The sequence below is a fragment of the Sciurus vulgaris genome, assembly GCF_902686455.1.
Source record: "Sciurus vulgaris genome assembly, chromosome: 1".
NCBI classification, from domain to species: domain Eukaryota; kingdom Metazoa; phylum Chordata; class Mammalia; order Rodentia; family Sciuridae; genus Sciurus; species Sciurus vulgaris.
In genome coordinates this window covers 137,665,700-137,737,788 of record NC_136461.1, presented here as the reverse complement: position 1 = coordinate 137,737,788, position 72,089 = coordinate 137,665,700, and positions in this window count along the sequence as shown.

Below are 72,089 nucleotides of genomic sequence, written 5' to 3'. Positions count from 1 at the left end.
GTAGAGTAGCTAGCTCAAGGAGTATGAGTATTTTAAAAACTTTGATAGAAAAATTCATACTATTAATGATTCTAGTAGTTTACACACAACCCTTCAGTTCTCACCAACTCTCATTATAATTTCTGCTTTTATTTTGTAATGCTTTCATCTTCATTTGATTTGGGTCAAATTTATATCCACATTATGTCACTGAAACTGTTTGATATATCACCAAAGACATGTTTTTCAAATCCAGTGACTTCTCTTTACTTTCCATCTTCTTGATTTCTCTGTCATTTAATATTGTGGACTTGTCTATTATTTTTTTGGAGGAGTTCTTCCATGACCCCATCTACAACTCTCCTGGGGCTGCTATCATCTCCCTTCTTGCCCTCCTGCCCTGATCACCTCTTGTTTTGCTCAGCCCTTCAGTGCTGTTGCCCCTTAAAGTTCTTTCCTGAACATCATATTTTCTTTTTCTTCTCCTCTCACCTGTGCTGGCTAATTTTATGTGCTGACTGGGCCACATCACATACTGCTCTACTTTCATTTAATGCTTCTTCCCTACATGTAGACTTTGGCCAAACCAAGCTGTTTGTGGTTACTTAGATACAGTAGGCTGTTGTCAGTGTATTCATGATGTAACAGAGTCCCTGTAAAATTAAAGTCCCCAATCTTCCAAATTTCCTAAATTGGTTTTCTGCAACTGAACTTCCTCATGCTAAGAATGGAAACAAAGAAACTGAAAGGGTAGAAAAATTTGGATTGTAACATACTCTCTGGCTAGCACTGCTTAGCAAAATCTACATGTGCATATTTCCTACCTTTTGTCCCACCGTACCCCCTTTCTTCTTCTAAAAACTGTTTGTGTCCCTGAACCTCCCCAAAGATAGAAATTTGACAGAAAAGATATCCAATTCGTTTTCCTCAGGGTTGGCCTTCAATAAAACCTGTTTTCTTCCACCACCTCTGTCTCCTGAATTTCATGACTGAGCAGCCAACATCAGAACCTGCAATTCTGATAACAATGATTCTGTCACATTGAATGTATTTTCTGCCACCCTCACACCAAATGACCACCCAGTGATCATTTATTCATCTTTCAAGGCTCAAAATTCAACTCTGGTAACAAGTATTTTATGATGTACCCAGGTAAAATCAATTTTTTCCCTACTTACTTTGATCATAGCATCTGCAACACTTTATGTACATCTCTGGCATGTAAATAATAGCAAATAATTCCTTACTAGATTAGAAATTAATTTTTCTTGAGTACCCAGCACAGAGTCATACAAACACAAACAAATTTTTTTTTTTTTTTTTTTTGTCACTGTGCTCAAAATGCCTGACAAGAACAACTTAAAGAAGGAAAAGTTTATTTGGGGGCTCATGGCATCAGAGGTTTCAGTTCATGGTCAGCCTATTCCATTGCTCTGGGCCAGAGATAATGCAGAGCATCATGGAAGAGGGCATGGCAGAGGAAAATCATTCTGTAAATGGTCTTTAGGAAGCATACAGAGCAAGGGAGGAACCGGGGAAAAAACACAATCCCCAAGGACATACCCCCAGTGACCCACCTCCTTTATCCATGCTCTACCTGCCCACAGTTACCACCTAGTACAGTAATCCTTTCAAATTATTGATTCATCAAATGGACTAAGCCACTGACTGAGTTATGGCATTCATAATCTAATCATGAGTTTTGGGAGGATACCTCATATTCAAATCATAACAATTTGTTATCAATATTTCATCTTACAACAATCTGGATTGTACTGCTGTCAAAAAGCTTGGAATACTAAGAGAGCTAAATCTGAGAGTAATCCACACTGCAAAATTAATACAAATCTCTGTTCCACTAATCTGGAACATAAAGAAGGAGAAAACTTGTATTAACAGAAATCAGGGAGTGATGTCTAGCCAAGATTAAGAAGGGAATCTTTGTCTCTCACACAACTGCCTCCACACACATGTACATGCTAATAAGGCTGTCTTGGCATTGATGGTGGTTCTTGGGTTTTCTGAATCCATTCTTGACTTTAAAGGAGAAAGTTGTTTGAGAAGAAACTCTTTCACTCAACCACTGGGAAAAGCATGTGAAATGAAAGAATGGGATTCTCAGTTAATCTTTAACTCCTGTTTCTTAGATGGCACAATTTCTCGAAAGGTTAGAGAATTGTTACTTCTGGAAGCGTAGGTCAGAATGTACCTCTTTTCCTTGAACGGGTCTTACTCTTTAGGCTTTGATATTCCATAATAGTGACAATAATGATGGCAATGACAATAACACCATAGTAGCAAACATGGCAGCAGCCACTGTTATAGTAGATAAGAGTGCTTTCTGGATGCTCTGCTAACCATTTTGCAGACATTACCTCACTGAATACTCACGGTAGCCCTATTTGGTAGATGTTTTTATTATCTTCATTTTACAGGTAAGTAAACAGTCTCAGAGAGATTTAGAAACTTGCCTAAAGCCGTGCAGCCAGCAAATAACAGAGCTGAGGAATGAACCTAGATTCCTCTTATCTAAGAGACTCCAAACTCCTTTAGTCTAATTTTCTCTGTGTCTCTGGAACTATCCTGATTATACAGCACGTATAGTAAGATGGACGCTGATAAATTTACATTCCTTGAATTCAAATTTTGAGTCCATACAGTGAATTTATATGCAAAATCATGTACAATGATTAAAAAATAAAAAAAACCTGAAAATACACGTCCTGGATTTTTCTGATTTAAAGAAAGAAAAAAAATATTAGGGGCTGTGTGTGTAGTTCAGTGGTAGAGCATAGTGTGCTCACGGGTCTGGGTTCACTCAGAAACCCAAACCCAAAACCAACCAATCAACAAACAATACCCCCTTAGGTTGGAAACCTTTGTCCTAAGCAAGAACACATTCTAAGTAATGATGAAGCCTTGAGTTCACAGGTCTGTGAGTCATCTGGTGAGTCAATTTTCACTTCTAATGTACAATCCATTCCCAAACACTTTATTAGTTGGAGATTAATGCATAAATTCTTAAGTCTTTCAGATTGCTCACTATATGTCTTACTGGCTCATCAGATGAGTATTTATCTCTAGTTCTGATAACAACTGCTTCATATATATTAAATTTCTGGTGATGTTCATTATCCCACTCCTACAAGTTGATGTCGTCTAAGCCTTATCTCTTACTTCTTGTCTTTTTCTTGTGCTTCAGTGATCTTTCTTTGCCACTCTGCATGAATCATGAGCCAGGACTAACCTGGAAGACATTTTTTTTTTTTTGGGGGGGTGGTGCTGGGAATTGAACCCAGGGCCTTGTGCTTGTGAGGCGAGTACTCTACCAACTGAGCTATCTCTCCAGCCCCGAAGACATTCTTAACTTTTACCTTGTGTGACTGTTCCAACACTGACTTAAGGGATCAACTCTTCCACCTGTACCTCCATGCTGTGAGGGATTCCTGATTGATCTGTTGAAATTGGAAGGTCTGGGAAATACAGGCATTAGATGGGTAGTGGAAAAAAATTAAGTTAATTCTCTGCCTAAACGTCACATTAATCAAGAGAGAGAATTCAGTCAGACAACGTGGGTGAACCTGTAAGCCCTTTGGGCTGGCTATTACTTCCAACCTTGAGAGTCATAAACACTTGCAGGTTGCAGACGCTCTCTGCTCATCTTTATCTCCTTGAAATTGGTATTCTGGTCCCAGATAGCTGCCACCCATGGCTGACTCAGAATTCCCACAGAATATAACCACAACATTTGCCCTCAAGCAGAGCCCTACCAAAACTTTGGCACTTGTGGCAAAAAGCACAACACTTTCCTCAAGTCAGCTTTGTAATTTTAACTAAAACCCTTTACTGACTAGATGAGTCAGTAATTTATTATTTTAAATAATGAGATCATTACTTAAAGTGGTATACACTTTGTATTTTGGGAACCTGAGGTTAAGCTTTGCCACTCTATTACTTGTGTGTTCCCATGGTGATCTCTGATGTATGTGGCCTTGGTTCCCCATAAGGAATAAGGGGGTTTTGTGACTCACCCAGCTGGGACTCCTGAGTTTAGCCAACCCTTTGTTGTAGGCCTCTTCAGAATGACTTCAGTTGAAAGCTGCCTTTCCTGAGGTCTTCCGCCCAGTTCAAGGTAGTGTACATCTGCTAATGATACCAGGTTGTAAGGGCCAATTTTCTTGCCCAACTTGGGACATTGTAGCTCAAGAAGTATAACACAGCTTCTCAAATTTGTGTAACAAGATAGAGGAAAACGTATGTGGCATTAAGGGTGAGGTTGTGACTTTTATTTTTAAATCCTCAGATTTCTGAATGTTAGAACAAGCTACGCAAGAAAAAGTTTCTTACAGATTTTAACTGTTTAGAAGCACCTTTTGTTTTACTGGGTAACAATGGCTCGTGTATTTATTAGGAATCTTGGATGCAAGTAATCTTGGAGTCACAGAAATGGGACTCCAGTTAAATTTAGGAAAAGGAGCACATAACTGGTAAAAAGGGGGACTCAGATGATGACATTTATACATAATCTCTCTCCAGCCTTTCCCTCTGCTTTTCCCAGCATTGGCTCCATCTCAGGCAGCCTCTCCCTTGTAGGAGGGTGGTGGATGACTGCTAATTACTTCAAGCTTATGTTATATTTTTTTCCAACAATGTCAGGAGGGAGTTTGGGGGAATAAAGAGTATTCCCTTCCCATTATTTCAATAGAAAGTTGTAGAATTGAACCTTGGCTTTAATTGCACTCTCTACATCTGTGTCCCCAAACCTATTTAGTTTCCAGAGAACTATCATGCTCTGATTTGATGTTGAGTAGGCCAGGCTCCCTCCTGAACTAACATAGTGGAGTCAAGTGCATGTGAACCATTTGAATTGAATCCAGAATATTGTAATTTCTGAAAAATAATTGGGAGTGTTGTCACTGGAAGAAGGTTGACAACTGGGTAGGTCTCGGACAACAATACCTAATACAAACTGCAGAACAAGAGTTAGGAAACCAATCACCATTTATTTTAAAGTTTATTTATATTTCATCTAGTTCAAGGCATACATTGATTGATTTTGGCAAAGAAGATAAAAAACGTAAAACAGTTAAAAAAAGAAAAAAAATAAAAATTGCCACTCAAAAACAACAGAACTATGTTGCAAATTGGGTTCTGAGGTTCAAGGCAGCTAAAGTAAAGATGATAGTATAGTTAAGTAATTCAAGGGGCTAATAATATAAAAATGAAGAATTTACTTAGTGGAGAACAACGTTTTCTGGCTCTGAAGTCTGGGGGAGAAAAACCCTCCCTCCTCCACAGTGTATGATATTACAGCAAAATGTATGTCTTGGATTGAGTGGTGGAGTCAAAGAAGATATTTCTTGCACCAATGATTTAGTGAGGAGGAAATTCTCAGGAGAAGCTAGAAAGAAGCACAATGGAGCAGAAAAAGAATCCTCCCAAAGATGGTTTTAGCAGTGAAGGCAACTTGTTCCCTCAATGGGCTCTAGAGTCTGAAAAGCATTCTGAGGTTGTCCTGTCTTGAGGCAGGGAAGCTGGGATTTTGTACCTTTATTCACTAGAGTGAGACAAGGTATATCATCTCCTACTCACTTCCAGATGAGGAGGTTCTGGTCAAGAAAGCCATTTTCTGGAGAAGGGTATAGCTCTGAGCTTTTATCTGCTGACATGCACAGCAGCTGTGGGTGGGCAGAAAGGTCTGTGCCCTCGCCTGGTTAAGAGTTGTAGGTTTTTTAGAACGAACAGCATCCCACTGATATTCCTAATGAACACAGGAGAATAACTGAAGGGTCTCTAGATGAGGCAGGGAGCATAGACATCACAGTTCAACAAAAGTGACTCTATTGAGTAAGTACCAAGATGGTGTATAAAACTCAGTGGAGACCTAATTTAACATAAATTAGAATATCTAAGAAATGGATGAACTGATTACCATTTAGAGGAGTTTCCTCCTACACTAAATCTTTTCTCAGCTTTTAGTAAGGAAGTCAGTTATTGGTCAAAAACTTCAGTTGCATATGTTCAACAACACAGACAAGTATAAATATATGGGCTTTGCAATAAAGCCATAAGAATTTATTTATAAGTTGTTTCTATGTCATTTACTTTGTGCCAGGCACTGGTCTAGGTGCTTTATGAATAAACTCATCTAATCATCCAAATAATTTTGTGGGAAATTTGGTTATATACTCATTTCATAAATGAGGAAATTGAGGCACAGAGTTTAAGTAAATAGCTCAAGGCGCGTAATAATAAATGGCTCAGGCTATTTACTAAACAAGGTGAAATCTAATTACACTCTTAATGCTTAATTGGGAGTAGAGTCAATTAAATTTTGTTTTCAGTTCTATTTCAAACCCATCAGAATCAAGTGGAATACTCAGAGACTTCAGAGAATACTGAAGCCACAGTCTACAACAAATAGAGCTAAATTTGTTGATTAGTACGGTTTTGTTCATCTTTGTGATTTTGTATTGTGCTGGCAATCAAGTAATGAGAGGTCACAGATAAACTCAAAGTACAATTAGAACAATTTAGAAGAAATTTTTTTGAATTATAGAGCCATAGGAGAGTTTCATGAAAGTTATGGATTTTCTTCCCAGAAAAAATGATATAAAAATGATATAAAAAAGATATAAAAGTGACTTTTCCCATATAGTTTCAAGGGGTTTCATGATCACCTTGAAGCCTCTGGGATTTTTGGAAGAGATTGTAAAATTAAATTATTAGCTGTTAGTGAGCTTGAGGACTTCTCAAACAATATAAGATGTAGGTGACAATCAGAAGACTCATGAAACTTGCATGTTTTTTCAGTGAATGCATAATGCTTTGAACTAGTGGGACTTTCTGAGATCACATGTGATATTGGTCCTTTGCTCATTCTCAGAGGAATAGATAATGATACACCAATCTATCTTTCTTTACTATATTTTAAGCCTCCTGGTGTGAGGGACAAATGTTGCTCATCTTTGTAGCCTCTATAAGTGTTTTATCAGTATACCTCCCAGAATAGATGATTGAGAAGGGAGCAGATGTAGACCTTTTGAAATGGGGGAATATTTGAATGCACCAAAGCATAAAAATGTTCCTTTACCAAGTAATACATGAAGCAAATATTGCTGACTTTCACTCCCTTATCCCATTTTCAATCCTTGCTCTGTTCCATTGTTGAAAGTGGTATCTGTTATGCCTGATTCTTGGTAAGTAAAAATATTCTAAGAATTAAATGTTTGATTTCCATGAAAACAACTGCATCAAGATCAACAGAAGAGCATATACTCTTTTTTACACAGGAGTTGGCGATATCAGTTCTGTAGATGTTCCAGTTTTTTGAGTTGTTCTCCAAAGTTCAGACTAACTTAGTACCTCAGATTTCCCACTCTGAAGGTATAAGTCATGGTGGTCAGGAAATGGTTAAACAGAGCTGAGTGTGGTGGCACAGGATTGTAATCCCAGCTACTCAGGAGGCTGAAGCCGCAGGATCTCAAGTTCAAGGCCAGCCTGGACAATTTAGCTAGACCAAGACCATGTCTCAAAAGAGCTGGGGATGGAGTTCAGTAGGAACTGAATTCACATGCAGAAGGCCCTGGATTTAATCACCAGCACTACAAAAGCAAAACAAAACAAAACAAAACTGTAAAACAAAACAAAACAAAACAAAATGAATGGTTAAACAGCAACACTCCAGGCATTTGGTTAAGTTTCAGTTGTAATTGGAGGAGATAATTACAATGTAAAGTACTATTACTAATACTACAATTGTGTACTGAAAATTTATTGTGAACCAAGAGATTTTATCACTATCTCATTTAGTTTTCTCAGTAAGAGAAACAGCACAGGGGATATTTAACTTTATTAGAAACTTTCAATTTTTCAGTGATTGTATTATTTAACATTTCCATCAATAATGAGTAAGAATTCTAGTCCTTGCATAACTTAGTCAACCCTGGACATTATCAATATTTTTAATTTTAGTATTTCTGGTATGTTGTGGTGATTTTAATTTGCTCTTCCCTATTCACTAATGTTGACCACTTTTTCCTATGCTTATTGACCATTCAGATATCTTCTCTTGGCAGTATGTGTTCTAGATCTTTGCACTTTATTTTATTGGTTGGGTATTTTATTTTCCTTGACTTGTAGGAGTTCTTTACATATTCTGCATATGAGTCTGTCTGTCTGTCTGTCTGTCTATCTGTCTATACATACGTTATGATTTGGATATGAGGTGTCCCCCAAAAGTTCACATGTGAGATAATGCAAGAAGGTTCAGAGGAGAAATGATTGGGTTGTGAGAGTCAGCCCAATCAGTGAATTAATCTCCTAATAGGGATAAACTGAGTGGTAACTGAAGTGGTAGGGTGTGGCTGGAGATGGGAACTGGGGGCGTGGCTTTGGTGTATATATCTGGAGAGTGGAGTCTCTCTCTCTGCTTTCTGATTGTGATGTGAGCTGCTTCCCTTTGCTATGCTCTTCCTTCATGATGCCTTACGTCAAGGCCCAAGGAATGGATGCAACCTTCTATAGACTAAGACCTCTGAAACCACAAGCCCTCAAATAAACTTTTCCTCCTTTAAAATTGTTCTGGTGAGATAATTTAGTCATAACCATGAAAAAAACTGACTAAAATAATATATCTTTATCTCTGTATACATATGAAATAATTTTGCCCTATCAGTCTTATCTTGGGGGTGCTACAGCAAAATAACATAGACTGGGCTGGAAGATGGGAAGTTCAAGTTCATGATGTCAGCAGATTTAATTCCTAGGGAGGGTCTTCATCCTGGCTTGTAAACAGCTGCCTTCTCCATTGTGTACTCATATGAACTTTCCTATATATCTGCAATGAAAGAGAGAGAGAGAGAGATAACACCCATCTCTCTTCTGCTTCTTTTGAGGCTACTGACCTAACAATGAAGGCACCACTCTCATGAATTCGTTGAAATCTACTTCCCAAAGGACCCACTTCCAAATATCACATTGGAGTTTGGGTTTTCAGTGTGCAAATTTTGAAGGAACATAAACATTTAGTCCATAACATATGAAGCTTGCCATTTCATTTTCTTACTGGTATTTTGATAAGAAATACCTGTTACCTCCACCATATTGGGAATTGAAACAAGGGCCTCACACATGGCAACACATGCTAGGCAAGTACTCTATCACTGAGCTATATCACCATTTTTCTTTTATTTTGAGGCAGGGTCTCACTAAGTTGCCCAGGCTGTGCTAGAACTTGTGAGCCTCCCACTTTAGTCTCCTGAGTAGCTGGGATTATGATGAGAAGTTTTAGAATTTGATGAAATCCCATGTGTGATTTTTTTCTTATATGGCAAGTATCTTTGCATCTTTCTCTCTCCATACCACCAGTCCCTGCCAGCCATTAATTTACTTTTTCTCCCTATGGGTTCACCTTTTTCAGATATTTTGTATAATTAGAACTTTGTAATCTGTGGCATTTAGTGTCTAGTTTTTTTCACTTAGTATAAAACCCTCATGGTTAGTCCATGTGGTAGTGTACATTAGCACTTACTCCCTTTTTATGGTTACATGATTGTTCATTATTTGGGTATGCCACATTTTGTTTATCTATTCATCAATTGGTAGATTGAGTTGTTTCTACTTTTAGACGATTATGAATAATACTATAATGAAAAATTATGTGTAAGTTTTTGTGTGGATATGGATTTTCAACTTCCTTGGGTATGTATCTATGGGTGGACTTGTTATTTCAAGTGGTAGCTTATGTTTAACTTTGTGAGGAATTGCCAAGCTGTTTTCCAAAGTAAATGCATCCATTTTAAATTCCCACAAGCAATTTGTCCAGATTCTCTCCAATACTAATTGTTTGTCATTTTGATTATAGCCATTCTAGTGGGAGTATCATATTTATTTTTAAATTTATATTCCTCTAATAACTAATGATGTTGAATAACTATTAATGTGTTCGTTGGCCTTTGTATATCTCCTTTGGAAAAATCTTTATTCAAATAATCTGCCCATACTTTATATTGGGTTATTTTGTCTTTTTTATTGTTGGGTTGTAAAGAGTCCTTTTTATATTCTTGATACTATTCCCTTAAAAGATATATAACTTGCAAACACTTTTTTTTCATTCCTGTGGGTTATCTTTACACTTTCTTTTGGGTTATCTTTACACTTTCTTTTCTTTTTTGCAGTACTGGGGATTGAACTTAGGGCCTGTACATGCTAGGCAGGTCCTCTACCATTGAGCTACATCCCCACCCTTTTTAAATTTTTATTTTGAGACAGGGTCTTGCTAAGTTGCCAGGCTAGCCTCAAACTTACAATCCTCCTGCCTCAACCTCTGGAGTAGCTGAGATTATAGGCATGGGCTACTTCCTCAACAATGTTCTCTGAAGCACAAAATAGTTCAACAATGTTCAATTGTCTTTTTTTGTTGTTGTTGTTAGTTTTTCTTTGTGTGTTTTGAAGTTATCTGTGATTAGGTACACACTTGTTGAAATTGTTATGTACTTTTATTATTATTTGACTTTCTTTGTTCCTAAACACTCTCCTTTGACCTTAATTCTACCTTAATATTAAAATATCCACTCTTTCTTTCAACTAATGTTAATGTGGCTGATTATTCCTGTTTTGGTTTCTTGAAAATAATGTACCTTCTTTTTGCTATATGGTTTTAAGATTTGTTCTTTATCTTCAATTCTCATTGATTTAACTGTGATCTGTATAGATGTAGTTTGCTTTTTGGTTTGTTAATTTATCCTACTTTGGTTTAATGAGTTTATTGGACTTTAGGGAGATGTTGAATTAATATTGGAAACATTTCAACTACTATCTGCTCAGATACTTTTTTCTTTTTCATTGCTTCTATACTGTCATTCTGCCTCTGCAATTACATATGTGTTAGACTCTTTGATACTGTCTCATAAACCTTTAAGACTGCTCTTTTAAATTTAATTTATTTTGCTCATTTGTTCAGTTTGGTAATTTCTAATGATATATTGTTTCCATTGATACTTCTGCTGTCAAACCTGTATAATGAAGTTTTCAATTCAGATATTTTATTTTTCAGTGCTGGATATATATTTAGTTGTTTTTCAAAGTTTTCACCCATCACTTGAAATTCTGTTATTTTGTCCACTATAATAGTTATTTTAAAGTTTTTGTTTGCTAATTCCCATACCTGGCTAAACTGTGGGTCTGCTTCTACTTAGGTTTTTTCTCTCTTGATGATGGTTTATGTTTTCCTGCATGTCTCATAATATTTTATTATGTGCCACATAATATGCATAAAAAATAGGTGCTAATGTAGTTCATATTATAAAATATGGAGGGTAGCCTCTTTCTTCTTTTCGATTTAGGGTACAAGGCTATTCTCTATAGCTTAAGCAGGAATTTAGCTAGGTTGGGGAGATATAGCCATTTTGGTTAGTTTTTGTTTATCTCTAGTTTCTGTTAACTTGAGGATAACATGCTGACTCTGTAACCTTTGGAATAAAATATGGCAAGGCTACGAGATTTCTCTCTGTTTTCCAGCTTAGTCCTTGGCCTCCAATACCACAATTTACTCAAAGTCTAGTGTAAGAGACTTGGGTAGTTAAGAAGATAAATATGAATCTTGTGATTCTAATCCATCATAGTATTACACATGACCATGCAGATTTAACTTTGTTCTCCTTATCTCAGCAGTCCTCCCCCTACCACCACACTGGCTGGCTCCGATATTCTTCCATCCCTAGACTAGAAAATTGTATCTGAGGATAAAAGCATCTGCTCTTTGCTCATCTAGGAGTGGTCATCCTCCTCTTGAATTTTGCTATTTTATACTTGGTTGCATTCAGTTTTTCAATAGTGTGAAGAAAATATGTGGACTATTATTTGTTATTTTCTTATAGTTTTAGTGGGAATTGTATCCTTTCCCTGACTTTCTTCTGATTTAACTGGAAGCAGAAAGCAAGATGAGGAGATGAGCACTGTATTATTATTTCATATTTTTAAAAAAAATTATAATGGTTAATTAGATTTGTCAACTTGATTGGTTTAAGAGATACTGATAATTAAGAAGCTTCTGGGTATGTCAATGAGGGTGTGTCTAGGAATGATTGGAATGTGGGATAGGAACTGAAGTGGAGCCCCTCCCTAAGCATGGGCAGCACCACCCAATAGGATGGAGTAAAAGCTGGAAGAACAAGGAAGCAGATGTAGGTGCATGCTCACCTCTTCTTGAACAGGTTCTTGATCACTGCTTCAATCATCTGAGGATACTGACCCTCGTTTCTTCACTCTTCCAAAGAGGACTCTGCCAGTGATTCTCCAGGGAGTTTCCAGAAGCCTTGGTCTTGGACTAGGGTAGCACTGTTGATCCCTCTTGTTCTGGGGCTTCCACTTCTTGGACTGCATGGCTACTGGTTCTCCCAGCTCTCTAATTGCAGTCTACCATTTTGGACTATCCAGCTTCTGGTCGTTTAAGCCAATCTAATAAATTCCCTTCTTATAATCATACTTCCTGTTAATTCTGTTCCTCTACAGAACCCTGACTAATACACTTAGTAATATCTCTGAAGTTATTATTCTTTTCATGGCAAACTAAAGTTTTGGGCCAAATCTATGTGATCCTAAATTGCTGGCACTTCAACAGTAGAGTATAGAACACATCCATAGATTAAAGCATTTTTGCATATTTGGAATGGTCTTTTAGACTATGAGGAATCTGCAAAATAATTTCCAGGTCTTAAAAACCAGAGTATCGAGGCTCTTTCCACAGGGTGATCCAAGATGGCAGACTAGAAGGTGACTGCATCCCCTGTCGTTCCAGAACCCAGAATTCAAGAAGGGGAGGCACTGAGAGACTCGGACTAAAATAGAGCCATGGGGTGAGTCTCCCCCACTGGGTGGAGCTCGGCCTGGGTGGCAGGCCCGGATAGGGGCAGCTTATCAGAGCAGGGCAGGGCAGCTAGAGTCTTCCCCCTCCAGCCTGCAGGCAGCTTCAGGGACCAGGACAGGGCAGCCAGGGACTTCCCCAAGCAGCCCTGCTCCCTCTGGCGGCAGGCTCCTTTCACGGCCAGCTTCTTGGAGCAGACTGCCCAGTGAGAGCCTTTCCGCACAGAGCCAGCTCCAAGCCCTGGAACCAGTAGCAGGCTAGGGGCAGCTTTCTACGGAAGCACTGCATTATCAAGTTCCTCCAAGACTTCAGGCTACTGAAGGCTGGGAAGTGATATACTGGAAATCTACAGGGACACTATAAGCCAATAGAGGAAATCTGCAATATCTCAGAGTCCCACTGACATCTGACCAATATGAAAAAACAAGGGAAGAAAATGTCCCAAACAAACCTAGATACTATATCAATAAAACCCAATGACAGCACAGGAGAAGAAATGTCAGAAAGGGAGTTCAGAATGTACATAATTAAAACAATCAGGGAAGCAAATGAGGAGATGAAAGAGCAAATGCAGGCATTGAAGGAGGAGATGAAAGAGCAAATGCAGGCATTAAATGATCACACCAATCAACAGTTAAAAGAGCAAATATGGGAAGCAAGAGATCATTTCAATAAAGAGTTAGAGATACTGAAAAAAACAAACAAACAGAAATCCTTGAAATGAAGGAAACAATAAACCAAGTTAAAAACTCCATAGAAAGCATAAACAATAGGATAGAACACCTGGAAGACAGAACCGTAGACATTGAAGACAAAAAATTTAATCTTGAAAACAAAGTTGACCAAACAGAGAAGATGGTAAGAAATCATGAACAGAATCTACAAGAATTATGGGATATCATGAAAAGGCCAAATTTAAGAATTATTGGGATTGAGGAAGGCTTAGAGAAACAAACCAAAGGAATGAACAATCTATTCAATGAAATAATATCAGAAAATTTCTCAAATCTGAAGAATGAAATGAAAAACCAAGTACAAGAGGCTTATAGGACTCCAAATACACAAAATTACAACAGACCCACACCAAGGCACATTATTATGAAAATACCTAACATACAAAATAAAGACAGAATTTTAAAGGCCACGAGAGAAAAGAATCAAATTACATTCAGGGGGAAACCAATAAGAATACCAGCAGATTTTTCAATCCAGACCCTAAAAGCTAGAAGGGCCTGGAACAACATTTACCAAGCCCTGAAAGAAAACGGATGCCAACCAAGAATCTTATACACAGCAAAACTTACTTTCAGTTTTGATGATGAAATAAAATCCTTCCATGATAAACAAAAGCTAAAGGAATTTACAAAAAGAAAGCCGGCATTACAGAACATTCTCAGCAAAATATTCCATGAGGAAGAGATGAAAAACAACGATACAAATCAGCAACGGGAGGAACTAGCCTAAAGGAATAGGCAAACAAAGGAGAAACCAAATCATGTCAAAAAACAAAAATGAGTCAAATGACTGGGAATACAAATCATGTCACAATAATAACCCTGAATGTTAATGCCCTGAACTCATCAATCAAAAGACATAGACTGGCAGATTGGATTAAAAAGAAAAATCCAACAATATGCTGCCTGCAAGAGACTCATCTCATAGAAAAAGATACCCACAGACTAAAGGTGAAAGAATGAGAAAAAAACATACCATGCACATGGACAGAGCAAAAAAGCTGAAGTATCCATCCTCATTTAAGATAATGTGGACTTCAAGCCAAAACTAGTCATAAGGGATAAAGAAGGGCATTACATACGCTTAAGGGAAGCATAAATCAGCAAGACATAACAATCATAAATATCTATGCCCCAAACATTGGCTCATCCATGTACATCAAACAAATCCTTCTCAATTCCAGAAATCAAATAGACCATAACACAATAATACTAGGCGATTTTAACACACCTCTCTCACCACTGGATAGATCTTCCAATCAAAAATTGAATAAAGAAACCATAGATCTCAGTAACACAATCAACAATTTAGACTTAACCAACTTATATAGAATATATCATCCAACAAAGAACGAATACACTTTCTTCTCAGCAGCACATGGATCCTTCTCTAAAATAGACCATGTCTTATGCCACAAAGCTACTGTTAGCAAATACAAGAAGATAGAGATACTACCTTGTACTCTATCAGATCATAATGGATTGAAATTAGAAATAAATGACAGAATAAAAATCAGAAACTTCTCTAATACTTGAAGATTAAATAATACACTATTATACGATGAATGGATAACAGAAGACACCAGGAGGGAAATAAAAAAATTCTTAAAGGTAAGCGAGAACAAAGACACATCATATCAAAATCTCTGGGACACTATGAAAGCAGTACTTAGAGGAAAATTTATTTCATGGGGCCCATTCAACAAAAGAAGTAGAAATCCACAAATAAACGACTTAACACTATAGCTCAAAGCCCTAGAAAAAGAAGAGCAGACCAACACCAAAAGTAGTAGAAGACAGGAAATAGTTAAACTCAGAGCCGAAATCAAGGAAATTGAAACAAAAGAAACAATCGGAAAAATTAACAAAATAAATAGTTGGTTCTTTGAAAAAATAAACAAAATTGATAAACCCTTAGCCACACTAACAAAGAGAAAGAGGGAGAAAACTCAAATTACTAAAATTCGGAATGAACAAGGAAATATCACAACAGACACGAGTGAAATACAAAACATAATTAGAAGCTATTTTGAAAATCTATACTCCAACAAACAGAAAACCTCGAAGACATCAACAAGTTTCTAGAGACATATGAATTACCTAAACTGAACGAGGAGGACATACACAACTTAAATAAATCAATTTCAAGCAATGAAATAGAAGAGGTCATCAAAAGCCTACCAACAAAGAAAAGTCCAGGACCAGACAGGTTCTCAGCCGAGTTCTACAAAACCTTTAAAGAAGAGCTCATTCCAATACTCCTCAAAGTATTCCATGAAATAGAAGAGGAGGGAACCCTTCCAAACTCGTTCTTTGAAGCCAATATCACACTGATACCTAAACCAGACAGAGACACATCGAGGAAAGAAAATTTCAGACCAATATCTTTAATGAACATCGATGCAAAAATTCTCTACAAAATTTTAGCAAATCACATACAAAAACATATTAAGAAGACAGTGCACTATGATCAAGTGGGTTTCATCCCAGGGATGCAAGGTTGGTTCAACATCAGGAAATCAATAAATGTCATTCACCATATCAACAGACTTAAGGTTAAGAATCACATGATTATTTCAATAGATGCAGAAAAAACATTTGACAAAATATAGCATCCCTTCATGCTCAAAACACTAGAAAAAATTGGGGTAGTGGGAACATTCCTTAACATTGTAAAGGCCATCTACGCTAAGCCCATGGCCAAAATCATTCTAAATGGTGAAAAACTGAAAGCATTCCCCCTAAAAACTGGAACAAGGCAGGGATGCCCTCTTTCACCACTTCTATTCAACATTGTCCTTGAAACTCTAGCCAGAGCAATTAGACAGACCAAAGAAATTAAAGGGATACGAATTGGAAAAAAAGAACTCAAACCATCCCTGTTTGCTGATGATATGATTATATATTTAGAGGAACCTGGAAATTCCACCAGAAAACTTTTAAAACTCGTAAGTGAATTCAGTAAAGTAGCAGGTTACAAGATCAATGCTCATAAATCCAATGCACTTTTATACGTAAGTGATGAATCTTCAGAAAGAGAAATTAGGAAAACTACCCCATTCACAATAGCATCGAAAAAAATAAAATACTTGGGAATCAATCTCACAAAAGAGGTGAAAGACCTCTACAATGAGAACTACAGAACCCTAAAGAAAGAAATTAAAGAAAACCTTAGAAGATGGAAAGATCTCCCATGTTCTTGGATAGGCAGAATTAATATTGTCAAAATAGCCATACTACCTAAAGTGCTATACAGATTCAATGCAATTCCAATTAAAATCCCAATGATGTACCTTACAGAAATAGAGCAAGCAATTGTGAAATTCATCTGGAGGAATAAGAAACCCAGAATAGCTAAAGCAATCCTCAATAGAATGAGCGAAGCAGGGGGTATCGCAATACCAGATGTTCAACTCTATTACAAAGCAATAGTAACAAAAACGGCATGGTATTGGTACCAAAATAGACAAGTAGATCAATGGTACAGAATAGAGGACATGGACACAAACCCAAATAAATACAATTTTCTCATACTAAACAAAGGGGCCAAAAATATGCAATGGAGAAAAGATAGCCTCTTCAACAAATGATGCTGGGAAAACTGGAAAACCATATGCAACAGAATGAAATTAAACCCCTATCTCTCACCCTGCACAAAACTCAACTCAAAATGGATCAAGGACCTTGGAATCAGACCAGAGACCCTGCATCTTATAGAAGAAAAAGTAGGTCCAAATCTTCAACTTGTTGGCTTAGGATCAGACTTCCTTAACAGGACTCCCATAGCACAACAAATAAAAGCAAGAATCAATAACTGGGATAGATTCAAACTAAAAAGCTTTCTCTCAGCAAAGGAAACTATCAGTAATGTGAAGAGAGAGCCTACAGAGTGCGAGAATATCTTTGTCACTCATACTTCAGATAGAGCGCTAATTTCCAGAATCTATAAAGAACTCAAAAAACTCTACATGAAGAATACAAATAATCCAATCAACAAATGGGCTAAGGAAATGAACAGACACTTCTCAGAAGAAGATGTACAAGCAATCAACAGATATATGAAAAAATGTTCAACATCTCTAGTATAAGAGAAATGCAAATCAAATTTACCCTAAAATTTCATCTCACCCCAATTAGAATGGCAATTATCAAGTACACAAGCAACAATAGGTGTTGGCGAGGATGTGGGGAGAAAGGTACACTCATACATTGCTGGCGGGGTTGCAAATTAGTGCAGCCACTCTGGAAAGCAGTATGGAGATTTCTCAGAAAGCTTGGAATGAAACCACCATTTGACCCAGCTATCCCACTCCTTGGCCTATACCCAAAGGACTTAAAGTCAGCATACTGCAGAGATACAGCCACATCAATGTTCATAGCTGCTCAATTCACCATAGCCAGATTGTGGAACCAACCTAGATGCCCTTCAGTTGATGAATGGATAAAGAAACTGTGGCATATATATACAATGGAATATTATTCAGCCATGAAGAATGATAAAATTATGGCATTTGCAGGCAAATGGATGAAATTGGAGAATATCATGCTAAGTGAGATAAGCCAATCTCAAAAAACTAAAGGACGAATGATCTCGCTGATAAGTGGATGAGGACATATAATGGGGGGTGGGAGGGGTTAGCGTTAGGGTTAGGGTTAGGTTTAGGGTTAGGGATAAGGAGGGTGGTAAGAATGGAGGAAGGAAGGACTGTATAGAGGGAAAAGAGTGGTGGGAGGGGTAGGGGGGAAGGGAAAAAATAACAGAATGAATCAAACAACATTACCCTATGTAAATTTATTACACAAATGGTATGCCTTGACTCCATGTACAAATAGAGAAACAACATGTATCCCATTTGTTTACAATAATAAAAAAAAATAAATAAAATATAGAACAAACAAAAAAAAAACCCAGAGTATCTTATATAATCCCTCATCTCAATTACAAAAAAAAAAAGGGTTAAAGACATTAATAGGCAGAGAGTCTTTTTTCACACCCCTCTTGTTTGAGAAAAGTTTTGTGTTCAGTGTTTATCACGTGGTACAAACTTGTGCAATGACAATAATAGTGCAGAAATGATAAAATATGCAACTGTTATGGTTTGGATTTTAAATGTCCTTTAAAACTCATGTACTGAAGGCTTGGTCCCCAGCTGATGATGCTATTAGGAGGTGGTAGAAACTTTAGGAAGTGGAGCTTTAGTTGGAGGATGTTAGGTCATTGGGAGTGTGTCCTTAAAGTAGATATTGAAACCCACATACCTTCTTCTCTCTTTTTGCATACTGATTGCCTTCCTATGGTGATCTGCCTTGTCATGTTCCCAAGTGACCATGGACTGAAACCTGAAACTATGAGCCAAAATAAATCTTTTCTCTAAGTTGATTTTCTCAGTTATTTTGTCACAGTGATAGAAAACCAACTGATGTAGTAATTCGGTTGTAAATTGGTGGGTGAAAAACCAGAATATGAAGGAGGAAGATCTGGCTGCATATCAGAACAGACTCTTATATAACTACTTCTGGCTGAGATCTTTAACACTCGAGTGAGAAAGGATGAACAGTAAATACTAAATTCAACCATGTTAACACATTTTAATTATATCTCTCTGTTACTTGTATTTTAGATATATGTATATATTTGAATTTTTAAAAATCATTTCATTCACTCATTAGAGCATGCAATGAGGGCATATTTCATGGCTGTTAAGTGCCAGTTATTTCTGGGAGCTGGGTGAATAAAATAGTCTTGGAAGTCTTTTTCTCGAATCTTGTCATATATGCCTTATTCCACAGTGATTTTTTGTGTGTGTGTGTGTGTGTGTGTGTAAGTTAAATCTTGTGCTTTCATTAGAAAATCTCAAGTGGTTTATGTCCTGTCTTTCTATATAGATTGTGAACTATATGAGTGTAATGTTATATAAAAATTACAGAAGGCCTTTACTTTGGATGAAACTCCTGCCCGGGCCCCCAACAAATCATATTAAAAGCCAAAATAGAGCTGCCTGTGCTAAAGTTCACAATACCAAAACTAAGTTATCATCTGATTTTCCAAGAAATAAGAAGAGACAGATAATCGCCAAATTTCCCAAACCCTCTGCTTTAATCTTACACCTGAAAAGGAACCTTAAAATCTTGAGATTAGCCAATCAGTTATTTTTCTATTGTCTGTCTTCCCATCTTAGGAGGAAAGTAACTTTCAAATGACCAATTCTCTTTTTGTTCTCTGTCTGCATTTTTCAGTTCATTTTATTGATTGGAACACTTATGCTATTTTATATAATAAAGTGTTGCTTAATTCTAAGTCACAAATTAAGCCAATTAAGATCTTTAAACAAAATTGTTTTAATTTTGTCTTTTGTCAATAGGTATTGTACGATTTTCATCCTTGAAATTGGAGCCTTTTAGAATAACACATTCCTTTGTAGGTTCTCAAGAAATGTATGTTGATCTTACACAATTCCTGTTGGTATGAATAAGGAGAGTTACCTTTTCATTATCATGCAGTTCTCTTTGTCATTGACTCTTTGTTTCTTATACTAACTATCCAAAGTTTTACCCTTTCCAAGTTTTCTATCCTTTTTCTTATTCCATATTTTATCAACAATATCTTGGGAAAGTGAAGATTTAGCTTTACCCAAGAGAAGTCTGTCTTCTGTCTGCGACTTAGATAAAATCCCTAGGCCTTCAGAATATTCTGCATGATAGGTATGCCTTTATTTGCCTGAGGACTTTGGTAACTTGATAGCTTAACCATGATTAATGATGGAGTCTCTGGTCCATGGTGCATCAATTTTGTCTTTGGCAGGGCTGGAGACAACAGGAAATAGTCGACCTCTAGGAATGACTGGACTAAAGGTCAACCTCATGAGCCCCAGTAAAATTCTGATACCACACTTGGGTGGGCTTCCCTGATTGGCAATATTCTGCGAGTACTGATTGTCACAAAGTGCTGCCAGGAGAAGGAGGTGCCATCTATGTATGAGAGAACAACTGAAGCTTAGCCTTTAAACTCTCCTGAATTCTGCCCCATGCATCTCTTCCCTTGGAGAGCCTCAATCTATATCCTTTCACTGCAATAAACTGTAGTCATGGATATAACAGCTTTCAGTGGGTTCTGAGTTTCAGTGAAAAATCAAAACTGAGAGTGTTTGGGGAACTTCCCTTACTGGGAACTGATGTCAGAAGTGAGGGTGGTCTCTTGTGGGGACTGGTCCCTCTAGACTGTAGAGTTAGTCTCAAACCCTGCCGTTCCTTTCTTAGCATAGACAAAATCTCACAGAAATTTTTTTCCCTCAAGACTTAGAATTTCTTTTTCTCCAGTTTATGGTTTTTCCTTCTGTCTGATCCCATACTGTCTCACCTTCCAGTGACTTTGTGTTGTGATTTCTTTTTTCTTTCCCTCTCCTTTGTGTGTGTGTGTGTGTGTACTGGAGATTGAACCCAGGGTCTCACACATGCTAGGCATGTGTTCTCATACCTCAACCCTTTTTATTTTTTATTTCAAGGTAGAATCTCCTAGGTTTCCCAGGTAACTCTGGAACTTGGGATTCTCCTGCTTCCACCTCCTGAGTCACTGGGATTAACAGGCATGCTCTTCTTCTTCTCCAGTCTTTACCCACGAAAAGAATATACTCAGGTTCACCTCTCTTTAAGAGACCTAAACACTAGAGGACCTTGAATCACCTGTCCTCTGATGCAAGTTACAAGGCTGATTTCTTTATTTCTTCCTTTCACATTCACATTTTAGCTAATTCAGGTTAGATTTACTCTCATTGTTTCACTATAAACGTTCTATCTGATAAAGATTATGAACTGCCTACTTGCAGCTCAGTAATCCATTTGGTAATTGACCAATATATTTATTTGTCGGGTATACTATTGGACCCTGGGGGTTCATTGATAGTCAAAATAGAAACAGTGCTTGACACTTACAGTCCAGCAGGAGGTTTAGTTAAACTCTTAGAATATAGCATGTGAAAAATTACATCATGGGAGATATGGGGAGCCATGGCAGACTTCCTTGGGACTCCCAGTCTTCTTTCTATAGTATCCCCTGTTTCTTTTTTCCTCCTGCATCTTCTCCTATTTTTCTATTTCTTCTCATTTCCTTTGCTTACAACTTTTCCTCTGCCTACTCCTAAAACTTTGGCATTTTCTCGCATCTTAGTTCAGAATTCTCTCTTCCAGCTCTGTGCTTTCCCTAATGAGTCTCTGTCTCTCTCGCAGCTGCTATTCCCACCCACGTCCCAATGTATCCATATCTGTGTCTCTCACTTAGGTCACACCCTTGAGCTCTAGACATATGTCATCCACTCCCTTCTGGGGATATTTAACATGACTCAAAGGGAACTTCATACCTCTCCCTTCAAAGTAGCTCTGCCTTCTAGCTCTCATGCCTCGATAAATAAATAATAGTACCACCATATACTTAGGCACAGATGCTGGAAACCTGCTTTCACTCTACACTTGTCCCTCTCTTTATTGCCTTGTCCAGTCACCAAAGCCTTTCGAGTATACAGTGTTGTGAACATTTGCTGTTTTCTTGATGTTTCGGGATCTGGTTCCCCTTCTCGGGAGGATTCTTCTACTATGTGCTAATTGTCAGAACTATGCCCTTCACCTTAGAAGCCAGGTGCCATTTTCTCTATCCCTGAAAGCTGTGGTGCAGGTACATGGCATGCATTTAGTCAATCAGATCCTTCATTTGGGATTGTAAATTTGATTTCCCTTCTTTTACCCTTGCCTCTTCCATTTCTTTTCCACAAATGATCTTTAAAAAATGTTGATGAGATCACATCACTCCCTGCTCAAAATCTTCCACCTTACTTTCTATCAAATTCAGAGTCTATTGGGGCTTATCACAGCCTACATGATCTGCTGCTCACTGACTCTCTCTCCATGTGCATTTCCCATCACTCCTCCCCTTGCTCATCTTCCTCTAGTCCCCTTGTTACTACAATCTGTCCTGCACAATCTGGACTCAGATTCTTTGCATTTGCTGTTCCTTTTGCCTCAAGTGTTCTTCTCACTGATTTTTGCATGGTCTCTCTATTACTTTATGCAGGTAAAAGTTTGCACTACAGAGGCTTTCAAAGACCATCCTGCACATAAAATTGCCACCCCCTACCAAACCATCCTCTGACCCCTCACCTGCTTTCATGATTGTTCAAACATTTGCCACCATCTGATGTTGTATTATTTACTGTTTATTTGCTTAATGGTCCATTCTCTACCTCTCCCACATAATGTAAATTCCACAGTGACCAAGGGACGTGCCAATAGTGCCACCCTGTTATCTAACAAAAAACAAAATACATAACACCTTTCTTCTCCCCACTGGGAGGGAAGGTGCCATGTGGCCCATGACTATGAATCAGAGCTAGAGAGAGCAAACTGGAAATATAGGAAGTTGTGGTCAGAGCCAGACACTTCCATCTTTTTATTGTCTGTGATTCTACCAAAGTGTGCACAGTGTTTTAGTTATCTGTTCCTTTCTATAACTACTTTTACTAATCTGTGACCTCAATGAAAGAAGGGATTATGACTTCTCTGAGTGTATGATTCCATTTAATAATATATACATTTTTTGTGTGTGTATGTACATTTTTTCCCCCACTCTTGGACTGCCCATCCTTGATAGCCTTGACCTTTTGCCACCCTCTGAACACTAGGTGTGCTCACCAGGTGTAAAAAATAAAGCAGAAACTTTGACTTTATACATGCTGATGCTTATATACCTGCTTGGCCCAACCTTGAGCCAGAATCATTCCTGTTCTTATGGGTATGGTTCTCTCCATTTTACAGAAGAGGAAACTGAGGCTCATATACATGTGCAACTTACTGATGGATAGTCAATTGGCCCTTGTCACCTAATCTTTGCTGTTGCCTTTGTTACAAAATACTCTGTTTTCCACCCTTATTCATGATTTTAAGGAGCAAATTCCACAGGGACTGGGAGAAAGCACTGACTGGCAGTGTCATTATTCCAGGCTGGAGTGACAAATAGACCTTTGGTCCTTCCCATGCTCTGTGTGGAGGGAGAAGGGTTGGCTGCACCTGCTATCATTTGCAGCTGATTTTGTTGCTCTGTCTCCTGAGACATTAAGTGACCTGCTCAGATCTACTGTACTAATTAGTTATGTAGCTGGGATTAGAACTCTGTCTAGGCTTCTTAATGCTTGGTGTCTTCCTGACTTCACTATGTCTTATTTGTTAGGACCCTGAATTCCCATAAATTTGTCAGTCAGTTCTCTCACTTCTAGCATCCTGATGGATTCCTGGTGCTCAGAAAGCAATCCCAGCAATAATATGCTTTATTACTAATAGGGGCTTTTGTTTCCAGTGATTCTGCCTTGGTGACTTGGGCTGTGGCACATATAAACTTGTAGGATTCTTTTCACCCTTTTAGTGTATAATCAACAGAGGTGGAGAGATCCTTGCCCCATATTTTTCGTGTGTCAACCTATACCCTACTTATTGCCCCATGATTGAGAGATGAGAATACAAGTTCTTATTTTTTGGTCCTAGAGCAGAACTGCCATCTTCTCTGTAGTAGTATTTTTAGAGATCTGAGTCAATATCAATAACAGGTTGTAAAATCAATTGATTGGGAGTTGCCCAGCTTTAAAAAGTATAAAATATGGGCTGAGGGTGTGGCTCAGTGATAGAGGGCTTGTCTAGTAAGGCAAGGCCCTGAGTTTAATCTGCAGAACCACAAAAATAAATGAATGAATTAAAAAATAGAACTGGATATAAAATCAGTAGTGGGGTGGTTTTTTGTGAGATCTTTTTCCAGTCATGTATGTAGAAATATATATGTGGGTATGTGTATATGTGTGCACATAAGTGTATAGTGGATAGTGACTTGAAGCGTATTTCTTATACTTTGGAGTTTAAAAAAATGGGCATTCTCAACTTGCATGTGATGATTATGACTTGGAAGAATGTATCAGAATGATATAACACTAAAGGTATATAAAAATTTCTTGGAGGGGCTGAGTGCGTGATCTTTAAGTTCTTCAACCTATCTAATATAGCTTCCTTGCTATATCCAAAATATATGCACTCCATTCTTGTTGAGAACAGTCATAGTTTATCCATCTGGCTATCCTTATGCCTGAAACAGTTCTGTCACTCAGAGGACACTTAATAAATTGTACAATTTCCAATGACAAAAGTTTAAAGGTAAAAAGTGGGGTCCATGAAGTTTTCTTTCATCATGCCCAGCATACACTTGGCATTTGATAAATATCACTTCGTGCGATTGCAATGATTCATGGAAAACAAAAATACAATCAGAAGAAGCCGAATGACTAAAATGCACAGGTGTAGTGAACAGCCGCAGAACTGGGCTGGCCTTCTCCAAAACAGAATAAAGCTCTTTCCCCCTCAATGCACTTGAACAAACCAATCCAAGCCAGGAAACTTCAGAGAAGGAGTGGCTGTCACCTCCCTAAGTAATGGAGCCTATCTCCTCTTAACCTTTGTGACCCTCAAAAACCAGTAAATTCCTTCTTTTATCTATCCTAAATCCTTTCTATTACCCTCTAAGCCAATTTTCTGTTGTACTGTATTCAATGGGAATTGAAAACAGCTGGTCACCATCTGCAGTAGATTAATTCTTCTTGTACTTGAAGCCTGTAATTAGGTCATTCCTCAGCCTTCTCTTCTCTAGGCTAAATATCTTATTTCCTTTAGTCCTTCCCCAAAGGTTTTATTTTCCAGTTATTTAATTGTCTTTATAGTGTTATGCTCAGTGCCACGCTCTCTGTTCTCCACACACCTTAAGTTGAGGAGGTGGGTCAGCATGAGGGGTTGGGTGTTTACAGTCACCACTGCCACTATCAGGGAGTCCTTTCTTATGAGCTGTTTATTTTCAGAGGGCCATTTACAAAGGAACAGCAGCCTTCATTCAACTCAACAGGATCCCACTACCCTAGTATTAGAAACAGAAGAATCAGAATATTATGCTTTGCTTCTCTCCTAACTCCATATAAGCCGGAGTTGCCTTTGTGACCCCATATTTGCAAATTGTCCAGAGCTAATCTATGGGGAGTAAATCTCATTCTTGGTTTGGATGCGGCATTACAATAGCATTTGGAAAGTAGCAAGATTCTTAAGTTGACAGCAGGAAACAAGAGTCTGGTTGATAGAATTGTTCTTTCTTTTAAGTCCTAGAAATGTCCTATTCTTGGAATGTACCCAAAGAGGAGGAAGTCAGCCTGAATGCCATTCTCCAAGGTAGCAGTTCATCTCCTTCCTGGGACTATGTATGTGCAACTCTTTTTTAACATCTAGATTTGAATGAAATATAGAAATATTTTTGTGGACTGAAAAATTTTAATTATGTCCTCATTTCTTTGCCTCTTTGATCTGTCTCTTGAAACTACGCTGGAGTTCTATAGCATGAATTTATGGTTAGAAAGCAGTACTTCCTTTTAGTTGCCCTTAAAAAGACTCCATCATCACTCAGAAATGATGGCTAGACTGGTACACATATATACACACACAAACACACACACACACACATCTGTTTTGTTGTGCCATTGATTTTGGTGTTCAGTATTCGATATAGGGCCTTACACGTGCTGAGCACATACCGCACCACTGAATGTTACCTGCTTCTTGGGTATACGGTGTGTCTTGCTTTACTCCATTAAATATTCCCTCTAGCTGCATTATATCTAATTTAGAAACAGTGCAAAATGCATGGCTTCTGATTAATGTGTACCATCCCTTCATGAGGTAGATAATTCACTTGATTTTTATAGATGAAACAGATACAGAGATGTTTAAAACAATGTGCTTATGGCTACTGAGGTGACAGAGCTAGGTTCTGGATCCAGGTCTGATGGATCTCTCTAATTTCATCAGAATCACCATGGCATGTTTGTTAAAATACCACACCCTGGACCCCACATGCAGATTCTGCTTCAGGAGGTAGGGCCCAGAAATTTGCACTTGCAATCAAATAGCCCAGCAATGCTGATGCAGGAAACCCAAGTCCTAGGCATTGAAAAACTCTATTTAATGCCAGGGGACCTGAATTGAGAAATCTAGACCATTGTTTCTTAAATTGTTTTAGACTACCTAGGAACTTGTTGGCAAGAATCCTGGATCTCATTCCACAGCTACTGAATCAGAATTGAGAGAGGCAGACTCAGATGTATTATTGATAGGTAGCTCTGGGGGATTCTGAAGCACACCGAAGTTTGTAAACCCCTGTCATGAGTTTTCCTACTGGTAATTTTGTATTCCCAGAATTTCTCGATGCTTTTGTGAGAGATTTTGTCTACTAGGGTAAAAGATGGATGGTGGTGGCTTAGAGCTAAGGACTAAGGACAGAGTGTGAATGTGACCTTTGAGAATGCATGCTGCGTCACCAGACAAATAATTCCTAAACAAAACGCCCTAATCCTAAGGATAAAGAGCCATGATTCTGAAAGTCAAGTATAGTACAGCATTTGCTATCAGAAGTATAGTTAAGGGGCAACCACTCATTATGGTGTCATAGCAGGTAGTGTTACCTTGGCAACATGGCAGGGGACTTACAGAGGAGATAGACAGGACAACAGATGGGCAGGGTGTCCTTTCACTGAGAACTTAGGGGACATCAAAAGGTTTCCTGAAATGTGCGACTTAAAAAAAATACACCCCATAAAACTTGGCATACTGAGAAGCCCAGTCCTAGAAAACGAAAACTCAGAAGAATCAGTTCCATGAATATATTTTAAATCTACAAAATATATTTTAACAGCAGGACTAGCAGAATTCTTATAGATGTCTGAGAAATCTTCATTCAACAGACCTTATGTGCAAGCAGTTCTCTAGCAAATCACATACTGTACCATATGTTCACAGCATACCATGTGTGGGAAAGTGAGCATGGTGTTTGTCCTTAAAAGCCAACACCCCACAAAAATGATTAAACTGTCACTAGATGACCTGAAGATAACTGATTGGATTCAGCATAGCATTTTTTTTTTCTTTCATTTTTTGGTATCAGGGATTGAATCTAGGGGCACTTACCACTTAGCCACATCCCCAACCTCCCCATGCATACCCTACCATTTTGTTTTTTTTGGAGACAGGATCTTGCTGAGTTGCTTAGGGTCTTGCTAAGTTGCTGAGGCTGGCTTTGAATTTGCTATCCTCCTGACTCAACCTCCTGAGTCACTGGGATTACAGGCATGTACCACTGCATCTGCCAGCATAGGAATTTTTTTCAGTTGATGTTTGTCAGCTAAATACATGAAAATAACTTTGAAGTTTCATGCATATTTGTATTTTGGTATTATAGTATTTGCAGGCAATGTTTAAAAACAGATTTGATTTTAATTCTATAGATTAGTTTTTGACTCACATTTATTTAATTTTTACTTTGTGCCAAGGAAAAGTTATTAATACTTCAACATCTATACTTCATCAGTTCTTCAACTTCACGATAATCTCATCAAAACAATTGGGGAAAAAAACACTCTCTACTTCAACAACTAAGTCTCACTAACTCCTTAAACATATAATAGCAAGATTAAAATGATTTAAGAATGAACTATGGATGTGGATGTGCATGTGGATTATATACAAAAATTCTGGGCAAAGTCTCAGTAAGTTGATCAGGCTGGACTCAAACAATTCTTCTGCCTCAGCCTCCCAAGTAGCTAGGACTATAGGTGCCATGCTTGGCATATACAAAATGATTATCCCCTTACTTGATAAAGATCAAACAGGTTTTCTGAACAGTAATCAGATGCTGACCTCATTTGGAGAGGGAGAGAGAATTCCTCACATTTTTCTTATTTCAATTGGTGTCTGAGCGGTAAAGGAAATGGGAGGGACAGAAGGAAATAAGGAAGAACCCTACACATGTGAATGAATCTCCCTCATGATACTCTGTGGGTTAGACTCCTGAGAGACTGACTTCTAGGAACACTTGTTCTTCCCATTCACCTTGTACTGTTTCACAGTGGATCAGGCAATTGTACTCTTCCTCACCCACCGTTCCTGTGGTTTCTGTGTTCAAGCATCTCCTTTTTTTCCCCAGCCTTGTACCATGGGGCACCTTCCAAGAAAGGAAATCAGGGCATCTTTCTGCCCTATGTGTGTTTCTGGAGGCCTCCGATGTTTCCTTCTCCCATGTAGCCTTGTAATGGCTCTGAGTTTCGCTGTTCAATACTACTTCACAGGTCACATCTTTAGTGTCCCCAGGATGAACTTTCTGGACTTTTTCTCTGGTGTCTGTGCTTCCTGAGAAGTAGTAGTTACCAAAATCCAATTTGGAAGCTGGAGGACTTGCTAGAGACAATGAACTAAATGTAGGGCTTTGTGGAACCAGAGCTTGTCACCAAAATTCCATCTTTTTTTTTTTTTTTTTTTTTTTAATTCTTCTGGTTCTGGGGATGGAATTCAAGGCCTCAGGCATACTAGGCAAACACTATCACTGAGTTACACTCCCAGCCTCCTTCACCAGCACTAAGGAAACCGGTTTTGGGGGAAAACTTGGAGACCCACTTTTATAGTGGCTGACCACATGAGGAAACTGTGGAAATAAATTGGTGTAAAGATGATGCAACACCCCTAAATCCTTTATGAGATGATGGTCTAGTTCATGACCTAGTGCTCTTTCAGTCTCTTTAGTTAGTCTGGTTTACAATGAACTAGATCACACCTGTAGACATGAACATTGCAAAATAGAGGTTGTCTATAAGAAAAATAAAGGAATATATCAAAATCCTGGGATGAATTTATATTTCCTAATATGATGTAATACTATGTAAATAGTTGTAGTGTATACAACCTGTGATGGACATTCATTTCCTGAGTCCAGCTCTAGCCATAGGTTGTATCCTGCTCTTGTTTGTGAGACACGCCCTCCCCCCTAAAACGAAAGTCCCACTTTTTGCTTAAGCTAACTCAAAGCAGTTCCTATTATTTGAAATTAATGGAGTGATTAATAAATAATCTGGAGATGATTTAAAGTGTATGGGAGAGCATACATATGCTATATGCAAATATGATTTTACATAAGGAACTGGAGAATTTTGGTATCTGCACAAGTCCTGGAACAAATTGCCTGCAGTTACTGAGGAAGGATTGTTTGAGTTCAAACTGGGATATGTGGACAGTCTTGGTCCAATCAGATACAGCTTAAGGGAGAAATCACATCGTACCAAAATGACTGTTAGTCATGCTGCCTCTCTGCTACATGGATGCCAATGGGATTAGTGGAATAGTTAGGGCATTCCCAGAGCTGGGGAAATGGGTTTGAGCTGGGCAAACTATAAGACCCCATTCCCTATCACAAACAAATAGATACTTTCTTTTCTTCTGATGAATTTAAAGATCCCCCATGTAAGATGATCTGTTTCATATAAATATTAATTTTATACAAAATATGCACCTCCTTGTGCAGGATATCTCAAATTTCATGATCTGCCACTGAATCCAAGAGTTTTTAATTGAGATTTACAGTAAGGACTAAGGCTCAAGATTTCTTGGAAGGTCCACCATATCGGCCATTCAGCTCTAGGCTTCACTTTCCTGCTTAGGATCCCCAGGTTGCTCTGCTGTGCAGGGGCTGAAGTTCCCTAGGGAGAAAAACTGGCTCCTGAACACCCAGAAATGGAGGGTTCAGATTACTTCTGGCTGGTGTCATTCCTTGTTATAAATTGAACCAGGATTTCCCCAGGTCTGAGAAAGGAAGCCCCATAAACAATCAGGTTCAAAAATCTGGAGAGACACTGCCCTGAATGAAAGCAGGGAGCTTTTAAGCAGAAAGCTACCAGAGTTTCCAGCAGGCATCTTAGGATGGGATTTGCCCCACCTAAAGATGGAAGCTTCCACTTCTGAGATAATCCAAGATGGCCACACTGGTTTACAAGAACTGTTGCCATTCAGGGATGTGGCCATTGATTTCACTGAAGAGGAGTGGAAATGCCTTCAGCCAGCTCAACAAAAATTATATAGTGATGTGATGTTAGAGAATTATAGAAACTTGGTCTTCCTGGGTATGCATAACTTCCCTTCACAATTTTTAATTAATTATGATTATTTAATTGTCTTCCCTTGATGAATATCTTCTGGGAACTTCTCTATAAGAATGTGTTTCAGGGGCTGGAGTTGTGGCTCAGTGGTAGAGCACTTGCTTCACACATGTGAAGCACTGGGTTCGATTCTCAGCACCACATATAAATAAATGAATAAAGGTCTATCAACATCTAAAAAAATATTTTTAAAAAAAGAATGTGTTTCAGATTTGTACTTCCGAGAAAAACAGGGCAATTTTGGTATAAATAAAATGTTAATGACATTCCTTTTAGCCTTTAATCTCTCCTTTTCTTTGTATGTTATTTATCCTTCACTTTAGAAAACTGATACTGAGAGTAATTCAGTGATATAAAATATTGTGGCCTACACTGATAAGAAAACACAGTTGAGAGGCCCAAAGTTTAAGGAAGAAGCCAAACTTTAAAATAGCAATGGAGAATTTATCTAGCAGAAAAAATTTTCAGAAGCTTAGATTTATTTCTCCCATTATCATTGGATATGTACTGCCCTATGTTTATCATGTTTTGAAATTCTTTAAAATCTTCTTTGTCTACAGTGATGTTACAGTTCATTTATATTAACCACCCAACTCCCCTTTGCTAGTGAGTGACAGCATGATCTAAAATATTTTCTGTTATTTGTGGGTCTCCAGGTGATAATGTGCACATTTTTGGAGTATTCTAGGTCAAGACATTTTAATAAATTAATATCCTAAAGCAGTTTAATATTATTCATATATTTATTCATTAAAATTCACTTACATGTGCTCTTTATAAATAAATATTTGTTATGGATTTTCTGTGAAATGAAAGTCTAGTTTCACAATAAATACTGTTTTGTGGTATGTAGTAAGAGTTACAGATTGTAGCTATATGAAAGCATTTGTAAATAATATATTTATGATTGGTTAAATTTTTCTTTTCTTTATTCTTTCATTTTGTAGACTACATTTTATTTTTTAGAAGAGCTTTCCTCACTTCACATAACAGTTTTATTTTTGTCCATATTTTATGAATATATGAAAATTTCCATTACTTCACAAACTAGGATATTGTTGGAATTAAGATATGTATGATTCTTTTTCTACTGTCAATAAAATTTTATATGCTTTACTTGTCTGTATAAATAGTATACCTTTTTAAATGAATTTTATATTTTATCCAGATTGATTTTTTTATCCTGTATATGTACAAAGTAATGTAAATTTTTTTATATATGAGCTTAATAGGGATAGAATCCAGGGGTACTCTAATAATGGGCTACATCCCCAGCCCCTTTCTATTTATATTTGGAGAGAGGTTCTCACAAAGTTATTGAGGATGGCATTGAAATTATTACCTCCCTGCCTCAGAATTAAAATAGTAATTCTGGATTATATGGATGCCCTTTATATATATATATTTTCATGAATTTGTTCTTATTTATAGGATGAAGACCATAGTATTTTAAAGGAAACTTTCAAACATTTTACAATTCTTTTTATTTTTATGTGTTGTTTGAAATTTTAATTGTGATCAAAACTGCAAAACAATAATTGCTCTCCCACCATATTATGCATATTGTTCAGCAATATTAATTCAAATTGTCTCATAATACATCTATAGAATGCTTACACCTCAAAAATCAATAAATATATTTCCATGTAAACAAGAAAAAAAAAAAGATTTCTTGGTAAATTCCACTGCTCTTTCATTTCAGTACTGTTTCTGTCTACATGGGACAGCTCATTATTTTGCAACTCTGAGGACTATTTAAGGATAAGCACTTCTAAAACATCTGTTGCTAAATAGTGGAGGGAAAATTGGAATAACTTTGATAAGAACCTCCTGTTTAGAAAACAGGAAAGAAGAGCTATTCTGATAATAGACCAGGGTGTGGTCCACACTTTGTGTCACAGATACCAGGATCTCAAAAGCATCCATTGGCCATCTCCTGGCTGGCAAGCGAGTGTATTTCTTGGTTCCCTGATCTGGTAGTCTGAGGTTCTGACTGCTGGCTTGCTCTTGTCCAGCACCTTTTAAGTGCATCTGGGAGTAACACCTGGGAAGATGTGGGTTTGTACAAATAAAATAACCATCTTTCTGTTAGTGCAACTACTTGGACGTTGGAATTATTTTAGAAGCTAAGAAAATTTGTACACTTTCTCCCTAATCCCCACCTCATCACCACCACCTTATTGACAATGCAACACCCCTAAATCCTTTATTTCATTTCTGGGGATTCCATTTATTTATAGTCACCTCCCCAAATCCCATGAATCTATTTTTTAATACTGAGGTTGAGTTTCTCTTTTTTGCCCTGGCTATGAGCTCTGGGGTAAATTTTTCCTCTAATCTGCCCTGGAATGCTGTCCCAGCCTCTCCTGGAGGCATCATCAGCTTTGTTTACCATGAGAGGGTTTCCTTAGACCCTTAGGCTCAAAGGTTGTCTGCAGGAGAGACTCTCCAGATCTTGGGAAGAAAACATTGAGAACAGTAATTGACTTCACTTCCCAGTGCTTGCAACAGGGCAGATTTCCTCACATGCCACACTTGGCCTGGCCTGAAAGCAAGCTGAACACGCTATTGGTTGAAATCATTGTGTATTTTAAATAATATCCACAATTAAATATTGCTTAATAATATTTAAATGCTATGTTCTTTTCCTTGCTCCAAAAGTTTGCTCACACTCAGTTTCCAGTCTTCTGGGTCGAACTCTTAATCCTACATTAGAATTAATCCTCTGTCTTCTTGTAATCATTGGGCTCCCTTTTTTGGTAGTTCAAACTGTGGCTCTAATGCAGTTTTTATAGTTGTCTGCTGCTCCAAATGGAACTTCCATTCTTGACCTCTGATCTCCTGTAGCCCTGGAATCCGAGGACTCTTTCATAAGGGGATAGAGATTCCTTTGCCTTCTTTTTTTCTAACTAAATTTCTAGCATGTTTGTTCCCAGAGTAACTGAAAATCTCAGAGAGTAAAGTTGAAAGAAAATGCATTCTGTAGAGACAGTGGTGGATGGCTTTCTGAAATTTTTCCTCCTAATACTCATGGCTTTGAAAGATCAGTCATGGATGAGGGGGTGAGGATGTCATGAACAAATTTGATTTTGGATCAGTATTTGGATTTCAGTTTCCCCTTCCATAGGTTACCATCTTCCTTCCCTCTTTGGCTTACTTTTCTTTTAAAGAATATTTACTGAGTTCTTATTCTGGTTTAGTTCAATGGGAAAACTAGAATTTACTTTTATTACTTTCAATTATTCAATTGTTCCTGGTAATGTTATCATTTTTGCTTTATATATTGTGAAGCAATGTCATTAGATACATATAAGTTTCAAGTTTGAATTTCAGTATTTTATTACTATATAAAATATACTTCACCTCTAATATTTGCTTTTCCCCTAAAATTTAAAATATAGCTACACCAGATTTAATTTGGTTAATGTTCATCTGAAGTGCCTTTCCCATCATTTTTATTATTAACTCTTCAGACTGTAGCAGAATTTGGAAGGTTTATTTTTGATCTGAAAATATTTGTCTTTTGCTTAGACAGTTTAGTCCATTTATACTGATTGAGAATAATGATATAATTGAATCTAAAGAACCATGAAATGTAAGATATATGTAACTATTAAAAAAAAGCGAAAAGAAATGCTTCCAAAAGCAACCATTCAATACCATTAGTTGTAAAACACATTATGTGACATCAAAATGTGAAAAAGATAGAAATATAACTATGCAAAATGCCATTTTTTAGTAATCATATTGGCATAAGTCCCAAAGTTTGACAATGTACCTATTGGGGAAGCAGGTAATATATATTGCTGGTGGGAATACAAACTGGCACAATCTAATTGCTGGAAAATTTGTTAATTTCAAGTAAATTTACATATTGATGTACTCTTTGACTCAGCTATTCCAACTATAGGAATTTAGCTTAAAGTTATGCTAGCAAAAATACAATATCTATTATAGTGCTACTTATAATAGCAAAAGCTAAGCAGATACCTATCCATCAATAGTGTTATTGTTAATGAACTACAGTACCTTTATATAATGTAACATTTACATAAAACTCTAAGAAAATAATGTGAAAGATATTTATTTATCTAATAATCTATGTGAAAGAGTCAAGTGAAGAAGAGTGTATATAAGAAAGAGGGTGGAGAAAATGAAAAATACGTACTATTTGCTTGTATATTAAAATACAAACAGTGGGAGGATAGAAACGTAACACTAATAAAAAGTTACCTGTGGGGGATAATTGTGATGGGTATAAAGAGATATAAAGACATCAATTGAATGCATTGTGTAGATTTTTCTTTAATCCTGATTTGAACAAATCAAAAGTATGAAAAACATTTGAGATACCTAGGGGAAATTTAACATATATTAGATTTTAAATGATATTGAGGCATTTTTGTTAATTTTATTACTTGAGATAATGAAGCTGTAGTTCATGTTTTTCTTTTATGTTTTCTTTATCTATTAGGATTATCAGCATTACACTCTTAAGTATTGATAGATGAAGGTACCTGTGCTTCAAAACAACTTGGTAAAATTTTAAAAAGTGCTAGGTGGATGGCAAAATATGATCATTACTAAAACTGGGAAATATTACATGGGGATTTATTATATCATTCTCTTAAAAAAATAACCAGGTTAGAATTTATTTTAGTTAGCTTTCGTGTTGCTGTGACCAAAAGACCTGACAAGAAAAATTAGAGGAGAAAAAGTTTATTTTGGTTCACAATTCAGTCAAAGGTCAGCCAACTCCTTAGCTCTTGGCCCAAGATGAGGCAGTACAACATGTTGGAAGGGTATGGCAGAGGAAAACAGCTCAGGACATGACAGCTGGAAATAGTGAGGGATCCCTGATCACCAGGGACAAAATATAAACCCCAAGGCACACCCCCAGTGTGTCATCTTCTCCAGACACAGCCCACCTGCCTGCAGTTATCACCCAGTTAATTCATATCAGTGGGTCAATCCACTGATTAGGTCACACCTCTTGCAATCCAATCATTTCATCTCTGAAGACCCCTGCTTTGTCTCACATGTGAGTTTTGGGGGACACCTCATATCTAAGCCATAATCAAATTGATGAAATAATTTCTAATTTTTGTTCAATTACATGTTACTCCTTTTTTTCTGTTCTGTTATCCCTTTATTTTCTTCTTTTTCTTCTTCTACTGCTGCTGTTGCTGTTGCTCTTCCTTCTCCTCCTGCTCCTCCCCCTTTCCTCATCTCAGGGGTTTCTTTCCTTTTTTCTCCCTAGTCATCTGGTTCTGAAAAATTCTATTTCCATTCTTTAAGTAGTTCACATTTTAACATGCATAAACTTAATAAGATCTAATAATAATGAATGTCTGTATATCTTTGTGCTAAACGTTATGAGTTTCTAAGAATACTTTAACTCCAGTCACTGTCCCCCACTATTTTGCATGTTATTATTGTCCACGTGGTTAGTTTCATCTTAATTGTATAATTTTAATTATTTGTTATATTGTAAGATAATATTTGTATTAGATTTACCTTTATGTTTATTAATTTCTTTACTTATTTGATATTCAATTGATTTTGCCTTCAATTTCCTTCTTTTCTGAAGATATCCAGTATTAATATTTTTAAAAGATGTATTAGATGAAAACTTTTTGTCTTCACTTTTCCAAAGGTATCTTTATTATATCCTGATTTTTGAATGAGAACTGGATATGAAAGTATTCTTTTCCTCAGCAGTTTGAAGATTATTGAATGGCCTCTATCTTCTGAAATTGAAATTGTTGAGAAATCTGCTGTTGGTTTGTTATTTCTTTGTAATCTATATTTATTAGCCTTTTCCCCCGCCACTACTGGGGAGTGCTTTACCACTTAACTACACCTCCAACTCCTTTTAATTTTTCTTTTGAAATAGTTTAAGTTGCCCAGGCTGGCTTTGGACTTGTGATCTTTCTGCCTCAGCCTCCTGAGTAGCTGAGATTACAGGTGTACTTTTGAAATTTTTTTAAACTGGTGTTCTATAGTGTAACTATAATGTATATATAGTTATGGATGTATTTTTCCTTATGTTCCCTTATCATAAATTTTTATACTTTTAAAATGTGGATTGCTGCCTGTTACTAATTTGGGGAAATTCTCAATCATTATCTGATTTTTTTTTTTTTTAATTTTGTGGTGCTGGGGATCGAACCCAGGGACTTGTGCTTGCAACACAAGCACTCTGCCGACTGAGCTATCTCCCCAGCCCTCAGCCATTATCTATTTAAATATTTTTTTCCTTTTTGTTTTCTATTTTCTCCCTTTGGAATTTTCATGTTTTGTTTCCTTGCTCCTCTATGTTGCATTCTAGATTATTTCTTCAATCTATAAGAATGAATGCGAAGTCTATTGTTTAATACATTCATTGAGTATTCAAAATTTCAAAAACAGCATTATTCATTTCTAGAAGTTTCCAGAATTTTTGATTTTTAAAACTGCTTTTAGTGTCTCATTTTCTTATATTTCAAAAGTATTTCTTATGTTTTGTAAGTCTATAATCAAAGGATATATTTGCACACATAAATGTATATAATTTAATGATTTCAATAGGGTTATTATCTAAATTTCAGGGGTCTATTTAGTTCTAACATTTGCTTATGGTAGACTTTTGTTCTTGTGTTCTGTAATTTTTTTAATTGTGAGATCATTTACAGCTGACTTTTATATATGGGAATCTTTTTTTTTTTTTTAGTATTTTTATTAGTTGTTGATGAACCTTTATTTATTTATATGTGGTGCTGAGGATGGAACCCAGTGCCTCATATGTGCTAGGCAAGCGCTCTGCCACTGAGCCACAACCCCAGCCCTATATATGGGAATCTAATGAGACCTAGATTGAGTGAAAATTTGGGTTCATTTTGTGTTTACTTATACTAGGATTCAAAGGGAATATTATTAACCTAGGACTAGATTTTAATTTGTGCTTGTTTTTGTATTTTATTTGTGTTATTTTTGTTAATTATTTTGAGCGATTGATGTAAGTTACAACACTAGAAAGACTTCCCATCTCTATACTCATTCAATTTACCTTCCCAGACAGACTTTCTGTTGATATTTTCTTATTGTTTAGTTCATTTATTCACTTAAAAAATATTGAGTGTCCATGTCAAATTTTGTTCTAGAAGGTCAGAATACGTTAACAAACAAAAATGTAGATCCCTGCCTCTAGAGAGCTTATCTTCTAGGGGAGTGTGTGTGTATGTGTGTGTATGCATATAGGGAGAGACAGACAGAAAATAACAAACACAATCAATGAGTAAATTGTATAATGCATTTTGAGGTGGAAATGATGTGAAAAATGGAATAAGTAAGGCAATCTTGGAAGGATGGAGAGTGCTGGGCTAGGGGAAGACAGAGGTATTATATGGTGAGATTTAATCAATGACTTAAGAAAGTGAGGTCATTAGTAAGTGGATAGCTAGGAATGTATGTTCCAGGTCAAGAGAATAGTTAGACTAAAGGTATAAGGTAGGAACATGCCTGACATACTCAAGGATTTGTAGAGTCTAGTGTCCAGTGTTTTGGGAAGGAATGGGCAGTAATAAGAGATGAAAAGTATGGGGGCAGAGACCAGGCAAGCTCTTATAGGTCATTTTGAGGACTTTGCCTTTTACTGTGGGAACTGGACATTGGAAGACTTTGCTCCAGAGTTTTTGGTGTAAGGGTAATGGGATCTTACATATTTTAAAGGATTACTCTGGTTGCTAAATTTAAATTAGGGTGTGTGAGTGTGGTGGAGGAGCAAAGGCAGAAGTTGGGAGACCTGTGAGAAGTTGGTGCAGCAATCCAAATTGTCTCATATTCTTTCATGAGATTGTCAGTCTGGTGTGTCCACAAGAGGGGACACAGGACAGGCCCAGAAAAATAAAACTCATTATACTCACAGGTACTAGAGAAACAATCATTTCCTGCCATAAGGTCATTGCACAGAAGAGCACCAAGAGAACAGGCTTAACCAAGCAGTGGGGAGCAGGAAGAGATAGACAAGAACTTTTGTTGAGATTCTAGTTAGAGTACATTAGAAAAAGCACCAGGAGATTTCACTGGTACATTGGAATGTTAGTAGGTTGCAGGTGGGGGAGGGCAATCTTATCCTGCAGATGCCTCTGGTTGTCTGGCTGAAGTGTTTATAGTCTGTTGGTGGAGAGGTGAAGGAAGACTGAGCTAGGTGGCACCAATGTTACCTAGAGGTGTTCTACGTACATATATCAGATAAATGCATCTTTTTCTATGATTTGTAATCACAAACTCAGGTGAGGGCAGAACCATTGCTTCAGATCTCAGGGAAATTTTTTTTTTTTTTTTTAAACCTCAGAATTTATGCTAAGAAAGACCAACTTCCTTGTCATCTTTCTATGTTAGAGGAAAGATTTTTTTTTTTAAGTCTTTGCTCTCACTGAGGTGTGGTTCTTTTTTCCTTTCTCAGAGGCTTTTCTATACATTTCAGCAATTGTATTTTGTGTGGCATTTAGGTATGAGACTTTGCTTTTTTAAAACTTTTTAAATTTGTTCTAATTTGTTGTACATGACAGTAGAATGCATTTACACATTTTGGTAGATCATACATAAATGGAGTATAATCTCTCATTTTTCCGATTATACATATTGTAAGATCACAGTGGTCATGCAGTCATATATGTACATGGGCTTTGCTTTTAAGGTTGGTCTTCTGTATTGCTGTAAGTACCCATTCCCCAATCTTCACCCTACTCCCTGTCTTACTTTCAGTCCTCTTAATTTACTGTTCTGCTACTTCACAATCCTCTCCTGGCAGTGTCTCTTTCTCTTCCAACTTGTCATCAGATGAATTTTTTTGTGATGCAAATGTGAAGATGCTATTCTCTGTTCTGCAAATTTTTTTTTTTTTTAAATGACTTTCTTCCCTTCTTGTACAGACAGATCTTAATATCTGCATTAGGGTCAACAAGGAATCTTGGCTTCCTCTCCCACCTCACTTCCCAGTGCTGTGCTCTGCTTCATCCAACCTAAGTCTCTTTGAAACCTGTCATTCTCTTACCATCTCACTCTTGCCTGTCTGCATTCTTTTCCTGGAAGGCTCATGCTGCTTCATCAGTGCGGTTATGGCCTGCTGTCCTTCGAGATTGACTCCAAATATCTTCCTTGGAGCTCTTTCTATTAGGACAGTTATTTTTAGAATGAGTAACAAGCCTTTCCTTTGTACTCCTACTCTGTGCTCCTGGATGTACTCCTATTATAATTCTTCTTCTTCACCTTGCAATGAAAATTTCTCCCTCCAGAGAGAACAGGTCTTTTTTTTTTTTTTTTTAAGTTTTTTATTAGTTCTTTTTAATTATACATGGTAATAGGATTCATTTTGACATAATGATAAATGCATGGAATATAATTTGTTCTAATTCAGTCTCCAGTACTTTCCCTTTCCTCCCTTCCTCCTGCCCACTGTTCCCTTCCCTCTACTCTATTGATCTTTCTGCTATTTAGTTACAATATTTTTTATTTTAATTAGTGTCTTGTGGATGTACATGATGGTACATGGGTTCACTGTGGTATATTCATTTATGTACCTAGGAAAGTTAGGTCAGATTCTTTCCACTGTCTTTTCCTATCCCACCCCTCCTCTGTTCCTTTCATTCCCCTTTGTCTACTCCACTGATCTTTCTTCTATTCTCTACACCCCCCTTATTTTGTATTAGCTTCCACGTATCAGAGAAAACATTTGACTTTTGACTTCTTGGGACTGGCTTATTTCACTTAGCATGATAGTTCCATCCATTTACCAGCAAATGTCATAAAGTCATTCTTCTTTGTGGTGGAGCAATACCTCATTGTGTATACACACCACGTTTTCTTTATCCATTCATCTGTTGAAGGGCACCTAGGTTGGCCCCATAGCTTGGTTATTGTGAATTGTGTTCTATAAAGTGTTGATGTGATTATATCACTGTGGTATGCTGATTTTAAATCCTTTGAATATATACCAAGGGATGGGATAGCTGGATCATTCCTAGTAGACAGAACAAATCTTGAGAGATGAGTTGTCTGAGAAGACAACCTAGCATTTGCTTGTCTGCTACATAATACATACTTAGTGAACATGTGTTGAATGATTGAAAATATGCAAACAGGAATGGGGATGCACTTTGGTATTGTACAAAAATACATTTTGCATCTTTATAGAATAATTTTGTGTTGATTTTGAAGAAAAAATACTAAAAATATTAGGATTTAAATATGTTGTGAAATATCACACTTTTTAAATGTGGACACCTAAATGGTAGGTGGTGAAATGGCAAATGATAAATGTCAACAGAATACTAAAATAACTTCATTTATTCAAATCTAATAAGAATAGAAGCCTATTGAATGCAGAGGTACTCTTCATAAATCTCTTTATGTAGATATAATATAAAACAATGTTTGGGGTGGATTAACAAAAAATGGTGAAATGATGTAATGTCATTTGAGATTTGGATGGGACTGTGATGTGCAAAGCTGAGCTAGTGCAGCCTGGTGACACTTTCTGCTTTAACTGATTATAAGCTCCATGAGAGAGGAGCTACCTGGTGCTTGGCATTCAGCAGGTGCAAAACATGTGTTCACTGAACTGAAATGTTCTTGAGGACACTATGACATATTATAAAATATATATGATATTATGAATATGTTTTAGCAACAATGTAGAAGCATCAGGGATGATGCTTCCATATTGAATTTTTAATTTCAATTTTTGTTTATTTTGTAGGCTAAGAAAATAACCCAGATTTTCTTCCATTTACAATGGGGTTATGTTCATTGTGATGATCTAATTATCAGTTGAAAGTATCATAAGCCGAAAGTGCATTTAACACTCCCAACCTATTGAGTATCACAGCTTAGTAATATAGAACACCAGAGGTGTCAGTTTTCCCTCTTGGTCCTGGGCTGACTGGGACCTGCTGCCACTCAACATTGTGAGAGATCATCCTGTCACATGTGGCTAGTCAGGGAAAAGAATCAAAATTCAAAATTTTAGTACTTTTTTTTTATTAAACACATTTTCTTTGACATCATTATCACATTAGGTCATGGACTGTCTATAAACATTGGTCTAGCACTTACTTTGTGTCAGTTTTCTAAGCATTTTTATGCATAGCAGCTCATTTAATCTGTATGGCAACATTATTAGGTAGGTATTATTTCTATTCCCATTTTACAAACTGGAAAATTGAGGTTCAGGGAGATTAAGTACCATGTCCAGTGCCTCGTAGCTGGAAAGTGGTAGAGCTGGGACTTGGATACCTCACAAGAGCTTTCTGATTTCCTCTTTTCTCCTGAACTTTATCTAGACATGCATGTTTTCATATCTGTGGTTGTAACACACTTATAATTCCATACTCAGACTTTTGTTTAGCTTATTCTAAACATCTTCCTAAAATGTTACATAAATCTAAATGTTACAATTTTAAATGACATTTAAATTACAATTTTAAATGACTCTCATGTTCTTTGCAGTTTGATTATTTCTCAGTTGCTAGAAATTTAGATTGTTTTTAATTGTATGTTATACACTGTACTAAAATAATGATGTTAATACACATAGCTTTCCTTTCTTTAATTTTTTCCCTTGGGATAAATACCTTTAAGTCAGAGTCATTGGAAAACCATGAAAATGATTCCCTTACCCTTGAAGTTCAGAGGAGTTGTGTAACTCTTAGCTGCTGATAGCAGTGGGTGGGAATTGAACTCTTTCCAATTGCAGTAGGGATAGCTATTAATGGCATTGTTTTTTCTAAGCATTCTTGTTTGCTTTTAAATAGATATACAGTAGAATTTCTCTTTTTGATTTCATTTACTTATTAGGAAATTTGAATATTTCTAAACAAAATGTTTCTTTGCTTTTTAACTGCCATGTTTGCTCCAAAGGGTCTTTCCAACTGATTTCTTATCTTTAAGATTCTAATTTTGATTGTTACCATCATAGACACTTAAACCCCTATATGGTCACATTTTGTTTCTTTAGTTATAGTGCATCCTGTTTCCTGACTCGTAGAATGTCATCAGATAGTGTAGGTTATGACCAGAGTACAATTTGATATTTGGTATACACAATTTTAAATTGCTAAGGAATTACACAGTCTCAGTAGCAACTACAAGAGGCCCTCAAGGAAATGTTGAAGTGACAAAGAAAATTGTACTGATTGTTCTGTGACTCATCATACATAAGCTATGCTGTCGCAGTTCACAATTTAATGCCCAGTGTTACTGAATTTATTTATAGCAGCTCAAAGACCCCGAATCCTTCCCTGCAGCACAGATCTGGCTCAAGACAATAATTCCTCCAGTTTTATAGGCTTCAAGCTGTTTTATAATGTGGAACATTTGAAGTGAATTGGCACAAACACACTCAATACTGTTGTTTGTTTAAATTTAAAAGATGGCATGTGGCAATGTTGGATCTTATTAAGGAAATTTGAATGTGTCAATGCTCATATGACTCTTAAGGTGGCATTTACCTTCTGTAAATTCTACTATTTCAGTTCAGGCTCTCAAGTTTGAAGTTTTGAACATTTAAAATGTGAAGCATGTGGGTGTGAATCTTGCTCATTGGGGTAGACTCCCATTAACAAAGGTGATAAAAGACTGAGGTAGAAATCAAAATACCAGTATCATTTTGCAGTGAGAACCCCCAATGTCTTTTTTTTTTTTCTTTTTTACTTTTTTTGGTACTGGACATTGAACCCACGGACACTTCACCAATGAGCTACATCCCCAGCCTTTTTTTTTTTTTTTTTTTTTTTGAGGCAGTGTCTCACTAAATGGCCTGAGGCTGGCCTCAAACTTGCAATCCTCCTGCCCCAGCCTCCTGAGTCTTTGGGATTATAGGTATGCACGAACACAGTTAGTTCAAATGTCCTTTTGAAATGCCATTATGATGAGCATATTATCTCTCTCAGCAGCATTCCTAGAGGAGTAAAAATTGTAATCAGGAGGTTCCCTGGTGAATATGGAATCAGAGCAAATGGAAGGAGTTGTCAGATTTTAGATAATTAATCACAATGGGTATCCAGGGTCATGTATATCCATGTGTGACTGCAGTCTTGGGGCCCTGTGGGCCACTTCACAACCTCTATCCTTTAGAGTGTATGTGGGGTTTGCCTGCTTCTGGATCTTTGAGTTTTTTTGTTCTGTGAATGAGGTTTTCTGTGCTTTCAAGTTCAAGTCTTTCTCCTGACAGGGTGAGTTAGAGTCCCCCAGGTTCCTTCTTCCCTAATTATAATCACACTGTAAGTTGGTCTTCCAGTGGCAATTCTCAGGTCCTCTTGACTAGCATTTTAGGTGTTTTTGAAACATTTCAACAGTCTCTTGGAGTAACTGGATGATTAATCAGCCTATTTTTAAGAGGTACAGACTTCCTGGATTAACTCTCAAGGACAAACTCTTCTCCATGTTCTTGGGTGGGGGGCATTCCTCAATGTCTCCCATTTTGACTCCATATATGGTTCAAGGAAAATAAAGGTTTATCTAGTTCCCAATACATTTGATCCCTAGCATTTCTTCTTTGCTACCTCCTGAGAATTTCCTATCCAGGCACTCAGTCTTCGTTTTATTATTTTTCTGCAAATGTCAAATCATGTAAATTTGAGGTTGGTTTCCCTCTTCCAAAGTTCCATATGAACCCTCCTGAGCTGAAGCAAAAGGCCCAGATCTATCTGTGGTATTCTTCCAGCCTCCCAGTGCTCTATCTCAGTTGTGTCCCCAGACTGTCCTGAGATTCTGCCTTCTCCCCGCCTCCATCTCAGGTCACCCTGGTTGCTCCCTTTTTTTGGACCTGCCTCTGGGCTCTGCATCTGGCTCCCTAAGTCCCCATGAGCTCTGCCAGCTGCTGTGTGGTAGATGGTATTCAACGGTGTACTGGCAGTCTGATCATATCCCAGACCACTCTTTGTCAAAGCAAATGGAATAAAATGCTCCTGAAGAGATCATGTAGTTCTTTGGGGAAAAATACTTTAAAATAATAATATTTAAAATTTAATCTTTAATTTAAAATATTTAAATTTGAACTATTTAAATTAAACTATTTTAATTTAAAATATTTATTTGAAAGTGGTTTCATAATATTTCACAATGCCTAGTGCAATGGCTTGGACTAATAAAACAGTGAACAAGTAAAAACACCAAAATCGTAGATGTGAACAGTCTTCCATTGTAAAGATATCAAGTATAATTTATTGTGCATAATCACTGTCCCCAAACAGTAACACTTTTGTTATGAAAACTTGATTACATAATCAAGAAATGATAAAACTCAGCAAAAGTTATAGCTGTAAAAATATTCCTCTTCTTCCATAATAAATTAAATGCTAACAACACATGCAAAGCACACAAAGAGACTGGTAACAGTTTGTGTGATATGTATTATTGATTGATTTTGTTTTTATACATATATATTTATTGATAGTGTGTTCATGTTTCAATTATGTAGAAATCGTTTCATCAACATAATCAGTGGAGACAGAAAAACTGAACAATCAAGTCTTATGAAGACATATAAAAATTCTTTTTACAGAATGAGTTGTCATCACATTTGCTAAGTGAGTCGTATGTATACTTTTGACTAAAAGATTACTTTGATGATCTTGAACTAAGTAATTTACCAGTATTTGCTCAAATTCAGCTCTATCTGAAATTCCCAAAAGAAAATGATAAACTTGAAATATTAGTTGGGAAAAAGTAATTATATTGAATGTGTAAAATATCTTTATTGGAGAATATGAAAATTACCCTACAATGTGTTTAGTATGTTGAAGTGTACACAGTGCCTTCAGGCCTATGACCTCATTACATAGTAATAGCTTATGAAATAATACATTATTTATGATTTCATAAATGAAGAAACTGAGGTTGCTCTGATAAGTGGCACATTTGGGGCCCTAATTTCAGGACTTTCTCTATATGGTGGTCACTCCTGGAGAAATAATATTTGTGACTCATGAAAGGCAGGTTTCCCACAAACACACTTGCAAAGGAATGATTTCAGGCTATTATATTTGGCTGGTAATAATTTTAAACAAGCACTAATCTTCTATTTCTGAGACTGTCAGAGTATTTCTGTGTATATGCTAGGCATTTGCTTGTTGTTCTCAGGCCCTTTCTCTTTTTCTGTATCTCCAGGAGCTGCACTTCTCAGGCTTCTGTATTTTCTAAATTCTATCTCCTCTGGGCAAGGAGAGTCACTGGCAGGTGACTACAGGATGGGGGAAAGTGAAAAGCTAGGGCCTTTCTCTTCCTTCCATCTGCTTTGTGTGATATTTCCACATCTAGCAGCGGCTTCTTCTGTGTGACATTAAGTCTTCTGCCCCACTGTGGCTCCAGCTTCTGCTAGTGAACTTGACCCCTTGACTCTATAAAACTATCACCTTCCTTTGTCTTTCCAGCACTTCATTTCTAGATAGTCTCAGTTCTGTTTGGCAACTTTCTCTTTCATCCTCCAAGGAACCACATTTCTGCCTCAGTTCTGTCTACTTTAAAGACCTAGAGAGGTTCTGTTTCATAACCGGACTGTACTGCTACAACATGATATTACATTTAACCTTCAAAATGTTCCTGGAAGGAGGTAACATTATTATCTCCTTATAGATAAGGAAATTGAGGCTTACAGCAAATCAATGTAACCAAGCCCATAGAGTTTATAACTGGGGGCAGAAGGGAGGTCTGGGAATCAAATCCAGCAATCTTGTTGCCTGTCTCCAGGTGACAGGTGACATGACACTAAATGAGTGCATTCTTGTGCTAGGTCTAGGGTCTGAGTGTGCCTATATGCACCATAAAGTCCTCACAACAACCTCTCCAGAGACAGATGAGGTGATGGAGCTCAGAGACATTAGTTTGCCAAAGGTGTAGAGATAGTAAGGGGAAGGCAGAGATGGGACTCAAACTCAGTTTCTGTCTGACTCCAAGTCTATTCTTTCTAATATTACTAATTTCCCCCCAAAGTTAGCATGCATCACAGCCACCATGTGGGATGTTGTGGAAATGTGGATTCCCCATTCCATCTCCAGAAATTCCAGTTTGTCTTCATGAACTCTATGGTACAAAGAGGCACACTCAAGTTTGGGAAGTGACCCAGGAATATGTATTTTGCACAATTTCCCTATGTGATGCTGAGGCCACAGAGGACCAATCCTGTTTTTTTCTCTGTCTTCCCTCCCTCTTCTACTTGTGGCACCTGGGTGGCCCTGCATGCTTCTTCTCACTGGCCTCAGTTTTCTCATCTGAAAAGTGAGGGGTTGGACTAAGTAATCTCCGAGGTCATCTCAGGTTTTGCCAAGCCCCTTCGACCTGTGTGCTGCAGGGATGCAAGACACATGCTTCCCAGGGGACTGCTGCTGTATCACCAAGCCTTTTACAGTTAGCAGCCCAGTGTACAGAGGCAGGGTTTCTCATAGACTCCACAGGCTGCGAGGTTCCACAGGAGCCCTCTGGCTTGAGGTAGAGGAAAGCCCTGTTGTTTGGATTGCAGTAGTTGGCAAACTGGCATTTTAAAAAGGAAGTGGATTGTGGGATGGGGGCTTTTAATTCAGGGAAATATTTGAAGAACTGTGTTTGCTCTGAAAGGTCATTAAATAGGTTTTATTCCCACACCCTCTGGAAAAATGATGCTTCGTTAAAATGGCAACATGAGGTGTAGTGAAAATGGTGAAATTGGGAACGCTGAAAAGACACATTCACTAGATTCCACTTAAAATGTAAAAGGAGTGTAAAGAAAACAAATGGACATTTTCTTGAGGCAGCTGAGTGATACAAAACACAGGCATCTTTGTCCCCTTCCTGAAAACTTCCACAATGCATTCTCCTTTCTTCCTCTTGACTAATCTGTACTTCTAAGAGGTGTTGAGTTTCAGCCAAACTTTCTGCTCACTTGCATCAAAGGCTGCCCTCTTGTGAATAGCCAACCCTCACCTAACGATCCCCTTACTCACTCCTGACCAGCGGACGCAGGTCAGTCCCCATAATAATTAGCTCACAGACAGAATTTCCAGGCGGGTTCCAGGAGCATCCATCACAGGGATGAATGGGAAGCCCATGTGTGAGAATTGCAGGGGTGCCAGGCGCAGAGCACTCTGCCACCCTGCACCTTGTCACCAAGGGATGCTTCCTCAGCTCCTGCCTGCCCCTCACCCCCTTCCAGCTTCAGCTACAGAACAAGTTCCCAGATACATTAAGAGGGCCGCTGTGGCATCAGCGTAGACTATCCCACTCAGGTCCTCCGTGTTGAGTTTCTGATGGAAGGTGAACTTTCCCTTGTCCCCAGTAGTGTCTTGGTTCAGGCTGGGGTTTTGTTTATGCCACCAGAGGAATGTGCTTTGAGGGGCTCGGTGTGTTTCAGAGTAAACAGGGTACCAGTGGGATTGGGACTCTGCTTCTCCCTTTCCTACTTTCTGCTGCACTTGCTTATTTTTCATGCTTCCTTCTTTCATCTATAATATGAGGTGACGGGCCACACTAGCTAATAATGAATAAAACAGAAAATAAAACACTGAAAATACAACAGAATGTCAATACAGACTCCTCTCTTACTCTTTTCCAATAACCTCTCCTAAGGCCTATTTACCTCCTGCTCTCTCCTGATCTGGGTTGGGGTCTTGGTGATGCCCCCACCCAGGCTGTCTGGTTCCTTTCACATTCACCCTCCGCCGCCCACCCTGCCAATTCAGAAAGAACCTGGGGCCTGGGAACCTGAGTTCAATATCAACATGAATTTGGTCCGTTCTGATGCCTGCAAATTGTGTGGTGATACCTGTGCCTGGTATCTTTTCCTTTACCCATTATCTGGGACCATCCTCAATACCCAAAGGGGCTGAGTTTAGCTTTAACCAGTAGCTTGGAGTCCCTGCCCAGCACTGGGCAGGAGGGTGGCAAGGGGTGCAACCTGGGGGCTCTGGGCCATGACTCTTGCGTTCTTCCAGATTTCTGCGACACAGTGAGATTTTCCTGGGGTGGTGGTGGCAAGGCGGGGAGGGGGATACTTGGAGACTAAAGAAAATCCTCCGCAAGAGCCTAGTGACAGGTCTAACGCAGCATCAGGTCTATGCTGCCCCCTGGTGGTCATGTGATTTACAAAACTCAGCTCACACTACACTACAATTAGAATTAGTTGTATGGCCCAGATATCTTCTCCTATTACAGTGTGGAAGACTAGAACTATGGGTAATCAGTGAGAATAGGTCAAGGGCAATAAAACCACAGATCTAAATATTCTCATAGGATTGAAGACAAACATTTTGCTGTGGGAGACTTTCCCTCTCTTCTGGTAAGGAGCATAGACTAATAAACAATGCCAGGGGCTGGGGAGGTAGCTCAGTTGGTAGAGTGCTCGCCTCGCAAGCCCACGGCCCTGGGTTCGATCACCAGCACTGCAAAAAGAAAAATAAAGAAACAATGCCAGAGTAAAAATAACAGATCCAGTGGATTTAAGTTGGTTTTGACAATGAAGAGTTAAAATTATATTTATTTAATTTATTTTGACTTTCACCAATGTTTATTTTAGCTTTTTAACTCACCACACTCCCCTTACATAGTTTAGTGGGGAGAGAATACAATAAATTTTTGATTTCTACTTCACCTGCATGGAAGCAGAGATGGAGGCCTTTTCCAAGTCAGTAGAAGACTCAGGTTTGCAGGCTTCTAATTCCAGGATTGGAGGTTGGATGTGAGGCAGGTATTCCAGGGCAGGACTACAGGGTTTCTTCATTTTTGGGTTTGGCGGCTTCCTCTCTACTTTTCTTTATTCTTGTCACGATGTACTAGAAACATTTTGTCTGCTGTGTACACTATGCTAGGCATTTCAAATATGTTTCTGAAAGTTGTCAGTGCTGTTCTCCATGAGGCCTGAAGGCAGAATTCAGTGTTTGTAGTAAATAAAGTACTAAAATTATATCAGCTATTAAGAGGATGGATTATTTCCAAGTTGCTTAGCCATATTGGCTGAGTGTTGAATTCAGCAATAGTGCCAACACATTATGCACAAGAATTTTGTATTCCTGGGTACTGAGAATTACACTGAAGATGGCGATGTCTAGGTGGGGATATTAAGGAATGGTTACCAGAGTTTAAGAAAGAGACTATGGAGATGCAAGAGAAGGTTCTAGAAGTTTTGCTAGGATGGCCTCTCCATTGGACTAGTTCCCAGAGAGGCTGATACAGAGGAGATAGACAACACCAGAAGCTAGACACAGAGACGTTTATGGTGAATTTCCAAGGAATATTCACTCTGAGATAGTCTTCTATGGGTTCTGTTTTGATCTCTAAGTTTTTCTTATGGACTGAGTTCTGTGTCTCTCCCTTCCCCCTTTTAAATTTGTATGTTGAACTCTTAGCCCCGAGTTTCACACAGTGTGATTTTATTTAGAGATAGGGTCTTATAGAAAGTTATTAAGCTAAAACGAGGCCATTAGAGAGAGCCCTAATCCCTATGACTGGTGTCTTTATAAAGAGAGGAAATTAGGACACAGACACACACAAAGGGAACACCAGGTGAAGAAAAAGGGAGAAGATAAGTGTCTACAAGCCAAGAAGAGGCCTCTTGGAAGCAACAACCTCGTTGTCATCTTGATCTTGGACTTCTTGACTTCAAAACTCAGAGAAAATATATTTCTGTTGTTTAAACCATTGATTTCTCCTAGAAATAGTTTCCCTTTGAATTTGAGGAGCATGACTAGATAGCCCACCCACTCAGAATTAGTACCAAGCAAGTGAAAGTCATCAAACCCACTCTGTATGGAACTAAATATCTTTAAAAAAAAGGAAAATGATTTGTTTGAGAGGCATCCATTGTCTTTTACTAGACAAGATATATTACCATGATTTCTGAAAAAAAAAAAAAAAAAAAAAAAAAAAAAGCCCAACTACATGGCCCAAATATGTATACCACAGCTATGACTGAATATAAATTCTTTCCCCTCTCATTCTGTGGAAAGAATCCGAACAGTATGAAAAAACGTGCTCATTTCTAAATGAATTTATAGCCAGATTTCATGGAACCAAGTTACAAAGTTTTCAGTTGTTACAAGAAAAAAAAAAAAACAAAAAAAAAAACCACTGATGCTACCCCTTACTTCTTCTTGAGCTCTTTTGAGATACCTGGTATTTAGCTCATAGAATGCATGATTTGATGAAATGCGAGGGGAGATTTAGTGATAAAAGAGGCCTTAGCACTGTGCCTTAGTTAATAAGCATTTAATGACCCACGGCGGGGAAGAGGTGACACGGGTGATGGTGCTAAATCTTACCAGGCAGGTCTGGTGGCAGAGGTGCTAATTAAAAGTGTACAGATTTGACATATTTCAACCAGGTTTTTACAGAAAAACTAGGCGATATGACACAGAGTCAAGTAGTGGTTCAATTTTGGTCACACTCTGAGATGGGACTTTGAGCAAATTGCTTCATCCTCTGTGCTTCGGTCTTCTCTTTTGCAAAACATTCTTGGTAATGCACAGGAAGATCTTGAAATGGTGCCTGGTTCGGGGCCAAGGTTTCAGCAGTGTTGACTGTGAGTGTTTTTCTTAACAGAGGACAGTAGTAATGTTAAGCAATTTGCTGAATATCTCAAGTACCATTGCTAAGGGGGGAAGCCCAGGTAGCACTTTAGGTCTCTGCAACTATTTGGGGTCCCCAGTACCTCCTGCTGGGCATACCATCTTTGTTGGCACTTGGCACCTTATTTCTGCCAAGGCATGCATAGGAACGACTTTCATGTGTGATACCTGCTCTTTTATCCCTAAATACTTCAGTGCCTGTTATCTAAAACCAAGGACATTCTTTTACAGAACCACCATAAAATGATCAATATCAGAAAATTAACATCCATACACTAGTATCTAATCTAATAGATCTTATTCAAATTTTACCAGCTGTTTCACTTATGTCCTTTATAGGAAAAGAAAATAAATCATGTCCAGGATCCAAGCCAGGGTTCCACATTTCATTTAGATGTCATTTGTCTTTAGTTCTTTTTTTTCTTTCTTCTTTTTTCCCCTCTCCTCTCTCCATCTGGAACAATTCCTGTCTTTTTTTGTTTTCTGGATACTTTTTACTTGTATTACCTTGATCCTTTTAAAGTATCAACTGTTTATTTGTGGACTAGTCCTCAATTATTAAACAGATTTGTTGCTGGGTGTGGTAGTGCCCTATATTCCGAGCTACTCGGGAGGCTGAGGAAGGAGGATCCCAAGTTCAAGGCTAGCCATGGCAACTTAGCAAGAACCTGTCACAAAATAAAATAAAAAGAGCTGGAAATGTAGCTCAGGAGAGCACTTGCTTAGCATGTGTGAGGTCATGATCCAATCTTTAGGGTCAGGGGAAAAAAAAATAGTTCTTTAATGTGCACTTTTTGGATACACAGTAACTTTACCCAAAGTAATGAAAAAAATGGTAGGAATATATGAGGGATCATAACAAACACCATGTGGGAATGTTTTGACCATGTGGGAATATTTTGAGATAAATGGGTCTTCAGAATAGCATTTAAAGCAAACTATGTTAGTGGTTGTCACGATTGACTCCATTATGAGAGTTGTTTACCATTTGTCTTGGTCAGTCAGTTGCTAAAATCATGGATTTGATTTATATGGTTTCTAACATTCTGTTCAACTCTAAAATTCTTCTATCATTATGGTTTAAATCTTCCCACACTGGTTTCCCATGGTAAGGAATATCCTAATTAATACCATTTTAAGTAATATCTTAATTAAATTACTTATTTTCAGCTGTTCAATTCCTTCTTCTCTAGCCGTGACACTTTTTATTCTGTGTTCTTCATGTGGTCCTGTGCCTCATTTTGACCATGTGTGCTGTTTTGGGAATGTAGGAAAGGCATCATACGCCAGGCCTGTAATTCCAGAGCATCCATCCATTGAGGAAACTCCACACTGCTGGGGCAGCTATGTGCACAACCCTCAGCTCCCTCGCTGCCGAGGCTGGTCGCAGTTTCTTCTTCCCAAGAAACCAGTTGCTAAATCACCCCTGGATAGCAATGCAGACAAGAGGTTGGCCTTGATGACACTGTTTCCCAAGGAGCCATTGTCAGGCACAATTTATGTCTCCCCACCAAGGGGCCTATTGGCTTCATGATTGCTTTGGGGTAAAAGAAAGATAAACATCCACTGGAATGTTAGGTTTTGGAAATGAGTCTGAGAGAACAAAGATGTGAGAAAGAGACAAAATTCTGCTCCCTTTTATATAGTGCAGGTGTAGAATTTCTTGTTGTTGTTGAAATGCTAGAGAATTATCGATCTGCTTGGAAGGTGAGGAGGGGAGGGTCTAGGAAAAAAAAAGGGAAGTTTGAGGTCCAGATAGTTGTTTGTAGTGGACGGAAATGGAAGAGTTTGCACTTTACAAAGCACATTCAAGTATCCACCTATCTACTCATCCTTCCTTCCACTCTTCCTTCCTTCCTTCCTTGGCTTTGAAAATGCTGACATGGAAGGAGGAAAATTTTAGTTCATTTTGGGGAGCAGGCCTCAGAACGGGTAATTACAACATGATTCAATAAGAGTCATACAGAGGCAGTGGCTGGGGCTGGGGATATAGCTCGGTTGGTAGAGTGCTTGCCTTGCAAGCACAAGACCCTGAGTTCAAATCCTTAGCACCACCGGGCCGGGGCGGGGGTGGGGGGGGGAGGCGGTGAATGGGCCATTAGGGGTTGCAGATGAATGATTAATCCAGGAAACATATGGAATGGGAACATTTACTCTGGATCTTATAGAATGTGTAGGAGTTTGCTGTGTGAAGAGGAAGGGAGCATTTCAGATACAAGGACCTGGAGTAATAGCCCAAGAGAAGATGAACTTTGGAGGTTGGGGAAGGTGGAGCCTTCAATTCTGACCAACTGTGCATGTGAAATCAAGCAGCATTTGACTGTGCAGAATCAACTCAGATAAAACCAGGAAGGGAGAAGAACATCATTTGAGCCCCCATCCTGTGCCCTCACTGACTCTCTTTCTTTTATCTGTCAGAGGAAGGGGCTTGAAAATAATCTAATGAAAGAGGTTTGAAAAAATTGTTCTCACCCTGGGCTGTACCTCAGAATCTCCTTGGGAAGTTTTTGAAAAGGCATGACCAAAGACTGACTCCTCATGCTCACGCTTGTGGGTGTGGGGTGGACCCAGCACGGACCTGCTTGGCAGAGCATCTCTTGGCACCCTTGATTGGGGATATCTATTGCACCTGTTCCCCTGCCTGGAGTATCTGCCTGGAAGAAAGGGTGCAGGGATACACATCCATCTCTGAAGGCAGTGCCTGTGAGTCCTTTAGAGCAGCACACACACTGCCCTGCTGCGTTGGCTATAAATTCTAATGACAGCAGCATCAAGGCCACCTTAATTCCAGGACACACTTTCAAATAAGATTTGCTTATGACCTCTAGAGTCCCATTGTTTATATCACACTCTTTTTGTTAATTTTTATCACTAGGCTGTTAGAGAATGGGAGGCAGCACACTGAGGGCTTCTGGTTGCTGGCAGTGCTCCATTTCTTGACTGGGCCTTGATTACAGAGTTGGATTCGTGTTGTAAAATTTCATTGAGCCGCTTGCTGACCATTTGTGTGCTTTTCAGTAAACATGATACTCCATTAAAAAGTTGATTTAAGCTGGGCATGGTGGCACACCACGTAATCCCAGTGATTTGGGAGGCAGAGATAGGAGGATCAGAAGTTGGAGGCCTGTCTCAACAACTTAGCACGACCCTAAGTAAATTAGTGAAACCCTGTCTCAAAACAAACACACACCCTCCAAAAGTCAACTTAAAAATAAACATTTAAGCATTTAAGTTGTAGTGTAATGAATGCAGAGATCATTTTTCCTTTGGTTTAATCCCTTGAGGCTGACATACCCTGAGAATAACTTCCACCATGGCTCTGGACTTTGCCAAGGATGCAGTTAAGTGTCCAAGCAAGGACAAGGGTCACCTGTGTGTGGAAAGCTGTGGTGGGGTGTGGGAATGGCAACCGTGGATTTCCTGACTTTTGTGCATTGATGGTTTTGCTCACAGAGTTGTAACAACCCAGTTTTGTAGGCTGAATAAAACCATTGGCAACTTTCTGATTTGTTTTTCAGTCAGAGTTTAAACTGGTAAAGAAGCCAAGAATTCCCAAGCTTTCCCAGGCAAGTGTGGAGAAACACTGGGACGCCTTTTTCTCCTTCTCTGTCCATCTGCAGGCCAAGTATGCATCGGTCACAGGAAAATTCTGAATCGAGCTTTGTACAAGCCTCTGGAAAGAGACCCAAGTTTATGTGATGGGCAAAAGTGACAGTGGCAGTGGCAGTGACATCTGCAGAGCTAGGTCTGCCCCTATCTGCAGCAGAATGCGTGTGGGCCTCACTTATGAGAACAATCCACCCCGGATAGAATGGGGCTTTTGACATCAGCTGAGACCCAGGCTGCCTTACAATGAGAGGCCTGTTGGTCAAAGGGAGGACTGTCTCATGAACTGAGAATCAGAGGCCAGCTCTGGCCATCTGTATGTAGGATTGGATGGTTAGAGCCACTCTTTTCCCTAACTAGCTACACTGAAGCACATTGACTTTCAAAGAGAGTAACTGCAACAATAAGTTCATATTTTAAGACTGTGAAATTTAAAAAAAAATTGTGTATATGTGATAAAAAGCATTATGTAAACATTAGATACTACCATACTAGCATTATATAAATGTTAGATGCTATCATTTTATTAGCGAGTCTGAAAAAGTATCTCTTTCTTGGCTCTGAGGTCAATAATGATAATGGTTTTTTCCTTACACTGGGTGGCAATGTTCTGTCAAGGATATGAAAGTACTTTATGAAAATGAAATTCATTAAAGACCTCAATAATCTAGTGAGAAAGGCAGGTGCTCATGACAGTCACCACTTGGCAAGTGAAGCCACCGAAGCTCAGGGAGGACAGTGACTTAGGAAACAAGGTCGAGTTGCAGGTAGGAGGAGAGCTAATGTCTAATGGTGTCCTCCAGCTCCCTGCACCAGGAAAGGAGACACCAGGCTTGCATTGACTTCTCCTGGCAGGTTTGTGATTCCCAGCCAGAATGCAGGTGGCAACATTGTGATTCCTGGCGTAACCTTCAATGCTTCAATGATAATCTCTGCCGGTGCCAGGCACCAGCAGAGTGTCACTGTGCAGCTCCCAGGCTTAAGTGAGGCATGCCGAGGTTTTCAGAGCAGCCTCTCATTTATTAGTTGGGTTGGAAAGAAATCTCTTAACTCCTAACTAGGTACCTCTGGATTATAACAGCTGTGTCTTACAAGAGATTTGGGAGGGGTTTTGTTTTCAAGGTGACTTTCAGAAACTATCACCTTAGATTGGAATTTCCATTCCGTTCCAGGAGGATAACTTGCAACACTTCCAAACTCAGAAATTCAACCATGTAAGAAAAACAATCAGGTTATATTTTTACATATACAGCTCATTTTGGCAAACGTGCCTTCATGCCACTTTCCCTTCTTGCTCCCTTTCACTGGCAATTGTCCTGATGGAAGAGTTTTATGTCAGATGTTGACTATCTTGAAAGGTGTCCTGCACAGACACGACTGCTTGGCTGGGGGCTGGAGTTTAACAGCTGAGCTGGGAGAATGAGGTTCCCTTCTAGTCTGAGATGTTATGATTCCAGAACTAATTAGTTTCAACTCATAAAATGAAGTGATATTAGCTATCTTTTATTGGATGCTGTCTAGATTCCATTCTCTGTGGTAAGATCTTAACATCATTAATCTGTTTTTTCTTTTTTCTTTCCTTCCTCTCTCCATTCTCTTCCCTTGTGTGTGTGTGTGTGTGTGTGTGTGTGTGTGTGTGTGTTGCCTGGGATTGAATCAGGGCCTTCCACATGCCAAGCAAGCACTCTACTACTGAGCTCCAGCCTTTAGCATCATGATTCTGAATGCTAACCAAACCTCTGCCAATATTATTCTCCTTTTAAAAATGAAGAAATTAAGGATAAGGGAAATTAAAGATTTCTCCAGTGGCACAGATTTAAAATTTAGCAACTGAATTTTACTGGAAATTTAGATCATTTTAATTCCATGAGCTAAACCAACGATTGAACCAGAATTAAATTTAGACACCTGTGGTTGCCATCTTAGATTAGCTCTCAGGGTACTGGTTTTCTTGTGGGGAAAACCTCCAACAAGCACCAGAGATGTCTTGGTCATGTGCTTACCCCAGATTAATGTCATCCTGCCAGTTTGGGATTCACTAATTGTAAGCAGTCCAATGCACTTGAAGAGATAATGTGTTAATTGTCACCTATTAGCACCATTGTGTAAATTAGTGTGATTTAGCAAATGCCCAGAAGAAAGAAACTCAAGCTTCCTAGGCCCATGGTCCCCAGGATGAACAGCCCCAGTACTGGTATTGGGCGGCTCTGAGGAAACCTTTCTTAATGCCTCACATACAACCCCCATTCAGTAAGGATCTGTTAACTTGTCAAATCACGGTCTTACTATCCAGAAAAATCAAAGCATGAGATTTATTAGAAAAAGTGCTCAAATTTTGGATTTGTGTGGTTGAACACATATAATAATTACAATAATTAGAAATATGTTTAATCACATGTAATATAAATATATGACATAAATAATACATTTTCTCCAAAAGAAATAAATATAAATTTTTTCTTCTTTTTTTTTTTTTTTGGTGGTAAGTTACTTCTACAATTTGATCCTAAGGTGGGTCTTATTTCTCATCCAGTCTGAGGCTAAAGGTATTATAAAGGAATGCTTCCTGTCTTTCCAGAAGTGGGATATGGTTGCATATGCTTTGATTCCTTTTAACTGTAAATGCCTTGAGACTTCAGAAGTCATTTCTCTTCCATATAACTCCTATTTTATTTAAATAAAGCAAAACATCCCTTTCGGAAAGATGTTAATAGCTGTAGTTATTAAAGTCATGTGAAATATGCAAAGGCAATCTAACACTCATGGTGAAAAATACAATAATTAGGAATGATTTAGTTTTCCAGTTTAATTTTTGGAATGAAAATAAATTCAAAAGTAAAAAAAAGAAAAAGAAATTGGTTTTATAGTATGTCAGAGTATTGAGACATAAAGTACATACCAGATACTGCAGGAAAGTATGTTTTATCTCATCACTCAATGCATGTTAAAAAATCAATACCAAGTACAGATTTTATCCATGAAGCTAGAATTTGCTAGATTGTACGAGAACTTTTTCAATTTTAATATATTAAAAAATACATTAGAGGGTTGTGGCTCACCTAGCATGTGTGAGACCTTGGGTTCGATCCTCAGTACCACATAAAAATAAAACAAAGGTATTGTGTCCACTATAACTAAAACAAAATATTAAAAAAAAAAAAAAAAAAAAGGAAATCTGTTGAAAGCAGCCTGGTGACACTGCCCCCTGCTGGTCACAAAGAAGATGTGGTCTTCTGAGCCCAGACGGGGACTGAGGCCGCTGCCTGCTGTGAGACCACGCAACTAGACTCTGTGAGAATGCCATGACCAAATGTTAACAACCTGGGCCCCTTGGCTTCTGCAAGGACAACACTAAAGTTCTACAAATCATGCAAAGCAAAGGAAACAGACTTCAATTTGCATCTCTCTCCCTGACACTTGGTCATTTCAAGACGTCATAAAAATTTAAATAGATATGCAAATGGATGAGACCTACTCCACCTTTAAGACCTATAAACTGCTGTGATTAGATTTTTTTTCCCCTAACAAACAAGGGAAACATTTATAAAACAGAAAAAAATTACTTCAGAAAACATTCTCACTAGAGGAAGTGCCTCATTAACTAGGGAGCCTGTTATGGTTTGGATGTGAGGTGTTCCCCAAAAGCTCACATGTGAGACAATGCAGAAAGGTTCAGAGGAGAAATGATTGGGTGGTAAAAGTCTTAACCCAATCAGTGAATTAATCCCAGATGGGATTAATTGAAGTGGTAGGGTGTGGCTGGGGGAGGTGGGAATTGGGGCATGGCTATGGGATATATATTTTGTATCTGGAGAGTGGAGTCTCTCTGCTTTCTGATCACCATGAGGTAGCTGCTTCCCTCTGCCACTCTCTACTGCCATGATGTTCAGCCTCACCTGGAGTCCTGAGGAGTGGAGCCAGCCTTCTATGGACTAAGACCTCTGAAACCATGAGCCTTCAAATAAACCTTTTCTCTTCTATAATTGTGATAGTCAGATCATTTAGTCACAGCAGCGAAATAGCTGACTAAAACAAGATCTAGAAGGCGTGGAGAGAAATAAGGTGGACCAGGCTTGGAACAGCATGGAACTGGCTTTCCACATTTGCAGGTTCTGTATTTGCAAATCCAACTAACCCTGGATCAAAATGAAAAAAAAAAAAAAAAAAAAAAAATGTCATCTGTGTTGACCATGTGCAGACTTCTTTTCTTGTCATTATTCCCCAATGCAGCATAATAAATATGTACATAGCATTTACATTTTATTAGGTATTATAAGTAATCTGGAGATGATTTAAACTATACAGAAGGACATACGTGGGCTATATATTGTGCCATTTTATATAAAGACTTGAGCATCCATGGATTTTGTTATCCTAGAGGGTCCTGGAACCAATCTCCCATGGATACCAAAGGACAACTGTACTGACTCCACACATGATCCTGCACATTCTCGGGAGTGTTCTGGCTGCTCAGAGCCTTCTTGTTCCTAAAGTGTGCAGGGTCTGGGAAACTCTCTAGGATGGGCATGTGCTCTGAGGCCAGTGCTGTTAGAAGCTCTGAAACTTCATCTTTTCTAAATTTGCAGAAGTTTTCTAGACCTATTGCTCTTCCCTTATCCTTTATATAATTTCAACCTTGGCTTCTTTTTTGATCACTAGGATTGCCTCAGTACTGTATAAAGAAGGGGAAAATAATGGAGGTGGAGTCAGTCATCAGTGAATCAACAAATCAATTTTGAATTCATATAACAAAAACGCCAGGTGCAAGACAGGCTGGCTAAAATCAGATTTGGAAGGGGGTTATATTTGAAATTTAATTACTCTTCTGTATACCTTTGGCATTGACATTTCATCCAGGCATCTCCAATGCTTGTCATTTTTTTTTTCTGTTTTTATCTTATTATTTGTTATGGTTTGGATCTGAAATGTTCCCCAAAGTCTCCTCTGTTGAACTCTTGGGCCCCAACTGGTGGCATCATTGGAAAGTGATGAAAACTTTGAGGATATGGAACCTAGATGGGGGAAATAGATCACTGGGTAGTGTCCTAAGAGTTATATCTTGTCCCCTGCCCCTTCCTCGCTCTCTGCTTCCTGGCTGCCATGAGGTGAGCAGCTTTCCACATCCTCCAACCATGATGTTTTTAACCTCGTCACAGGCTTAAAAGCAATGGAGCCAGCTGACTCTGGACTGAAACCTCTGAAACCAAAAGCCCATATAAATCTTTCCTCCTTTAAAGTTCTTTTTCTTAGGTATTTTGTCACAGTGATGGAAAGCTGACTAATGCATTGTGTCCTATTACTTATCTTGTTAAAGTAATCATATAAGTCTCCTGAAAATTTTTAGAACTGGCTCAACTAGTAAATCTTAAAGTGGTGAAAGCACACACATTTCTCCTTGTTATGTCACCTCAAACTGAACAAATTCCAAAGTGAACTTACGTGTCTACGTTCATCTGAACTGTGCTTTCTGAACTTTGCTTTCTGTCCTTTTGTAATAAATAGATTCATCATTGTCCTATTCACTCAGATACAATGCTTGGGATTACAGCACTCATTGATTTATTCATGTATTTGTTTTCTTAATCAACAGATATTTATTGAACACTTACAGTGTACCAAGCTCTGTTCTAGATGCTGAGAATTCAGCAGTGACCAAAACTTACAAAAATCTCTGCCATATATCTTCACATGGCCTTCTACTCTCCTGGGTCTCTGTGTCTTTTCCTTTTTTGTCTCTCATAAAGACACTTGCCTTTGGGCTTAGGGCCCACCTGGGTAAACCAATGTATTAGTCAGTTTTACATCACTCTAAAAAACACCAGAGATAATAAATTATCATCATGGTTTGAATATGAAGTGTACCCCAAAGCTCCTGTTAATGCAGGAATACTCTGATAATGAGAGCCACAACCTAATCAGTCCATCCGAGTTTGAATGGATTGACTGGGTGGTAACTGTAGGCAGGTGGGGTGTGGCTGGAGGAGGTGGGTTACTGGGGATGTGCCCTAGAAGGGTTTGTTATGGGCCAGGCTATATGGGCAATGACTAAACGGACACCATTTTACCCTGAGACTCCATGTCATGTAGGAAATGCTTCTCCTGTGGGAACACCCTGCCTCTTTACCCATCAACAGTTGCTTAGCATAACATGTTTGGCAACACAAAATGGCAATTCTTATATAATGTAAAATTGTTCTCTCTTTGGTTCCTTTTTTCTTGGACAATGTACCCTGTCAGAGAACAATTGTCTTCATGTTAGTAACCATTCTTTAACTTGTACCCAACTAAGGTCATTTTGACCCACTTCCCCTTCTGCTTGTGATTTTAGATCTCATGATGTTAGTTTGTAGTTTTGAATCGTAGCAACAGTCATTTATAATTATTCTTCGGACATGCTTTACTTATAGTATAAAAGCCCCTGCAACCCTATACTCAGGGCTGTCCTCACAATAGCCATTTGGGGTGTTGTGTGAGACAGTCAGCCAGCTGGTTAATAAAGACTTTCAAATTGGACTTCTCAGTGGTGATCGGTGTGTTCTTAAGTTGCGCCCCACAACAGGGTTCATCTTTCTTGTAGTTCCTTCCCTTTCTTTCTCTACTTCCTGACCCTACCATGAACTGAGCAGCTTTCCTTCACTGGGCTCTTCCCCCATGATGTGCTGCCTCACCTGAGGCCCAGAGCCATGGAGATGGCCATTGATGGACTTAGACCTCAGAAACCATGAGCCCTAAATAAACTTTTTCTCCTCTAAGTTGCTATTGTCAGGGATTTTGGTTACAGTGATAAAAAGATAATGAAGATACTTAGAAAAGGTTTATTCTGGCACACTGTTTTAGAGATTTCAGTCTATGACACTTGCCCCTTTTTTGTGTTGGACCTGTTATGAGGCAGTACATCATGGAGAAGCATGTAATGCAGCAAAATCCCTTACCTTATAGCCAGGAAGCAAAAGAGAGTCAAAGAACTGGACTTGACTGAAAAAACAAAACAAGAGAGATGGGGGGTGGAGAGAGACAGAGAGAGAGAGAAAGAGAGAGAAAATGAACTTCCACAGTCCCCTTCCAGAGCATGCCCCCAGTGGCTTGAAGACCTCCTGCTACCTCTCAGAGTTTCCACCACCTTCCAACATCATAAAGTTGGGGACCAAGCCTTTAAGACATGGACCTTTGGGAGACATGCTGGATCAAAACTATAGCAGCCAAGATGACCTCATTTCAAGGCCAATAACTTAATTATATCTACCAAGACCGTCTTCCCAAACAAGGGCACAATCCCAGATTCCCAGGGCCAGGAAGTGGATATATCATTTTTGAGGGCCACCATTCAACCCATTACAGGAAAAAACAAGTAGAATCATTAAAAAAAAAAATGGAATTAGGTGTTATCTTTCCAGTTTCTGAAAAGGTGACATTTGAATAAAGACCTGTAAGAGATGAGGGGGGAACTTGCAGACTTTTGCAACAGAGCACTCCAGAAAGTGGGGAGGGCCAGTGTGAAGGCCTGTGTGCTTTGTTCACGAATGAAGAGACCAGCTTGGGTACAGCAACCCAGATAGTGACATAGGTTTCTACGGTGAGTGTGTAGAGAGCCGATGGATGGCTGCAAGCAGAGAAATGATACAACCTGACTTCCCTTTATTGGCAGGATGCTGGCTACGGGTGTGGAGAACAGATGGAAAGGACAAAGGCAAATGAACCTATTCAAACAAGATAGTAACATGGGAGCTGACCGGTGTCTTGAACCACAGCAGTTGCTGCCAAACAAGTGGTTGGATTCTGGACATGTCTTAAGGATATGGCTGACAGGATTTGCTAATAAGTCAGAGAAGGGGATGGAAGGAAAAAAAGGAGTTGAAAATGACCTATTTAAGTCTGAATAATGGGAAAAAATAAATTTGTTTTTTTACTGAGAAGTCCATGACTGAGGGTAGTGGAAGCTTACTCGTGGACAACTCAATAGTGTGAAGCCCGCTTCCTGGTCATCCAGATTTACATGGTGAGTGGGCAATTGGTTTCCAACTCTGGAGGAGAGGGCAGTCTGGTCTAGACATGTAAACTTGAAACCTACAAACATAGGGAAGATGCTTAAAGCTACATGACCAGGTGATACCACAAAGGAAAGAGGAAAGAGGTCATCCAGTGACTGAGCTTTGGGATGGTCCATTGTTTAAGGTCTAGGCAACATGGAACCACAGGGGTCTGAGAAGGAGCAAAGCAGATGGAAAATCAGAGAACATGAGGTAATGGAAGGTAAGGGGATAAAGGTGTTGACTCTCTGCTCTATCACTTCCTTTATCCAGATATACTCCGGATGTCATCTCCAGTGCAATTATTTCTTCCTTTCAACCATTTATTACTCTCCTATTCTACCTATTTTAATTCTGTCTCTCATGTCATTACCTTGTATTGGGTTTTAGTACTAGCATCAGTTTGTGGTACAATAGATGGGATATCACAAAGGGGTGGGTCTAGTACTTCCCCTTGCTCATACTTGGGATTGTATTACTGGGGAGGGGTTCCTATGATCAGCTGAGGGAGGAGGAAAGGTCAAGCTCAGTTCATGGATGGATCAGCATGAAATAAGATGCAAGCTGACATGGGACTGTCATTGTGGCCCCCTGAAAGACAGGTAGGGGAACTCCATGGGGCATGAGTTGGGTGGTGCATTTAATTGTCCAGTTGGCATGTATGGGGAATGGCACATGGATTCACAAGCAGGGACAGAGGCTTGACTGTTGGTCAGAAGCTGACTAGGAGAAAGCTGGGATCCTCAGGGACAAACCAGTATGGGGCCGAGACAGGCGGACCAGGGACTAGGTGTGAGGGTCTTTCTTCCTTGTAACAACATCCACCAAGATTATCCAAAGCACAAGAAGAGAGACTGACTCAGTAAAAGCCAGTCAGCCTCATCACTGCCACCTAAGAGCTGGCTACTACTCCAGAGGATGGAACAACTGCATCTAAGGTGAGAGGCGATGCAGACCCCACTTGCCAAGGCTTGGGCTGTGACTGTCCACCCTTCGGTGGACAAGTACTGAACCCTGATTTGACTCCACTTCTTCATGCAATCATCTGGAACAGGTGAGTGACACTGTACCTGTGTCACAAGTCAAAGCCCCTTGCCCAATTCTGTACCCTCACTCCTTCACAGGTGTCCTTCCTAAAGGCAGTCACCAATGAACTTTCTGCATGCAAATATCTGCCTTAATCCTAGGGAAACTGGCCTAAGACAAGAGAGAGAGACAAGAGAGGAAGAGGGAAAATAAGCAAGAAGAAAGATGAGCATTTTTTTATGATGTTACTGATTGGTAATCAAAATGTTGACCGCTATTGTCTGCCTCTCTGCCTATTTGTCTTTGGCTCTGCTTCTACACCTGTACCTGCATTTTAATTTCATTACACATTTTCCAAAACTTCCAGTAGGTGGAGAACTTGCATCAAGTTTGCCATCTAGACAGAGTTGCATTTATTTTTTTATTTAACCATTACTGAAATGAAATGATGGTTTCTAACCGACAATGAAATGCATTTATGACTCTTCTTAGTGGCCTAAGCTTTTCACACATTATAGACCTAAAAACATTATATAGAATTACATTTCTCTTGTGATTGACTGTTACTACTGAATGCTCTAAGGAGAAAGAGATGAACTGTGTGGAGACAAGGCTAAAATTCTACATAATTTTTTTTTTTGGTTGTTTTGTTGAATATTGCTCCTTGATTAGTTTATTGTGCTTTAGTCTAAGCTCTTACATGTACAAGATGGTGGTTTTTAAAAAAAATTCTGCAAATGAGTATTGATTGCAAGATAACTGCAGATTAAGGAAACAGTTTTGTTCATTAAAAAGCCTTATCCATTGATGTGTTTTCTCACATTTCAATTTTAAAACAGTAGGCAAAGGATTTCTTTTTCAATGCATGGTTATTCTTGCTGATTATTGAGAAGGTTTTATTGAGGTCAGAGAATGTAGGTTAATAGAATTTAGTATACTGGAACATTCCCGGTTACAGCTCCCAGCAGCAGGAATGTGGCCCCAATTTAGCAGCTAGCCAGCCCTATTGCAGGGGCACTGCACTAAGAATCCTTGCTGGTTCCAGGGAAGCCTCTCTGTTGGGTTTATTTCAAGAGAGAGGTTTGGAAAGCCGTGGGTAGCTATGGCCAGCTGTATGCACAGCTCAGCAGGCCCTCCCAAATAGTCTAGATCTGGTCTCTAGTTCTTTGGAGCAGAGGTTTGTAAACTATGGCCCTGGGGCCAAATCCAGCCCACTGCCGGTGCTGAGGCTCTCAGGTTAATATTGTGTGTGTGTGTGTGTGTTTGCTAAGAATGGTTTTTACAAGTGACCATCACCAGTTGATTGGATTATAGAAAATATTAATTTGAACCACAATTAAGTGAGTTCCTCCCTCTCCTCCCAATTTCATCCTTCTCATTAGTAGATCTCTATTTCTCTACCCTTCCCAAATCATACTCAATTATTACTTTATTTTGGGTTTTGTCAACTAAAATTTGTGGGACTTTGTTTTCCCTCTTGTTATTTAGGTTACCTCCATAATATCCATTATTTTGCCTCTTGACCGGTAAAGTCTAACATATTTGCTATCTGGCCTTTACAGAAAATTTGTTGACTCTGCTTATTTATACTGCCTAAAACTTGAGGTATGCTAGTGTGTTAAGCATGTGAAGTTTTTCTGAAAAGAAAGCACGTGGTTTTCTGTGTAGGGTAGCCAGACTACCCAGAATTTTCCTGATCTCATCTGAAAGGTGACTGGGATCACAGACATGTTAAGATTCACCAGTTTCCTGGGATGAGGGTTATCTATTGCAATAATAGTAATAACAGTAACTCATTATTCAGTGTACCAAGAATGGTCAAAGGATTGTCCACAATGAATTTAAGGGGATCAAAGAAGTGCTGAAATGAATTACTAAAATAATTGAGAACAATTTTTTATCATAATTACAAGATATTTTGTGTTGCAATAATGTAGGTGCTTAGTTATTATTTGTCCAACTTTATGCCATAATGTAAAAAATAGGAGCCCCATTTTTTGATATACTTGACCCTGAGTAGGCATCTAGCATGTACTCATGACTTAATGAATTGACTGAACATCCAAACAGGTTAAATCAAATGCATATAATTGGAGTAAATGAAATGATTATTCTTATGGATTTGTAGCTAGCCTAACTATTATGGGATAAAGGAGGGACGATATAAATTAGGCACTTCCTATGTTCTCTAGAGCCCATGCTGTTCTTTCAGTAAAACCTGCAAAACTGAGACCTTAATGACTCTAAAAAGCAAAAAGGATCCAGGCAAAGTGATGCACATCTGTAAACCCAGTGACTTGGGAGGCTGAAACAGGTGGATCACAAGTTCATACCAGCCTTAGCAACTTAGGGAGGCTCTAAGCAACTTAGCAAGACCCTGTCTCAAAAAAAAAAAAAAAAAAAAAAAAAAAAAAAAAAAAGGACTGGAATTATGACTCAGTGGTTAAGTGCACTTGAGTTCAATCCCCAGTACCAAAATAAAATAAAAAAAAAAACCAAAAAACAACAAAAAAAAACAGAGGAGCAGAGAACCCTCTGGGAACCAATAATGATCCTTAAAAGGTGTGATTAATATTTTAGTTACATTCAGTGAGAATTTCTGGGAAGCTGGTTATATTTGAGGGGGTTCAACCCATACCCATGTGAATATTCAGATGGGCTCAATGTGGGTTGCCTACACCAAACACACCCTTCATTTCAGGAGCTAGCTCAGACGCATCCTTTCTGCAAAGATGGGAGGGAGGAAACACTTGGCTCCCCCCCACCCCCACCAATTGAAAAGAACTAGGTCAAAAGACAAACAGGACCATCCACTGGAATTAAAGCCAGCAACCTGGGAAGTGTTGACTCAAACAACTGTCCTTTTTTTCCTTTTTTCCCCAAAGGATACTTGCTCTATTTTATAAAAAGAAGGAGGATTCGCACACTTTCTCCTTTGATTGAGCTGTTTATGTTGGTGTGAGTTCTGGCAAATGTGTCCTAGGGCTTAGCTGAGTGGTTTGGATACAACATCACCGACTGTTCCAATTTAAGAAACTCTCATGAGATTGCAGGGAGACAAAGAATCTGTAGAAAGGCACAGTCCTGTAGCGCTCCAATGCTCTAATCTGAGTTCTGCTCTGCAAAGTCCTTTCTAATCCTCTTGTACCCTGCTGTGGTTAGCAGTCTAGGGAAGGGCAGCAAGAGCAAAAGCTGCAGGATACAGATTTAATTCAATCTAGCAAACATTTACTGAGTACCTCTGGTGTGCCAGACACTGAGCCAGGTTCTGGGGATACAAAGATGAATAGGATATGGTCCCAGAACTCAGACAGGTCACCGTTTACAGGCAGAGAGGCACAAGTACATGAATAATAAAACAGCAGAGGGGGAGGGAAGGGGATTTATTACTGAAGGGATGACATGGATGTGTCTTAAATGACAAGGAGGGAGTAACAGAGAAGGGAAGGTGAACATCCCAGGGAAAGTAGACATCCTAGGCAGAAGAAACATTAGAAAATTTAAGAAGGTATAGAAGTCTAGGGAATTCGGGGTAAAAATTGAAAGAATTTTGTCTTTGGGAGGAGTGGAAGAAAAACCTAGAAATATAAACTGAGGCACAATTATTGATTCATCCAATAGATATTTACCACTGGAGATAGAAAAATAAATTAAAACAAACAAATCCTGCCTATGTGATGCTCACCTTCAGGGTTCAGTGGGTGGAGTGGGGTGAAGACACATAATAAATACAAAAAAACCAGCAAAAAATATGTATTTTATTTTGCTAAGCTGGACATAACAGAGTTCCATACACTAGGGGGTTTTGATAACAGAAGTTTATTGTCTCATAGTTCTGGAGACTAGAAGTCCAAAGTCATGGGGTCAGCAGTGTTGGTTCCTTCTATGAGAATTTCTTCCATACTCTCCTTCAGCCTCTTGTGGTGTGCTTGCAATCTTTGCAGTTCCAGGGTTTGTAGACTATCACCTTCACCTTTGCCTCATCTTCCCATGGTGTTGACCCTGTTCGTGTGTGTCTCTGTGTCCAAACTCCCTCCACTTAAAAAAATAAGATTACTAGTCATATTTGATTAGGATTATGACCTACTTCTAATGAACTCATCTTAAAAGTTGATTATTAGCAAAGATCCTCTTTCCAAATAAAGTCATATTCACAGATACTAGGCATTAGCACTTCAACATCCTTTGAAGGGACATAATTCAATCCATAGCTGTATGTTAGAGTGTAATAAATGATGTTTTGGAGGAAAAGCAGCATAATCATGTTGAGAAGGATATCTCTGTGTGAGGCAGGGGAAGAGGGAGGTTTGCAGCTTTTTCCCCCCCTCCTCTGAGGCTCCGGGGACTCTGCGGCCCCTGCGCATGCTAGGCGAGTGCTCTCCAATATGAACTATTTCTTCAGCTCAGGTTTGCAGTTTTTAATAAAGTAGTCCTGGTCTGATTCACTGCAGAGAAGATATTTGAACAAAACCCAAAAGAGGTGGGCAGTGAAGTGGCAGAGAAGAGTGTTCTAGGTAGAGGGACCAGCCAGTGCAAAGGTTGTGCGTTAGAATGTCCCCAGGGCATGTGGGGACCAAGGAGGAGGCCAAAGAGGCTGGAGCAGAGTGAGAAAAAGCAGCAGAAGGAGCTGTGATCACTGACCATGGGCTTCTGACACATGAAGGATCTTACTACTATCAGGAGGATTTTGACCATGGAGACATTGGGTAGTTTTGAGAAGAAGAGTGAGATGATGCAGCTCAGGTTTTAAAAGCTTTTGGGGTTGCCATATTAAGAATAGATTGGGTTGGGTTCAGTGGTGCATGCCTGTAATTCCAGAGGTTTAGGAGACTGAGGTATGAGGATCACAAGTTCAAAGCCAGCCTCAGCAACTTAGCAAGGTTCTAAGCAATTTAGGAAGACCTTGTCTTAAAATTGAAAAAAAAAAAAAAAAAAAATGCTCAGAAGGTGGCTCAGTAGTTTAGTGCCCCTCTGTTCAAACTCTAGTACTAAAAACCTAAAACAAACCAAAACCAAACCAAACCAAAACAAAACAAAAAAACCCAAACCACAATGGTTTGGGGTGGGGAACAAGGTGGATATGAGGAGACCAGTTAGGAGTTGACTGTGAGTTCAGGTGAGAGGTCAGGGTTGTTGGACTGGAGTACTGCTGGAGAAATTTGGATGTACGGAGTTTCACGGTCAAGCTCTGGAGTTAGATAGAACTGAGCTCACCTATGCCATTCTGTCATTTTTCCCAGAGATAAACTTCTCTTTGAGGAGGTCACGACTTGCATATGCAATAGGACACTCTAAGAATGTCTTTCAGTTGGACGTTGTCTGTAATCCTTAATGGTTCCTTTTCTTTTCTACTCCCGATCTGAAGACACAGAATTTCAATGATAGGGAATCATGTACTGGGTGCTCTTATCTCTTCATAAAAGTCGAAAAAAAGATACATAGGTGAGCAACTCAGTGTGATCCAGAAATTCTAGTTTTGCATTTTTTGTGTCTGATACATATCAGGACAATCCAGAGCAGTGACTTCTCCAGGAAGTGGTACTTTGCAATCAATGGGCCATGGGGCTTTCTCCACTAGGTAGCCAGATAAACAGATCAGAGTTGCTGTGGAGTTCACGTAATCTCCTTGTAAGTCACTTCCCTCATGTAATTGTGTGCCAAGCACTCAAACCTTTTATATCCTTCTGTCAATGTCCAAGGTCAGGCCTGAATTCTCTTTAATATTAGAATAATTTCCTCACTGCTCTTCCTACTTCTAATCTCTCTTTACTTCCCTCTCAACTATGCTTAAAGTTACTTCCAGAATGTTCTCCTGAAAATATGAAACTTATGATAGATACCGCCCCCAGTCCCTCTTCAAATCCTTCCACAACTCCCTCTGTTTTTTGTCTTTTTTTGAGGGGGAGTACCAGAAATTGAACCCAGAAGTGCTCAACCACTGAAGAACATCCCCAGCCTCCTTCATTTTCTATTTTGAGACAGGGTCTTGCCAGGTAGCTTAGGACCTCACTCGGTTGCCTCTAACCTAAGCTGGCCTCAAAACTTCAATCCTTCTGCTTCACCCTTCTAGGTCGCTGGGATTACACAAGTGTGTGCCTCCACACCAGGCCCCCATCTGTTTTTACAGCAGCCAGTGTTCTCTGTCTAGCCCAGATTTACAATCCTTGCTCCCCTTCCACTCTCTCAACCTTAGATTCCAGACCTTGTCTTCATTAGACTAGTGCCTTTCCCCCAACTTGTCCCTTTGTATGCCAAGGAAACTTTGACTGAGGACAGTTATCATGATGTAATACCTTACATTTCTACTTATGTTTTTCACACTTGTAGAATCGTGGAAAGAGAATGTATTTCTGAGCCAGCAAGACCTGAATGAGAACCATGGCATTGATAATGGCAAACTGTGTGATTTTGACCAGCAACTTGACTTCTCTTAGACTTTATTTTCTCATCAATACCATGGGAATAAGAGTGCTTACCTTGCTGAAGCGTCATAAAGGTAGAGATCATGTTGTGAAAATGTTTGTGTGGTACCGGATCTGTAAAAGACACCCAGTAAGTGGTAACTATTATTAAATATCAGTTTGGAGTTCAGGGGAGAAATTGCCTGGAATTAGACTTTGAGAGAGTCATGAATGTCTGTGGGAGCTTGGGCAATTTACAGTTTCCATGACCCAGGACAGTTCATGCGCAATTAATAGACATCAGTTTTTAAATCTAACACATACACTTCACCAAGTTAAATTCAACTAATTTAGATTTTATGATACTGCAGGCAAAACTGGGTTGCAACTTACTTTTGTGCTATTTATGATAAAATTAATAGGGAGGACACGATTCAGAGCTCCTGATGTGGGGATGTTTAACCTACTTAAGGAAGTACATTTTAAAGTTATGTGAGAATCCATTTAGCAAGATCAGTTTATGTAGAGACCATGTGCTACTTGAAATGATTTAGAGATGTAAAATTAGAATTATGAAGTGAGAAAAGATATGAAGATCATTAGCATATCCTCTTCATTTTAAAGATGAGAAAAGAGAGAAATATAAAAGGTCATCTGATTTATACAAGCTGACACAGAATACACAACAAAATTGAGATGAGAATCCGGGCCACCTGATCCAAAATGAGGTTCTTTTGGGAAAGCTAGACATTGAGTTTTGCAATGCAGATCATCAGTGTTTTTTTTCCTAGGCCACCTCTGGGTAACCACTAGTGTTTTTTCACATTCTTGGTAGCAATTAAGGGAGTGTTACTTACAAATTACCGTATAATTCAGACTTACTATTAATTCATGCTGCTGTTCTCAGTGTGGTCCTGGAACAGACTACAAGGATTTGGCCAGTTTACTTGGGCAGAGTTGTAAAGGGAGATCTGCACAGAAAGAAAAAAAAAAAAAAAAAAAAAAAAAATCCATTGGTAGCTTCACCCTAGACAAATGTTCTTAAAAAAAATTTGGCTTCTAAACATTCAGTTTAACTCACTGGTTCTTAATTAGGATCATTGTGAGTTTAAGATTTGTTGTTCAGAGTAGAGTTTTTGAATCCTGAAGTCTGTCTTGCTTAGGAACTTAGTCTCAGCTAAGATCAAAGGGATTTCTGAACAATGTATCCCCTTTCCTCTGTGATCTGATGGCAGACAACTCTGGTGAATGTACTTTTCAGGGTCATGTCTTTTCTTTCTTTTTGCTTTTTCCATACTTATTTATTGGTGTATTATAGTTGTACATAATGGTGGGGTTTATTGTTACATGCACACAATGTAATTTACCAATATCATTCCCCAGTATTTCCTCTTTCCCTCCCCTCTTCCCTCTTCCCTGGTCCCTTTTCTCTACTCATCTCCCTTAGATTTTCATGAGATTTGTACTCCAGCCTTTCTTTTCCTTTTTTCCATCTAACTTTCACGTGTGAGAAAACAGATGAGGGTCACGCCTGTTTAGGCTTCCGCATTGGCTGAAATATGAACACATACATATACATCTCACTGGATGTTTTTTCAGAAAAAATGGCTGATTGTGGCAAATGGTTTTAAAGGCTAAATGGTTTATGCAGACTATTGTAAAAGCTTTTTTTTTTTTTTTTTGGTCAAGAATATATAGCCCCCAATTTCTATATCTGATGTAAGGTAAATCTAAAAAGAAAATCAAGTGTGATTCACTTTCAAAATGTGTGCGTGTTTGAATAAAAATCTGTACCCTAAGTACTGTTGCTCCATCCTGCCAAGACAAAATAAATCAATG